The sequence below is a fragment of the Rattus norvegicus genome, chromosome 19 (genome assembly GCF_021556685.1).
Source record: "Rattus norvegicus strain SHRSP/BbbUtx chromosome 19, alternate assembly SHRSP_T2T, whole genome shotgun sequence".
NCBI classification, from domain to species: Eukaryota; Metazoa; Chordata; class Mammalia; order Rodentia; family Muridae; genus Rattus; species Rattus norvegicus.
Genome location: NC_141552.1, coordinates 982,704 through 1,054,792, shown reverse-complemented (window position 1 = coordinate 1,054,792; position 72,089 = coordinate 982,704). Strand labels below are relative to the sequence as shown.

Below are 72,089 nucleotides of genomic sequence, written 5' to 3'. Positions count from 1 at the left end.
TGAGAGCTGAGATGGCCCATTCATCAGAGACAAATCATAGCCAGGCATGGCAGCACATGCTTGCCGTCTGTCACTTGGGAGACTAATGCAAAAAGATTGCGAGTTCAAAGCTAGTCTGGTCTTGAGACGATAATCAATACTCATCATCATTCTTCGTTATGAACTCAAACTCAAACTCGAAATCCATATATTGAAATCTTGATCCTCAGAATCTCAGAACAAGAGTGTATTTGGGTACAGGATTTCAGGAGAGGTCGTGACAGTCAAAGGATTTTAGAATGGCTTCTAAGACAATAGGACTGGCATCCTCTAAAAAAGAGGAAATTTAGACACTGACACCAAGGAAAGATCATGTGAAGACAAGTGTCCATCTGTAAACCCTCAGAGGACACCAGCTTTGCTAATACCTTGCATTGGGCTTCTATCTCCCAGAAGTGTGAGATAAGCAGTTACTGTCATTTAAGCCACCTCACCTGCAAATATATGTCACACAAACTCTAGCAGGGTCATACATTCCCATGCCAGCCTTTCTTAAATCTCCATGGCCAGTTTTATTGGTTGAGGGTCTTGCTGGTCCTTTATTCCTGAGGGTCTGAAGCCAATAGGCACCATGTCTATAGTCACTGAAATCCCTGTGTCCTCTAAATTAGGACACACTCTTTCCTGACCCAGTTGAATAGTAACAACCTTACCATCACAGGATAATCATTCTTTATTCAGCCATCATTTTAACTCCCCCATACTCTAGCTGTGGGGCATCCCAGGCCAACACTACAGAGGAACCCTTACTGGTTCTCCTGAATCTAAAGAGCTGTGGTTCAGCAGGGTGGGAACTGTGTCACTTAAATGGTAGTGAGAGTGCATATTTCTTCTCTCCCACCCTACTCCCATTCACCACATGTGGTAATGTACCTTTTGCTTATCACTGGTACTCAGAGTTTCTGGATTTCAGGTCAGTGCCTAGAGACAGTGCCAAGGTCCATTACTTCCCCCCTTTTCTGGGAATATTTCATAAATGCTGCCAACCAAAAGCATTCATCTGGGCCAGAATAATAGACATATTAAATAAAATACATGCTCTATTCAAGATGCTGTGGATAGAAGGATGGAGTCCTCAAGGCCAGGTTAGACTATACAGCAAGGCTCTGTCTCTAAATATAAGGTAAAATGAAATAGTAACATGGAAGAGAAAAATGTAAATTAGAGAAGTGGTAGGCACCTGACGAAGGATGAATGTTCTTTACACAGTGAACACCCCCCACTCTCCACACACCGGAAATTTATAGACTCATCCTCCAGGACTCCTGCTACCAGTGCTTACCAATGGTTTCCAATAACCTGGAACACCAGAGTTCCATCATGCACTGGTTTCAAAAACAGCACAAGGCTCCATAGCACTGGCTGGTGTGTCCCCAGTGATTGGAGTACATTGTCTCCTTTAGACTGTGTTACTCACCTCAGGTGAGGACACTGATAAGGAGCCTAGAGAGCTGATCTGATGTGGCCTTGCCCCTAGGTGGTTGGATCAAAAGCCAATTAATCCAAGAGCCCTTGCTCCTAGCAAAGACATAAGCAGAAAGTGGTCCTTGGACTTACAGAAGGATCAGACCCCATTTGCAGCAAGCTTCGGTATAGAATAATATGTTGTTCTCGGACTGAAGTTAATTCCAGCAGACTCCTTGTTTGGCTCCCCTTCCCCTAAGTACAGCAGAATCTTCACTTTAAATAAAGAGCTAAAAGAAGCTTTGAGGCAGCAGGTATGTTTGCCTGGAACCAGAAGTGAGACCTTACCACTCTCTGCCTTGATCTTGGGCTTTGAGACAGCATAGCTGTGAAGGCTGATAGACTGCGCAAGCAGATAAGTGAGTTGATGCAGCATCACCCACTAAGGCGTCTCACCAGGGAAACAGGAGAGAGCTATCTGAGATGATGAGATGTCACGCTGTGGCCCCATGCTTTTCCCCGGTCCTTGGGTGGTAAGGGCTGTGGGAGTGCTTTGAGCACAGGAAACATTCTTGAAACACAATGCCTGGCCTCTGCCCTCTCTGCCCTTGGATGAAAGAATAGAAATGCTCTCCTTCAAGTCTCCTCTTCTGCTTTATTTAATGCTTCCCACAGATCCCACTGCTTAACTGTCTTAGGACAAAAATAAAAAAGAAGCAGATCCAGAAAGGACCTCAGAAGTGTTGGGGAGACCAGAATCCTGGAGCTGCCACAGAGTTAGGTCTCTGTGCATTGTAATGAACAATGAAAGTTCACTAGCCTGGAAGCTTTGATTGAAAGGGGTGGGTGGGATGGTCTGCCAGCTCCACTGGTTTCTCAAAGGGCTGAGAAAAAAGGAACAGGCTGCAAAAAGATGCTGGCTGTGGCCAAGGGGCTTGGCTGGAAGCTCCAGGAAGAAATAATGTAATGGGGAAAGACTGGGTGATTGATTCTAAAAGGCCTAGATGTCACTCACTCTACCACTGACTGTATGTCTTTGAGCTTGTGACTTCCCTCTCTGAGCCCCAGTTCTTCATCTCAAACTAAGTGGTTGCAATGTCCATTTCATAGTGGTACTATGTTCTAGGTCAGTACCCCAAAAGCAAGCCCTGGGAATAAGATTCCTATCAAAAGAATTCTGTAGGAATTGTCATCAGGAAAATCAGGAGGAAGAAGGGCATAGGAAGACCAGGCATCCATGTCAAACCAAGGTGAGGGGAGTGATCATGAGACATTCATGGTCCTGCAAGGAGACCTCGAACTTAGGGTCAGAATCTACATTTTAACAAGATAGAGGGGTGAAAAGGCACAGGTGTATGGTAAGTCTCAGAGATGCCCAATGACAGTGCTCATTCTTGGCCAACAGCAGCCCAAAGGCAATTGTATTAGTTATATGGCCATGAAATGAGGACTCCCCTGCTTGTTTCACTATCCTGGGATGGCTTCCCAGACCCATTTTTAACCTCAGTTTCCCCATCTTTCATACCATTCCCCACAGAGACAAGAGGCCTGATCTAAGGTACTTCCTGCTGTCCCTCAGGCCTGTCTGGCTCCTTTCCTCATACTCTTTGACTCACCCTACCTGGATCCTGTTCTGCAGCCCACTGCACTGATCATGGAACGGACCCCCTGAACATGGCCCAATATAAAGTTCTACATGACCCCAACCTACTGGACACTAGCACTGACCCTCTCATCCTTGGTCATGACCCCAGTTGCATTCTATTCTAAAGAGAACTAACTCTTGGATTACTTCTAATCTTGGCCTTATTGGGATTTGTATTGGTCTGTTTTCTGTTGCTCTAACACAACATGAAACACCGAGTTTAAAGAAATGAAGTTTATTTTCTCTCAGTTCTAGTCCAAAGTCAAGAGGTCATATCTGGTAACGACTTTCTTGTTGATAGAGTACAGAAGCAAGGAAGAACATCTATAGCAAGAGGGGAAACATACAAGTGTCACCTCTGATCTCTCCCCCTTTTATAGACAAACAGTATTCAACCATGGGGTCTGTATGCTAATGGCTTTATCTAACCCTAATCACATCAGCTGCCTATTGCAACCAGAGATGAGCTCCTAGCCTTTGCTGAGAATCAACTGGGATCTTTAAACATTGACCTCAGCTGTTACCCAGAATGCACAGGTCAGCACAAGGAACTTCTAAAGCACCCCTAATGGACGTCCATGTGCACCCAAGGTGAAGTGATGCAGAAACTAATATTCCACCTCCTGAACCTACTTAACCATACAGAACAGCTAGGTCCCATCCATCTTGGATCAGAGATCAAGAACAACCAAGGCCTATTGAATGGAAAGGTAAGCAGAAACAGAGCTCTGGCTTCAAATCCTGACTCTGCCACATCACAGATGCATGTGTTAATTCTCAATGATGGGTAAGAAGCTGTTGCTTCTGTCTGAGTGGATTGTATTCCCCTTGCCTCCTACATGATGTCAGGCAGGAGGTGGATATCCAATGATCCTGCCACAATATGGCCAATCAGACTCACCCTATCTCCTAGTGTCCTCAACAGTGAGATGCAGTAACCTCAGACAAACTATTCCATCCATTACCCCTGCAAAGATAGCCTAAAATCCATTGTCCTGAGTCCCCCATGTATTACTTCTATCCATTGTTGGAGGAGCATTGTTCTTTAGCCTTTCCTTTGTTTGGGGAGTTCTATTAATTTCTTTCAAACAAATTCCTCATAGGTGTAAATTAGGTGTGGTCAAATTCTATACAATTTAAAAAGAGGGAGGATTTATTTTATCTTACAGGTTCAGAGAGTTTCCTTGGCCCTGTGAAATTGGGCAAAGCACCATAGCAGTGAGATCACATGGTCCAGGAGAACTGTTCATGTCAAAGCAAGCCAGGAAGCAGAGAGAAGGATGCCAACACTTGGATGGCTTTCTTCCTTTCTCAACTTCATTCCATCCACACGATCAGCCCAGAAGACAATACCACCCACACTCAGGAGTCTTCCAACCTCTGTGGATCCTCTCTGGAATCCTTTGACAGCCTCACAAGCCTCCTAGGTGACTCCAAATCTGACCAAGCCAACAAGCACTATCACACAGCCCAAGAGTTTTACCCAATATATCACAGTTTATGGTGCCTCCTTCACAGAGAACCAGGAACCATAAGAGGCAAGGTTCCATATCCACTTAGTAATAGAATCAGAACCACACTGAGCTGTCCTCCCCATATCTGCACTTCATAGAAGTGTCAAACATAGAAATTTGGGAAGCAAGTGTTAGAGAAATCACTCCTCTGTGGGAAGGTAAGTGCAGAAGCTACCCAGACCAAAAGCAGGAATGGGTCCAGTGCTGTGCTCTAAACAGTCAAGGACAAAAATACCAACAGTGGTTAAAACTCGAAAGCTCTGTCCTCTCACTGAACTCCCAGACAACATAGCCTATGACCCATAAAGAAGAAATCACAAAACTAGAGGAAATGGTCCCTCTTATATTTTAAGGGATATTTGTGGCAATTGTATATAATTTTCAAGGTTAACGGCATCTTAATGAAAGTCTCGTTTATCTACATATTAGTGTCCTGAAGCTAGCTTCATTTGCATAATCATAAATTGCATTTCAACTGTCCTCGGCAGCCTGCTCCCCGCTTGATGAAAACGTAAACGGTAATTTTATTTGGGCTCAATTGCATACATACTGCATTTATGCAGCATCAGAAAATAACATTTTAATCTAGCCAGCAAGTTGGGAACTCATTACCACAAAATAAGAATGTTGGTAAAAACACTAAGTCTGCTTTCCAAATGCCTTCGAAGGCCCCTGTCATTGTCATATTATTGCACAGAGAGTTTTAATTGTATTTACTCAAAGCCGGAAAAATCAAGGCATCGGGATGAAGATTTCATTTAGTCTCGTAGGTGCAAATAGCCCTTGAACACTGGATTCCAGAATGGCAAGGGACTTGGGAAGAGGTAGCAAGTAGACCAAGAGTTGGGAAGGAAACTTCACTGCTCTGACTGGCTGGGTTCAGACAGGTGTCAACAGCCCAATCCCATAACCTAATCTATCCCAACCCTTCTCCCAACTTGGAACAGAACCCTAAGTCACATACTGTTTGAGATCTCTTGGCATCCCCTGCTCTGAATAAGGTATAATAAAGAGCACCAGATAGGCACAAAACCTTGCCCTGTCTTCACAAGAAGAAGAAATGCTGAGAGAGAGAGAGAGAGAGAGAGAGAGAGAGAGAGAGAGAGAGAGAGAGAGAGAGAGAGGATCCTTCACAAATACCCCTGAAAGCTAGCCACCCTCACATGGCTGGTATAGACACTGATGCCCAGAGAATTGAGCAAACACTCAGGTTCACTCATCAATGCCAAAGTCAAGATGGAAATTGGGAGAGGCAGACAGAAAGTCTTGAATGTCTGCTGGGAATGTTGCAGGTTCCTAGGAGCCAACAAAGATAATCTGGAAGAGTGAGAGGATGAATAGCCTCCGGGGGATTCCCTGTGACATCACCCTTGGCCACAGTCCCTGCAGTGAGCATTGCTGCACACCTTGGTACCTGAAGCTCCCACTCCCGTGACACTTTCTGAAAGACATGTGGAAAGTCAAAGTGAGAAAGGCAAGTCTCACAGCAGCATCTTCCCCACCAGCCTGGCTCACACCCTCCCTGGATTCCAGGGGTGGGTGACATGTATCTTGACAATCAAGGCTCCATCCGATGGCTGCATCCTACACAGTGGGATTCACAGCTATCTACCCACTCCTGGCCAGGAGCACTAGAGAAAAAAATGGCTGGACTGAGCAAGCTGTGAGAAATGAATAATCAGCTCTTCCCAGGGGCAGGAGTTGTGGAGAGGACAAGTGATTTCTCCAGGTGCAAAGCAGGGTAAGGTGTGAGAAGTGATGCATTTGTTTCTGGTAACTGCCGGCATGATGTTCAGCCTTCAAAAAAAAATAAAATAAATTTTCAGATGCTATGGTTCTCTGAAGACCAGGAACAGCAGAGGGTAGGAACAAGCAGCCCAACTAATCTGTGGCAAGGAGTATTTCTGCAGTGGCCATCACAGCTCACAAGCCCTTCCACAATCATTCACCATGAGGACAATAATCTTCGTTGTTCACAGTACTCTGTGACAAGCAGCCACACAGAGCTATGAGCCTTGTTAAGACAATGCTCTGCAAGGCGATCTTCCTCAAACATGGTGCTCCTGGGGAGCCTTTTAGAACTTCAGTGCCAGGTCCCTCTCCCAGCTCCTGTGAATCTCAGTGGTTAACAAACATCCCAAGGGGCTCTGAGAACTTTGGTACAAAATCAGGTTATCAGTTGTTTATCTCTTCTGCTCTTCCTAAGATCCAGGCTTCTAGACCCCAACCACACTCCTGGTATGTGGTCTAGGAGTGCATCTGTAAAGCTTTCAGGAGTGACTACAATGCTGGCTTTAAGTTACAGTTATGGCCCAGTTAATAAAGAGAAGAACTCTCACGGGTACACATTTGTTGTGAATGATAAGGGGCACACAGATTGGAAGTGACCTTACCCAAGACAGAAGAGAATGTGCCCTCTATGCTGGTTGAGTCCCAAATTACTGTGTGTTGTCCTTATAACAAAGTCTGCTCCGGGGTGTCTGTTTCTAATGGACCCAGATCCTGCGTCTCTGCACATTCACTGCTTTCAGTAGATTCCAGTGACTTTTTATTTGTCCTCCAGGGGCTCTGGGGAGGACACATGTCAATATGTGGACCCTCTAGGATATCACAGTCTGGGGCTCTGTAGTCTTAACTAAGGAATCCAAACTGGAACATGTGGAGCCCATGATACTTCCTGTGCGACATAGTTCAGGGAGCATGAGCAGAGCTCATGGCTGATATAAAGGAAATGAATACTCTGCTCCTGGAGATATCAGAGCAGAAGTCAAAACGCCAGACATCAGGAATGGTATCGAACTTGCCACCAATAGCCATCGCCATCAGTAGACACACTGGGCCTCCAGGCCACTGAGGCCCTCCCTCTTCCAGGTGTATTTTACTCTGTAAATTGCAAATTCAACTTTCCCCATGACATCATTTTGCCTGAGCAGACTGGCTTTGCACAAAGTAGCAAAACGCAATTTAAATATCTCCTAAGTGGCAGAGTCATGAGAAAGAAAAACAAATTAATCAACAAAGAAACCCTTTTCAACGGTTTTCAAGCCAGCTTGTGTGTGTCACCAAACCACAGGTGAAATGCTAATAAAACTCGGGGAGCCACAGCAGCATGGTTTAAATGTGTTCTATTGTTCCAAAGAAACAGATGCAGAATCTATTTCCAAGTCTGGTCTTTTGGAAAGAGGGGGAACTTGATAGATGCACGGAAACTATTAGACAGTAGCAAAGACCTCCTGAAGAATAAAGCTTAATGGGGCCACTGTTGCATGGCAGATGGAATGATCCAGAAGGCCCATCAGCAGCGGGTGCAAAGCCATCTTCTCTGGGTAGCCTGAGACAGATGCAGCCGGACGGGTCCTGGGAGAAGGAACAACTAGAAAACAACCATGATAAAGTCATTTTCCCTGTTTAGCCTAATTTGAAAAGACACATCTGGGGGATGGGCTAGCTCTGCATGCTGGGTGTGAATTTCAGCGAGAGAAGCAGTTGTGCTGGTGGAATCCATGACAGCCATCGCAGAGGGAGCGTGGGAAGCCTAGGGAATGCCTCCCACCACATCCCACTGGCCCCTGCATAGCATGACTGATCCTGTCTTCTAGACACAAAGTGTCTTTCTTCCCCACATGTTTCCACACATGTTCTTGTCTATACCTCTTCACTTCCTCAATCTCAAATTGCTTCTAGGTTCATATTCAAAACTCACCTCCTCTAGGCTGGACTCCCCTGCAATGATTGGTGTCCCCTGCTGCAAGATGATAAACCAGCACACTCTGTCCCTCCTGAACATATCTCTTTAACTTAAGTTTCTCCACTTTCTGAAAGGCCTTCCTTGGTGACTGGAAGCATCAAGCAACCAGGTCACAGACACAATTCAACAGGTTTAGAGGTCAACAAATGCCACTCGAGAAAGGTAAAGGCTAACACAGAAGGCATCACCTCATAAAGGCATGACCCCAAATGTCATGACCCCAATATCTCTTTCAAGATCATGACTGGAGTGGAAGTATAAAGGGATATAACCAAACCAGGAGTTTTCTGAAAATCCCACCTTTGGATCTAATATCTATGGTCATATCTGACAGAATCTGGCTTGAGTTCAAGTTCTGGAGTCAAACTGAATCAGATCCTCCCTACTTGACCATGTTATTGCACGAGCTCAAGAAAATTATGCAACCTCTGTGAATATCTTTCCTCATCCCAGATGTTGGAATGACCTCAACAACCCTGCAGGACTGCTGAAGTGTCTTGATCAAGTGAGGTGAAGCAAAAAATGACAAACCAAGAGCCTCACTAAATGTCAGACTCTTTCCCATTCTTTGTATTGAATGTGTTGGTTCCACCCTGTCCAGATTCATAGGCTGAAATCTCATCACCCATGAAGGGGAGTTGTTGTTGAAATTTTTAATCCCAGTCCAGGGTTCCTATCCCACCTTAGACCATTCAGTTCCCGGATAAAAGACACATAACTTTTATTATTTACAATAAGCCTTAAACAGCACAAGAGCTGGGTAGATATCTACCCTCTGTGTTATTAGAATCTATTTTTCAATCGGTAACCCCAAGTTATTAGTTACTATGCTTCATTTGGGTTGCTCTTAACTCTAATTGGCCAGCCCTCAGGGACATGTTTTCATGACCCATCTAAGACATGGTGGAGTCTTCTCCATTTATTTTCTCTCTGTCACGGTTCTCCTCTGACCCAAGGCCCCAGAACCCTCACCCCACCTGTGTCTCTTCTGCCTAGCTAGGCTGTTGGCATCTTTACCAATCAGAAATAACTTGGGGAAAAGGTCACATAGTGTCACTTGGATCTACATGTGAACTCTCTGGTCTTTGGGGCCCACATTTAACTTAAAATACATAGCAAAAGACAAAACTTCAACAGGAAGTGATTAGGTTATGCTTGGGAGACCCTCATGAGTGGGATTATGGTCCCCATAGAAGAGACCCTAGAGACCAGCTTGCCTCCTGGATGATTTGAGAACTCAGAAACAAGGTACCATCTACAAACCAGTAAGTGTGTCCTCACCATGTACCAAACTACCAGCATTTTGACCTAAGACATTCTGGTGTTTATATTATAAGCTACCCCAGCTATAATATTTTGTTATAGTATCTGGAAGAGACTGAGATATTCTCTTGCAACAGTGGCTGATTGTGAAACTTTCCATCCTGTGGTAACTCAGTTTTTCTATCTGTAGAATAGACAGGCTCAGAACTTATTTTACTATTTACAACACATTATGCAAAAAATACAATATTTGTAACAGACTTGGGTTTTTTTTCAAAGTTTTATGTGAATGTGAACTGCTCATTCATTCTTCCTTAACAATCTAATAATTATCACCCATGATTTTGTCTGCTGGAGACATGCTGTTAGCACAGGAACCTGGTGCTGGTAGAAGAGGCATCTCTACCTTGAGAGTGGGGATGGATCCATCCTCTGCTCTCTAGTGAAAAGTGCACACCAATTTTGGGGTCCTCTCAACACATTCTGACATGATGGGCTAGAAATATATTCCACATTTAACTGATGAAGAAACTGGGGGTTAGGAAAATTTTCCTTTATCCAGATCAAGTGCTGTTGGCCCAAGATGCTACACAAGGAACAATGACATTATGCACATACCAGGTGAGCTCTACTGTATCGTTCCCCACAGTTATGGGAGAAATATCAAGGACTTGGAATGATTAGAAACTGTATCCCTCCTCACCTCATGTGTGATGTAAATTGTGACCATTAGAAATAGAACAGAATCCAAAATTATATTCAAAGTCACATTCACATTACTGTATGCAATGTACAAAAGTGTCATTGTTGTCATTCTAATAGAAGGAAGTAACTATGATCATATGCTTTTAGGAGGTGAGTATCGCGGTCTGTCGAGGCTAAAGCAGGGTACCGTGGCTCCTAGAAAAACTAGTCCATTTCCAGTTTATACAGAGTGTTCCCAAATAAAGATCCTCCATATCTCCACTCACTCTTAAAATCATCCCATTGAGTAATGACCATCTTAAGCCAGAGAGGAACTTCACATCAGAGTCACCTGGGAGCTGCATCAACCCCTTAACTCAATCCTAACATGTGGTGATAAAGTCTAGCCTATTGGAATTTCTTTAAATGTTCCCCAGTGATTCCAGTGGATGCTGACATTCAAGGCTATTGTCCCAAATGAAAGACTGCTAGCTCCCTGGAGAACCCAGGACATTAGGTAGTGGCTGGCAAGTAGGCTCAGTTCCCCTTGGGGATCAGGCAGCAGAGGGGTGTAGGCGAAGCTGGTCAGCACAGCCCCATGAGACTAGTCATCATTATGTTGACTCAAGAAACAGTACAAAGCCCTAGACAGTTCCCCTTGTGGGGGGACCACACAGCTCAGCAATGAGCAAGTAATTAGTACTCATCTCCTTCCCAAAGGAGTCCCTGTCTCACCTTGAAACTAAGAAGAGAAAGCAGGAGACAGACTTGTCCACACATTTGGAAACATTCTGCCAGAGAATTCCATAGAGGCGCATGGAGCTGGGTCCCTAGCACTGATCAGCCACAGAGCCTGGGGTGGAAACAGGTCCTGGGCATGATTTGTGAACGGCTTGTCTCCAACTGCTGCACCCCCCCTAATGAATGCTGCGAAGTCTCTGGCCTCTAGCAGCACACCAGGGAGGTTCTTGGAAGAGCAGAGTCTGCCATTTTCTTGTCTCTGTCTCAGAGAGCACAGCCTCTCCCCAGGCGACTCCCCAGAGTATTGAATTTGTTTGAAGATCTGGCTCTGGTCTCCTACTTAGAGAGCATTTCAAGAGCAGAGAGAGATAGTGGGGGTGGAGAGACTTTATTAAGGGGGGCAGTGGGCATTACCACAGCTGGCCATGGAGATGCCAGCAGCTCCCAAATACAGTTCAGATGCTTCCCTCGCTTCACCTGCCACTGTTTTAGGCTCCTGGGAACTTCTTCCATGTCATATTAGGAAAACCTTTGTACAGGGATACCGTATGTGGGCAAACTTTATCATCTGTGGCTTTACAATCAAAATTGACTCATAAGTAAATAAGGTATTGCCAGCCATCCCAATTAAAGTATACCCACATTCTCTCCCTCCTCCCTCCCTCCCTCCTGGAATTCTCAAAGTTTCTTATCTTTGTCAACCTAGAATCTCTCTCTCTCTCTCTCTCTCTCTCTCTCTCTCTCTCTCTCTCTCTCTCTCTCTGTGTGTGTGTGTGTGTGTGTGTGTGTGTGTGTGTGTGTGTGTGTGATGTGTACACCCTCACATGTGAGTATACCATGCAATGATAAAGAACAACTTGAAGGGATACCTTCCCTCCATCCACCCTATGTGTTCTAAAGATCAAACACAGGTAGTAACTCTTGGTAACAAGGACCTTTACCCACTGAGCTGCCTCACTAATCCTATCCATCATCTTTTTTGAGACAAAATCTTTCACAGAGTCTGGAGCTCACCAATTTGGGAAAGCTTGGCCAGCAAGCTGCACAGATCCTCCAGACTCTGACTCTGCCCACAGTTTTGTCATCCCACCCAGCTTTTCACAAGGATTCTGGGAATCGAACTCAGGTCATTGTGCTAGCTTGCCTGTTCATTTGCATGCATGCTTTCTCATATGCCTAAAACACAGCTTTGCTTCCCTTTTGTAGACTCTGCGTGTGTTCCTTGCCTGCTTTACTCATTGATCTGTAGATGTTATTAATATGTTGGAGGTACCAGCCCTTCCTCTGAGATAACCACTCATGCATCTTTCCAGTTTGGTGTTCATCTTTTTTATTTTGTTCATGGCCATTAAACTGTGACTATATGTTGTGTATATTTTTTTATGTTTTTGTCTTCTGAGATTATAATATAATTACATCATTTCTCCTTTCCTTTTTTTCCTACAAAACTTCCTATATATACCCTTCCCTGATCTCTTTCAAATTCATGGCCTCTTTAATTGTTGTTACATACATATGTATGGATGTATATATATTCAGAAATCCATAAATACAACTGCTCAGTCTGTACAATGTTGTTTGTATGAATATATTTTCATGGCTGACTATTGGACATTGGGCACTAGTGGGTGTGCTCATCCCTGAGGAATACTATTTCTCCACTCTCAGAATTCCTTAGCTGCCTGATGCTTCTTGTGTAGGGTTGAGGACTCATGCATTTTTGCTGGTCTATATTAGTGTAAAGTATGACTATTTTTCAAAGTACTGGGATATATTGATTTTTTTAAAGTTTCTGGGTCTGGTCTCACACCTTAGAAAGTATTATAAGAAGAAAAAAATCTGTCATTTCTTTCATATGAGGTCTTCAAGAGACTAAGCCAAGGCAGAAATCACTGAATTTAAAAAAAAAAAGTTACAGAAAAGCATGGCCTAACTTGTCCCATATTCTGCATTAAAGACCAAGGTCCCCAAAAGAAAGGCAGACCATTCATTCTAAAGACGGAACACAGTGGAACACCCAGTCATCCCTGCTCCAGAGGAATTCGTTCCCTTGGCTTGTTGAATATGTTCATATTTCTGAGGCAGTGAAGACATTCTCCTAAAAATTTCAGCACCTTCTGCTCAAATAGAGTCTCCCATTTAACTCTAGTCGTGTCCCCTGCATGAAATGCAAGCAATTCTCCAAGTCAGTAACACATGTGGACTTCCCTAAGATACTAAATAAGATTCAAGTGAACGTAAATGTTTCTTTGAATTACCTTGCTCCCCTCTGACAAAAAAATTTTTGAGATTTTATTTGTTTTTATTTTATGCATGTGAGTGTTTTCCTACATGCTGTGCCTGCAGTACTCACAGAGGCCAGGAGAGGGGATGGCCTAAGACTAGAGTTACAGATAGTTGTGAGATACCATGCAGGGAATTAAACCCTGGTCCTCTGGAAGAGCAACTAGTGCTCTCAACACTGAGACAACTCATCAGCTCATCCATTGCTCTTTTGTGTTCAGTAAACTCTGCCTCTGACCTTAACCTGAGGAGCCTGGTGTGTGCCACAGCATGTGTTTGGAGGTCAGAGGACAACTCTCAGGGATTGGTTTTTTTTTCTTCTTCCGTGTGGGTCCCAACAATTGAACCAGTTTGTTGGCTTGACACCAAGTGCCTCTACCCTCTAAGCCATCTTGTTGTCTCAAGGATGAATTTCACCTCAGTTTCCTATTTGTCCATCATACAGACCTCTGGACACAGACATTTGTCCTGAAATCTAGCATTGGACAGCAGGCTTAAGCTGTATTCTAACTACTTGCTCAAAGTCTATAGACAGAGCACATGCACACAGCAAGCTCTGTGACGAGTTTGTTAAGTACAGTTCAGCATTGAGGGACAACATGCTAGCCACTCAACATTCTGGGGCCAATGGAGCTTTTCAGAGCAAATAGAGTCTCATCTGTACCTGCCTATTTTCACCTCAGTTGAGGGACTCCAAAAACAGCCTCTTCTGGACATCCGACTTGTGGGGCTAGTGCACAGAGGGATGCTGTTGCTAGGAGTCAGAGCAGAATGGAGCCATCCCAGACAGCATTAGATGCTACAAAGCCAGACATCCTGCAGCTACCCTTGAGAACCAAGAAAAGAAGCAAGACTTATGTCATTCCCCAAGATTACTCATACAACTGTTAAAGTAAGTAGGTAGTAGCCTAGCACCATATATGCCCTTGCTGAGACCACCCCCACCCCTGCCACCATCAATTTTGCCTTCTTCTTTCAGGGGGTCTTACCTCTGGGTATAGGATGCATCATCTTGGAGACTCCTGACAGTCTGGACTAGGACTCTTCCTAAGCAATTTGGTTCACAAAAAAAGTGACTTGGAAATCTGTTGCTATGGTAAAGTAAAATGAGGTGCAGTTTGAGTCTGCCCTTTATCGTTTTCTTCAGTGATCTACTTGGCCTTGTTGACCTACATTACTTTAACTGCATCATGGAGATTTGATAAAAATGACACTGAATTAATAATATTGTGGAAATAATGGAAAGGTACACTGCTCGACATGAGATGCGGGTGTACAGATTCGAGATCAAGGTCTGGAGATGTGTACCACTGTGTGAGGACACACTCAGATTCGGAGAAGCAGGGGGAACAGGACAGTGTGGATATGACAATAGAATGCAGAGCCTCCTTTGAGCATAGGAACATAGACAAGGAAAGTAAAACCCAGCTTTGTACCCAGAACTGCTCCGCTTCTCCTGTAGGTCCCCCAGAGCCTCTGAACCACAGCCTACATCCCAAGCACAGGAATGAGCCATCTTGAACCTGTGTAGCTCCTTCAAGCAGAACTGTTCCCTGTCCTAACCTCCTCCTCCTCCTCCTTCTCTCCAGTGTGTCCTCCTTTTTTATGACTCCTCCCCTCAAAATAAAATTAAAGTAAAGCTACTTGTCATTCCTGAAGTTTGCTGTCATGAGCTAAGCTGTGTTAAAGCTGCAGAACTCCAGACCAAAGTATACAAAGTCTGGGAGATCAACTATTTGTGGAGGTAGAAGTTAAACACTTGCAGAGGAATAGTGTGAGATTCACCCAAGGTCAACAGTCTGGCCAGCAACACCAGAGTCAGAGCTTGCTGTCTCCCTGGCCCATGCTCCTCACTAACGTGCTGTGGCTCCCAGACCAACTGTCTCCTGCTTCCTCGGGGAATGTTCTGATAAGAACTCTGATTCTGGATTTTGTCTGTGATGAAAAGAAAGCAGGTTGACTTTGGAATGTCATCAAATATTAAGCTTGACTTTTCCCAGCTACTGACATCCAAATTGCAAGTGAGCTCAAGAGCCCCAGTGGAGCCTGTTGGCTGTTCTAATAGAATAGAACTTGCAGATAGGCAGGAGGGGAGGGCAGCCCCTCACTATCTTTAGGGGGCGATGAACAAGAGGAACTGTAGGGCTCTATGGCTCCCTGGGAGCCAGGGACAGAATACCAGCTCCCATTCAGGTAAGGGCTTTCAATTAAAAATTTTTTAAACTACAGCAACACCCGTAACCATGCATTCTTGAAATGCCAAGGGTCTATTGAGGTCATTCTGTGGAAGCTGTCAGAATTGAAGAAATAATGCATCAATTGTCCTCTGGACATTTTTTTGAAAGAAAAGCCCTCCACAACACAGAACATACTGTGCAGACAGGCAAGGAAGTCACCCTTCTCACCGCATTGTTTGAGAGAATATAGTGAGAATTATCTTTGCAGGAAGAAAAAAAGTTGCCTTGGGGAAAGAGTGTTATTCTGGGGTACTTAGCATATGCAAGGCCCTGCGTTCAAGTCCCATCACTTAAAAAATAAATGGCTCTCAAGTTTAGCTTTGTGCATTATTTTCACTGAGCAGGTATATTACCCTCACTCAACTATGTTTGCTCATCTGTAAATACATGGCTAATAGGACCTTGACCAAAGGGCTGTGTGGAAAGCTAAACGGATTGTGCTAGGTAGCACCCAAGACTGACAGGCTCAACTATGCCTGACCAGCCCACCTCTGGAGAGTTCAAGATGAAGACTATGGTTTACCAGTTTCAATGCTTTAACTTTTCATATCGTGAAACTGAGTCCCAAAGAGTGAATCAACAGACTCACCAAGGACCCCAACAGAATCAAGTTTAAGCCAAGGAAACTTCTAGAAATAACTATCACCCCCATCAACACTCTGTTCATTTGCCCCTTCCCTTCTGATCTCAAGTTCAGCACTTCAAATGTTAGTGTGAGGTATGTGAGGAACATATGACAAGGGACTGTGCCAACAATGCTCAGCCCCTCTGTTTTCTAGGGCAAGACTGGAATCTACTCCCAACCCAAGTGTCACTATGCAGCCTTCTTCAAAGAATGATATCCAATGAGGACCACAGAAAGTAGAGAAAGGGAAAGGGAGGTGGGGTGTGAAAAGAGGAGGAGGGCAGGGAAAAGAAGAGGGGAAGGGAGGAGGAGAGATGGGAAAAGAGTAGGAGAGAGGAGAAGGGAGAGAAAAGAAGAAGATGAAAAAGAGAAGAGGAGAAGAAAGAAAAGGGGAGGAGAAAGAAATGGGTAGGAGGACAGAAGGGAAGGAGAGAGGATGGAATGGAAGAGGAGAAGTGAGTTGAGAAGAGGGGAGCTGGGAAGGGATGGGAAAGAGGAGGAAGGAAAGAGAGGGGAAGGGAGAGGAGAGGAGAGGAGAGGAGAGGAGAGGAGAGGAGAGGAGAGCAGAGCAGAGCAGAGGAGAAGAGAGGACAGGAGATGACAGGAGAGGAAAGGAGAGGATCTTAGAACCAGGTCCCTTTGCCAGGGAACCACAGCAAACTCTAAAACAGAAGGAAACCACAGTTGTGTCTAATGTGTGGGACTAGTGAGGGAGAGAAGAGTGCAGTGAACCAGGAGTTCAAAGTTAGAAGAGCCCCATGTAAATGACACATGTCAGAGTCCCAGTCACTCATCCACTGTGGGATGACAGGTGTCATCCCGAGTGGGCCTCAAGTTAGGAGCCGATGCTTTGCTTTCTCCAGCCTCTGTCTTTAATGGAAAGCTCCTGCCCTTTGTGTTGCCTGATGTGAATAGAATTTCAGGATCTATTTTCCTGGGCTGCTGGATAGATCTACAATGCTTCCAGCAATTAAAATATTGGTGCTTCTAAAACGCTGGGGAATGGAGTCAATCCATGAGCCTCTGTCACATTGCCTCCCTAGAGGAGACTGATTTTACTGCTATGCAAGCCCAGACTCTGATCCTATTTTTCTAGATTTCTCCAAAGAGGTTGTACTATCCCAAAGGAATGTATATTCCAGAATGGCAGGTAGAGATGTGTGTGTGTGGGTCCATGAAAGTAGCTTCATCCCTGGTTGAGCTAAGGCTTGAAGCCCCAGAAACCCTGAAGGGATGGTAGGTACTTCGCCTGATTCCTGGGTACCAGACCCCAGTCACTAGCCACAGGTCCCCATAGATTTGTGGCCACCAGTCACATAAGCGCAATGCCCAAGCCCCTCCACATGTAGAGGATGTGACCTGTGGTCATGAAGGCTCAAGACAGATCTCCATTATAATGAGGTAACCTAAAGGCCTAGAAGGCTTAACCAATAAGCTTTCCTTCCCAGACACTCCTCCCTGCAAAAGGTATTTAATCTCAGGCCCACCCTGAGAAGTGGGATATGGTTTTACTCATCCACTTTCCACCAGGATAATAAATGCCTTAAAACCATGGTCTGCCTCTTTTCATCAGGATTCACTGTGGGGAGCCATGGAGAAGGCCTTTGCCTATAGAGCTGCTCTATAGTCTCTAGTAGAAGACCTCTCTGTGTTCCCAGCTACAGCTGCCACCAAGCCCAAGCCCAAGCTAACCGCTGACAAGCCAAGAACTCCCCCCACGGGACCAACAGGAGCTCCCCTCCTTTTTCCCCTAACCTGGGCTAGATCCAGCCCAAGGCCCCCACACACACTCCAGTCTTAGCTCTTCTGTGGCTCCCAGTGGTTTCTGAGTGTCAAAGAGCCTGAGAACCAGGTGGCCCCAGCCTTGTCATAGGCCTGGGACCCCTGCACCAGCTTCAGCTGTCTTACACATTAGACTGCATTTCTTCACCCCCTGGAACAGTGTCCCAGGGCTGCCCTATGACCTGACACCCACTAGGTGACAGCTTGGAATGAGCATGGTCAACTTCTTGCATCCCACCTGAAGTAGCTGTGTCCTGTGGCAGAGAAGATGTGGAACCCAAAACCCTACAGAAATGGACTGAAGTGAGACTGTGAATATGAAGTAAAGAGATGGTACCAAGAAAACTACAGAATGGGGAAATGCAGAAAGATCCAAGGACTAAGTTAATCTAATTCTTCAGTGTGACCCATGGAGACACTGAGTGGACCAGAAAGAGCTGATCTGACCTAGGACATACAGCTCCTGTAATGAGGATTATAATGACCCTGCCCTCATGACCAGTGCCTCAGGCACCTCTTGAATGTTTCATGCTAAACTCAATGTTATCCATCTTTTGAGTAGACAAAAGCCCAGTCCCAAGCCCAGACTAATCCTCCAATCAGAAAGCACAAGTCCCTGTGCCTGGAATTGGCCTTGACTTTCAATGTGCACAAAACCCTGGGCCACTTGTCCTACCACTGTTGAGCTCTGGTCCTGTAAGTCAATGACTGGGGATTGGGAGTGGGTGCTGCTGCCCCAGGACAATAAGAGCTCTGGTCTATAGAGTATAGGCTACCACACTATCCAGCCCAAAACACACAGTATTCATGCTGGACTCTGGAGCCCACTGTAGGCTAAGCATTGTACCTACTTGTACCTCCATGTCTTTCTTATCACAACACCCTCAAGTCAGGGCAACTCCTGTCTGAATCTACAGCTAAAGAGGTCATATAACGTCCTTAAGACCTGCATGGCTCAAAGGGCAGACCAGTACCTAACGCAACCTTCCTAATGCTAAGGAATGTATCCCATAGCTACATGCTATTAGCAAATCCTCTCCCCCTTGTTCTGTCCCGTCCATTATCACTATGGCCCCCATATAAAACACATTCCCCAGCTAAGGAACCTATGCCCAGAAGGAGTGAGAGCCCTCCTAAGAGGTAGCATCAGCCATAATGGGGATTCATAAATCCACAGTGTGACTGACTTGTTTAAAAGAAACCTGCCAGTTCCTGTGTCTGCTGCTGCTGGTGTCTATGCCTCCTTGAGGTGGAGGATGCAAGAATCGGTAAAGACTGGAGTCTGAAGAGGAGTGTGGAGTCTGAGGAACAGGAAACGGTGTAAGAAAATTGGGGAGCTGTGGTTCTCAGTTTCCTGGGCCACTGTAGAACAGGAAGACAAATGGTTCATCAGCTCAAAGGACAAGAGCAGTGGTTCTCCGCCTTCCTAATGCTGCATGCAACCCTTTAATACAATTCCTCAGGTAGTCCTCAACCTGCCTTACACTGCAATACTCTAACACATGTTGCGATGCCCCCAACCAGAAAACTGTTTCATTGCTACTTTATAACGGTAACTTTGCTACTGTTACAAATTATAATGTACTGGAGAGATGGCTCAGTGGTTAAGAGCACTGACTGTTCTTCCAGAGGTCCTGAGTTCAAATCCCAGCAACCACATGGTGGCTCACAACTATCTGTAATGGGATCCAATGCTCTCTTCTAGTGTGTCTGAAGACAGCTACAATATACTTGTATAATAAATAAATAAATCTTTAAAAAAATTATAATGTAAATATCTGATGCAGGGTATCTGGCATGTGACCCTTGTGAAAGGGTCTCCCAAAAGGGTCAACACCTACAGTTAAGAACCACTAGACAAAAGTGACATATGCAGAAGAATATTCAGTAGTTGTTCCCCCACCCCATCTCTGATACTGTGTCCAAGTCTCATTATGACTTCTAGATAACTCCATTAAGGAAACAGTACCCTTGCTATGCTCTTTGGTCTAAAAACCTATGTAGGAGAAGGGTCGTCACTGCTCACACCACCTTATACATTCACATGCCAAGGATTTCTGGGATCCACAGAAACAGCAGTTCCTCCAACTTGGCTTCACGGCTCTGAGCTTTGACCTTAGACTAACTGAATGACACATCAAACCCATATCTAGTCTGATGAATCAGACTAGCCATGATGGTGTCTACTGGCTGTTGTAATAAAAAATAAAATATTATTTTTGTGTGGGGGACAGAATATTTTGTAACACAAACTGGCCTCAGACAATACATAGCCAAAGCTGACCTTGAACTCCTGATCCTTCTGTCTCTACCTCCCCAGTGCTCAAAATATAGGAATGTACCACCACCCCAACTTCAAAAACAGTTCTTACGTATGAACTCAAGACTCTGATGAACCTGCATGGCTTACAGGAGCCCTACATTCAGGGGCCTACAAAGAAGTGTTGCTCGTAAAGGCACAAGAGAGGGCATGTCCACCTGGTATTAATGCATAGGCCTCCTGGGTGTTGGGAGCCATTAGAAGATTCAGAAGCCTCCGCTGTGCTCCACTGAAATGCAGAAATCAAGCAAGTATGGCCGCAGCAGGCTGAAGCCCTCCAGAAAAGGCTGTCTGCTGGGGAATGGTGATGATTTGTAATCAAATTGTGTTTCATTAAAGAGAAAGTGTCCAGAGGTTTCCTGCAGGCTGTTTCCTAGCAAATTAAAGATAATGGAGTTAACAGAGAACAACTGTAAGTCAGATACCAACAGGTGACATGAGCCTGGGAAAAACTTTATCTCTTTGGATGCTCATATATATCATGTGGATGGAGCCCTTGTCCTTGGCCAGAAGTGTGTGTGTGTGGTAAGATAGTACTGAACCTCTGACCGTGAACCAGAGTCTATTCTATGGACCAGAGTCTTTTCTCCTGTCTATGGGGTGGGGATGGGTAGATAGGAGTGTGGGGTGTGTGTGTGTGTGTGTGTGTGTGTGTGTGTGTGTGTGTGTGTGTGTATGCATGTAATCTGTGTACAGATCAGAAGTCAAGGTAGGAATTGATATGTGTGTGCACAATGCATGCACATGTCAGAAGTCAGCCTCCAATGTTCCTCAGGCACCATCTGTGTTCTTCTCCCTGGCCTGGTTAGGATGGCTAGCTGAGCACCGAGAATTCACCTGGCTTTGCTTTCCCAGCGCTCATGCCACCAGTGTGTTCCATCACATCTGGCTTTTTAACATGGGTTCTAGGATTTGAACTCAGTTCCCCATGCTTTCTCAGGAAGCATACTATTGTCTGAGCTGTCATTCCAGCTCCCTGCGCCCCCACCTTTAAGATGGAAAAGGTATATGAGTGACCTAATGCCCCATTTTGAGGGTGTGAGGAGTTTCCCAGGGTGTCAATGCTATTATTAAGAAAATGCTGGATACATGATTCCAAGTTGGCCACCCTCTTAAGCTCCTTGGTCACAGAATGTTCTGAACTTTGGGATTTTTCTGTCTCTTAGCATTCATGAGAATTACCATGTTCAAGAACCTGCAAGCACATGTGTTAGGAGCCAGTCTAGTTGGGCTTTCTGCACACAGAACAGACACCACATGGGTTGCCCATGTCCAGTGACCCTGGCCAACACAGCAACTTAGGCTCTCCTGAGACTTTAGAGCTATCACAGGCAAAGCTTCCAGGTCCCCCTTGCAACTTCACCTGATGCCCAGAACTGGCAAAGACCACCAGGTAAAGAGATGAAAACCAAGCTGACCTTACAGTTACTGGGAGATAGAACGCTACCCTTGGCTATCAGGTCCAAGTCTAGTGGATCCTTGACTGCTAAGTGTCCTCCACAGGCACATGGGCATTGTCCCATGGAAATACAGACAGTTAGCATGTGCGTCCAGTACACACATACACCCCTTGCCAGGAACCGATTGCAAGCTTCTTGGATGACCTCCAACCTCTTGCTCATTCTCCCACTGAACATACCTCACTGCTCAGAAAAGAGAGGAGTGGCAGCCATAAGCCCAGATGTTGGTCCTTATGCATACACATGCTCAGGTGGAAGGGAAGCTTCTGGAAGGTAAGACAGTAGGAAGGGCAGACTTCCTAACCTTGCCATAGTCAGAGGATCCCTGGAGCAGAACCTGATGAGGCTGAGGATTCTCAGAGGCCCAAACTGGGCCAGTGAAACCTGGAACTCAAGCCAAGAGGGAAGGAAACCCAAGAGAAGATGGGGCCTGGGAGGAGAGGCAGTCTGTGATTTTTAATTTACTTTTTCTTGCCCTGAGACAAAAATTAATTTGACTTGGGAAAAAAAAAGGAACTTTTAACTTGACTTTCGAAAGTAAAATTTCTGCAACTCTTTTTCCACTTAACAGAACATTCCCTCCACTTCTAAAGCATAACGTTAATATTCACCAAGGGTAGGGAATTCCCTGGACTCAGCCCACATATCACTGAACTGATTTTCCTCTCATTTCCTAGTAATACTGGCTGGGTTGTGCTAACAGGAGAGTTAGCAGCTAATTTTGCTACAGGGGGATCATAACAGGAAATGATCTTTAGTAAAGAATTAGATTCCTTGGATCCTGATTCCTTTTTATTAGATAAGGTCAGTAGCATCTTAGGTGTGTAAATCTATCCCAGGACAATAGTAAGATATGGTGAGAGATGTGGAGCAAACACACCACAGGACAAAGCATGAGCCCCAAGCCACTGCAGGTAGTAAGGATCAGGCTACAGTAGAAAGAATCATGAACTTGAGGTTAAATGCTGGGCACTAGCCCACACTGGGTGTGTGTATGTTTGAGCACTGCCTAACCTCGCTGGAGCTGTCTGCTGAATGGAGGTTGTGGAATGGTTTTTTCATCAACTCTGTCTCTAGCTTTCTACGGAGGATACCATTCTCTGGTTCTTTTCACTTACATTGTGTCATCTACCCTTCAGAATACATTGCCCTACAAAATGATCCACCAAGGGTTGTCAAGATGGCTCAGTAGGAAAAAATGCTTGCTGCAAAATCCTGTCAACTGAGTTCAATCCTCAGAAGCCATGAAGAGAAGGGAAGAAGAAAGAACTCCACAAGAGTTATTCTCTGACATTCGTACCCAAGACATAAACATACATGTACACATGTTCACAGATGCACACACACACACACACACACACACACACACACACACACACAAATAAATAATGAAAAATTTAAGCTCACCAAAGTAGACTAGTCTATATTAGAACAAGGAAGATTAAACATTACTCACAGTGTGCAGTTAACAGGAAGAAAGATTAAGACCCCAAAGCTGGTCTTATGACTCCAAATTATTCATCTTCATGGCCCCTGTTCTTTGAACTAGCTGTCTCTCCACTTTTATTGAGCAGCTTTTTGATAACGAGTTTTCTCGTGACACATCACCAACCTGTGGGTTGATTTTTAGCTATCTACACGTTCTACTCTCTTCACAGCATAAGTTCTATGGAGGGGTACATTTTTCAAAACATAATTTAACACACCCCAAAATTGAAGAAACGATTACAAACTAAATACAGAGTGAAGTCGTATTTCTGCAGAACCCAGGGGGTACGGACACACCGGAAAGGTAGAGCACAACATAGTGGAAATGAAGGCTGCCTTGGAGCCAGGATGGCCAGGTCAGCCTCCTCCCAACAAAGGGGAAGGGAGAGGGTGAAGATTTCGGGACTTTGCTCAAAGTTGTACCTAATTCATCTCTCTGCGGTCCCTCCCTAGTTCACTCTCCTCTAAGCATAATGGTTTACCTGCCAGGAAGTTCAAGGGAGCCACACAAAACATACGCATAATGGAAGGCATGCTAATTTGCTTTTCGTTGTCCTAACACGCTGACCAAAATCAGCTTGGAAAGAAGTGTGGCTCAGCAGTTAAGAACAGTTACCAGTCTTGCAGAGGACCAGGGTGCAGTTCCCAGCACCCACACAGAGAGGCATAACCATCTGTAACTCTAGTTCTCCAATCCATGCCTCTTCTGACTTCCATAGGCTCCTGCATACACACAGAGTGCACATACATAGACTCAAGCATGCACACATTAATTAATTAGCAAACATTAAAGAAAAAACCAACTTGAAGAAAAAAAGTTTGTCTAATTTTACAACTATGGGGTCATAGCCCATCACTGAGCCAAGGCAGGAACTGAAACACAGACCATGGGGAAATGCTACATGGCTTGTTTTCCATGGCTTGCTCTCTTATACAGGCCAGGCCTGCCTGCTCATGGATGACACTGCCCAAATGTCTTGGTCAGGGTTTGTATTCCTGTACAAAACATCATGACCAAGAAGCAGGTTGGGGAGGAAACGGTTTATTCGACTTACACTTCCACACTGCTGTTCATCACCTAAGGAAGTCAGGACAGGAACTCACACAGGGCAGGAACCTGGAGGCAGGAGCTGATGCAGAGACCATGGAGGGGTGCTGCTTACTTGATTGCTTCCCCTGGTTTGCTCAGCTTGCTTTCTTATAGAATCCAAGACTACCAGCCCAGGATGACACCACCCACAATGTGCTAGGCCCTCCTACCCTTGATCACTAATTGAGAAAATGCCTTACAGCTGGATCTCATGGAGGCATTTCCTCTTTTTCTGTGATAACTCCAGCTTGTGTCAAGTTGACACCCAAAACCAGCCAGTACACCAAAGAAGCATGGGCTATCCTCCACCAATCAGCAATCAAAAAAATAAATAAATAAAATAAAATAAATGCCCCATAGACATACCCACAGGCCAAACTGATGGAGTCATTTCTTCAGTTGACATTCCTTCTACCAGGCGACTTTAGTTTGTTTCAAGTTGACAAAAAAAAAAAAAAAATCAGTTCAGCTTCCATAGTCCTGAAACTTACACCGGTGGGCTGGAGGGAGTCTCAGCCCAGTTGAAACTGGCTGGCTCACTTCCTCTTAGCCAAAGCCCTTGTGTGGAGGTTTTCCGCTTCCCAGAAGCTTCCCAAGCTGTGGGTGGGGATGTAATTACAGTGTTCTAAAGCAAACAAACACACACTCGAGTGGGAGGCTTGCATATTTATTTGGCTAATTAGTGAGAAATCACTGAGAGAATATACGTCAGTCTTTTTCTTTCCTTTTTTTTCTGTAATACTAATTGACATTTTATTAGTTGCACATCTTTATTTTTATCGTGCCCTCAATGCAGTACCGAGGCACAGCATCATACTTTCTGGCAATAAGTGGAGGTGAATCACACATCTCATAAATATTGCCATGTCTAGGGAAGTCGAGGGCAGAGCGCCAGCATCAGCACCATATAGGAGAGTGTGGCACCATGCAGACATTTATCACACTCTGACCTTCCAATTTGCTGCCTAGCTGCCTAGAAAGCTGGTTCTGCTCTACCAAGCTCCCAAAGAGGCAAAGGTCAGCACTCCTACAGGCCAAGCCGGGATGGGAAAGTGAATAGGAGTCAGGAGACATTTCCATCCTACACAGTTTCCACCTGCCTGCTGCTCATTCCAAGGAAGAATGAGATGCGGTGACTCAAACCTTAGAGTTAATTCAGACTTTCTGAGACACTGAGTCTGAGCCCAGAGCAAAAGAGCTGCCCCAGGTACAGATCAACAGATCTGAGTTGAATTTTTTGCTCCATTTTCCATTGGTTAAATGTCTTCCTTTTACAAATGCCCCAGTAATGAAATCAGAGACTCATATAAAGCCATACACAATGCCTGCTGCACCCTTCTGTCCCAAGGAGCTGTATTAGAGAAGACAGAAAATTAATATAGCTCAGAGAACTCAAGGTCCTCCTCCTTTGTGTTGGAGTGGGAGGCAGGAAGACACACAAATTGCAGTAATACAAAGCCGGCTCTAACAGTCCAATAGTGGGAGTTGCTGAAGGCCTTTGATTAGAGAAGGAAGATGGTAAGTGCCTTGATACAGATAAAGGACCATATGAAGGTCAAAATGTCTGTCACTTTTGTGGTCAACATTTTCTAAACAGAATGGGTGGTGGCTCAATGTAGAGTGCATGTTAAATGTGAGGCCCAGGGTTCCATGCCCAACACCACAGAAGATATATATATATCTACATATTCCCTAAACAGTACATAATTTCAACTACTTACATGACACGGACATTGTGGTAGGTGTTATAAATAATCTTCAGGTAATGGAAGCATATTATATGCCATTTTACACAGGACTTGAGCACCATAATCTTCTACACCCAGAAAGGCCCTGGAAGCAGTGCCCAATGGACTCTATGAGATGACCATATTAGACAAAATACATTGTTAAGATTAATTCTACCAAATCCCTTAGCTCTTTCCATCTAGCTGCTGGAAAAGTTTAAAATTGCCTATGTGGCTCACGTTATGTTTCTGCTGGATGGCGGAGTCTAGAGTGTTAGCAGACATATCAGGACAGAGAGAGGCTAGGGGCAGCTGGAACATGTGGGCCACTTCACTCCAGCCAAACCACTGATGTCTCCAAGGCTGGCCCTGTCTCCCCTGCTGCCACTTCACTGGGTAATTAAAATGCCTTGAAGCAAAAAGGCAGCTCCTGAGCATGCTTGACAATGCTCAGGGAGTTTTTCGAAGTTGTTCCCAGACAGTGGTCTCAGACACCCGTGTCACCTCCAGAACAGGGATCGGGCCAAAGTGTCTGGCTCTCAGCCCCGAGATCTAGTGGTCATGCACAGCTCACAAATGCCCAGCAGCTGCCATTCCACAAGGTAAATTAAAAAGCAACCAGCATTTCCCTCCACAACTGGCAGCAAACGGACTGTTTTTTCAGTGACTTTGCGGAACGCTCCAAAAGCCTGCAGGATTTGTCTTGATGGATCCCAAGCATGGAGCTGGAGAACAGATACAACAGATACTGTTTTGATAAGGCTTGGCTCTGTCTACACCGTCCCGGGCTCAGTCTTGAAATTAACCTACAATGATGTTCGCCCTCTTGATATCGACCTTGCACCTCTTCCTTTCTTCATGGGTCAGGTAAAGAAGCTGGTTTCATGGCCTTGAACATCCAAGGAGAGGACCTGCTGCCAGGGTGGGGAAGCTAATGTGTGTTCACTGCAGTCAGCAGGATCACAGCTCAAGCCAAAATTCTGCCATTTGCTAGCCCTTATGGATTGGGGCAAGTGACAAATGATTTGGGCTGTGTGCACTTTGCTTTCTCTTCTGGAAAATGAGAAGTTTGATGATCTCACAGGCTGAGGTGACTAGATTAGAGAAGAGGGAGAATTTTTGGTACCTGGTCTGTGCCAAATAAATTTATCTAGCCAATAAAGACTTTGCAGCTTGTTTGGGGACCATGAGCTCAAGCCTCGGAAGGCTTCATCCTCACTGGGGTTTGACATCTCCTCCAGCTGCTGCTCTGTGAACCGGGTAGAGGAAATCTATTTCTGATGCTGGAATTGCCACCTAGCAGAGGCAGGGTGCAAGGGTGGAGCTTCTGGGCTGCAAGGACACCGCTGTGCCTAGAATAATTCTGTCCAAGAATATTTCTTGCATTTTATTTTACACATTCATTATGATTGCCTAGGCAGAGTGGTGCTAGCCTTAATGACAGCACTCGAGAAGTGGAAGCAAGAGGTTAGTCGTTCAAGGACATCCTTGGCTATACACATAGTGAGTTCAAAGCTATCCTGGGCTACATGAGATACATTTATATATATTTTTATATTTAATAATTATTATGTAATTATCTATATGAGTATTATTTTATTATTAATTATTATTATTACTGAACTTACCTTTCATGTTTCTGCTGTCTCGTTTGGAAGAGCCGCTGTCTTAAGGCAGAAATAATAATCCCTGAGGGCTGTTAGCAGTCAGGGTGGTCCTAGCACCTCTTATCTCAAGTCGGTGGTAATATTAAATAACTGTTCCCTCCCTGTTGAGTTCAGGGAAGAAGAACTATCTGGGTCGCCTCCTCTTTCCCTAATCCTTCATGTTTTGTATTCTTATTGCATCTGGGTCAGATTCGTTGCGACTATTACACATAATTTGGGAGGTTTTTCCTCATGTTTTGAAGTAGCAAAGGTGACATTTCGCTTCCAATTCATTCTCTCGGGATATCAAGAAACATTCAAATGCTTTTCTTGAAATCCTCATGACCTAGATAGAACTCCTAGATAGGATTAAATAGCTAAAAATTAAATGCAGTTATTAAAGCTTGTTTTGTTTAACGTTACCAGTGCAGGTTCCACAAATACTGTAACCGTGATACAATCTAATTCCTATTATTCTGTTCTATATTATTATTTAAAATTATAAATATTGCTTGCCTCAGAAAGGAAAAATATTCCTCCTAAAGCTATCTAGTTTACACTCTTAGTATTTGAGTGTTAGCCATTATTTATCTCTCTGCTATTTGTTGACTGAAAATATTTGAAGATGACTGAATAATAAAATTTACTTTCATCAACAAAATTAATTACTGCAACAGTTTATTCTCGCAATAGTTCACAATCCTAACAATTAATGAGATTTTAATATCAACAGTTTATTTTATAATGTTTTCAGAGTACAAACCTATAAATTTAGAAGTAGACTTTAATTTAGACACAAACAATAAATCCAAAAGATATACACTGTCATGTTACAATGACATGAGACCATAATAACTTACATCATCACTCAATCGCTCATGGTACATGATTTGAGAAATATCATTGAATTTGACATTTTTTTCCTACTTAGCTATCTAAAAACAGAACACCAATGTCACAAGAAAACTTTCATCCCTGCATCAGACAAGAGTCCAACCAGGGAAACAGGGAAACATCATTGGATTGGAACAAACTCAGAGAATAAGTCTGACAATTGATTTAGCATGTCTACTGGATTGGATGGTGGGGTGCTCAGATATGTGATTAAATGTTGCTTTCAGTATGTCTATGGCATTGTTTTTCCTGGATGAAATCAGCAGCTGATTCAATATCCCAGTAAAACATGCTGCCCTCCACAATCTGCTCCTAAACATGGCTGGTTGCTAAGGTTTCAGTCCGGAATGGTTCCCACATGTTCATGGTTTCAACACTCCATCCTGGGCAGGTAGCATTGTTTGAAAGGCTATGGATCTTTCAGAGTGTAGGATACAGATCACTAGAGGCAGGCCTTTGAAGGTCAGACCTGTCCTGGTTCTGACCATGGTCTCCACTTCTCAGTCAACAGGCTCCTGCCATCACAGACAGAGGGACCCACAATGTCTTCCACACCCAGATGGATTAACCCTACACATACACCCACATGAATCTAGCAGCTAAACATGCCTTTCCTCCCTTAAGTTATCCTTTAATTTTATCGGAGTAAGGGGGGTGCACTCTGTGTGAAAGTCTTTGAATTGGAAAGTTTATATCCTACCTTTGGACTTGAACCCAGGGCTGTTTACACCTTTGAGGCTCCTGGTTGTAAGGCTCTGGGCCTCAGACAGCAGCTATCCCACTAGCTAGTTAGTCTCTAGCCTATAGCAAAATCGAGATTTCTCTCCAGCACCCACAATTGTCTGGGCCAACTGTGTGGGGAGTTGGGGGCATCCTAGCAGTGTGGATAACCCAGAGAGAGCTGTTAAACCAACCAGGAGACTTCAATGTAATAAACAGCAGGAAGCCACCATCCCAGGGCTGAAGGGACAAAAGAAAGCTGTGATGTTACTGGAGGCTGGATCTGTGGTCACTCAATGGGAGCTGGAATCCTGTATGATGAGCTGGAAACACACAAGAGACCCAGAACCAGCCTGAGCCAGCCACAGTGGCACATACCATTAATCCTAGCACTCGAGAGACAGAGGTAGGCAGATCTCTGTAACTTCAAGTCGGTATGGTCTACACAATGAACTCTAGGCAAACCAAGGCTACATAGTGACACCTTGTCTTGAAGACAAATAAAAAGCAAGGCCAAAAATCTACAGGGAAACCCAACCAGAGACACAGTGGAGAGGAGGGAAACTCTAGCTTCTGATGCCTTCTCCAACCAGTCTCCTGGAGTGCTTGTCACAGACTAAGCCCACTCACCTGCCAAGCAAACCAGAGTGCAGGAAGAAGAATGGTCCTCTCTGCAAAGGAGCTCAGGATCACCACCATCTCTTTTTCGTTCCTCATCCTCATGACCCTAGAACATAGGTGATTCCCAACTGCCAGTCACCTATAGTTTAAAGAGATGAGGTGACTCCATCAGGCGGCAGGGCTTGAAAATGCAAAGATGACATCACAACACAAAGACATTGAAATGGGGCCTTGGATATCTCCTCCAAGTCTTCTCCTCTGGCTGCCCTACCTCTGCCCCCATTTCAAAAACCACCATTTCTGAGCCAAAGCAATCTGTGTCTTTCTGTGTCTCTGCCTCCTTATAGATCAGTATCCACAAGACCTTTTCTTCCCCCCCCCCACTAGAGGCCCCTCAAGAAACTGTTCTACATGAAGCCATCTCCTGTCTCTGAGAAGCTCAAGGCCTTGCAGGCAACATCATTTGGAGCCCTGCTTCAAGAATAAGATTTATCTGAAGCAGCTTACCACTGAGAAAAAGGAAAGAAACAGCAACCAATCTCCCCTCAATCTTCAGGCCCCTTTGCAACCTCTGAGGTGCACTGCTATGAGATCTTAGAAGAGATCCTAAACAGAAGTCCAAAACCAGCCTCCAGAGAGAATCCACACCTTGGGCCTGATAACTCTCAGCGCACTGCAGCTGGGACCAGAGGGCACTAGGTTCTTTGTTTCTCGCTTCAGAGGCAAAGAACAGCCAGAGGGAAGGTGTAGCACACCCTAGACACCTCCTGCAACCACAGCCAGGAGCAGGGTTCTCTTGTCACACAGACACTTCCTGGACCTTTTCCTTCTTGCTTTACTACAAAGGGAGCAATATTGCCAATCCAGTTTATTTACTCACCTCTAAAAAGAAGTAGAAGACAAAGAAAAGGTATGTTTGGGGAGATAGCAGAAATGAGAACATGGCAGACAATCTGAGGTCCTGAAAGGCCACCCTAACACAGGTTTCCTGTGTCTGTGGTGTATGCATTCGTATGCTGCATAAGTATTCACTTCAACCAGACTGTACATTAGCTGGACTGGCTAGCCCAAAAGCCCCTGGGATCCTCCTGTCTCCACCCTCCCCCATCCCAGCACCGACCCATCATGCCTAGTTTTAATATGGGTACTGGGGATTCGAACACAGCTTCTTGTGTTTGCAGAACATTACTGTACGAGGCACCATCCCAGACCCTTAAAGCAGCTTTTATCTATAGGAGGAAATGGCTAAGGAAACCTGATATCTTAGTTAGGGTTTTACTGCTGTGAACAGACACACAACCAAGGCAACCCTTATAAAGATAACATTTAATTGGGGCTGGCTTACAGGTTCAGAGGTTCAGTCCATTATCATCAAGGCAGGAGCATGGCAGCATCCAGGCAAGCATGATGCAGGCAGAGCTGAGAGTTCAACATCTTCATCTGAAGGCTGCTAGCAGAATACTGACTTCCAGGCAGCTAGGGTGAGGGTCCTAAGCCCATGCCCACAGTGACACACCTGCTCCAACAAGACCACACTTCCTAATAGTGCCAGACCAAGCACATACAAACCATCATACCTGGTATCTGGTCACCTTCATTTGTGTCAGTCTTAGAGGGGGAAAGAAAACTTAGGAGTTTTGAGTGAATCTGCCTTGTTACTAGTTTAAATGTTAACAAGGGTTATGTGCTCAAGGAAGCAAGGGGGTTTTTGTTTGTTTTTGTACGTGTGATTCTGTGTGTGTGTGTGTGTGTGTGTGTGTGTGTGTGTGACTATGAGTATGTATGTGTATGTGTGTGGCTCTGTGTGTGTGTATGTGTTGTGTGTCTGTATGCATGTGTATGTAGCTGTGTATGTATGTGTGTGCAGCTGTATATTTACGTGGGAATATGTATGTATGCTAGCTCTGTATGCAGCTGTGTATGTTTGTGGGTGTATGTGTGTATAGCTGTGTGTGTGGCTGTGACTGTGTGTGTTTGACTCTGTGTAGTTAAAGGGCCAGGCGGCTGTGTGTGGCTGTGTGTGGCTGTGTGTGGCTGTGTGGGTGTGACTGACTCTGTGTGTGTGATTCTGTGTGTATGACTCTATATGTGTGGCCACATGTAATTGTGTGGGAGCAAGTGGGGGAAGGGCTGTGTGTTTGACTCTCTGAGTACGTAAGGTACACGTATTCAAGTGAGTATGCATGTACGTGGAGGTCAGAGGTCAATGTCAGGTGTCATTCTCTTTTGCTCCCTCCTCCCCTTATGTTTTGATACCAGGTCTCTCAGTGAGCCTGAAGCCCCACAGTTTGGCAGAAGTAGCTGCCCAGCAAACTAGGAATTTACCTGTCACTGTCTTGCCAGCCCTAGGATTTCAAACTCATGCTGCCGTGCCTGGCTTTTGTTGTTGGTTTGGTTTGGTTTGGTTCTTTTAATGAGGATACTGAAAACTTGAATTAGGTCCTTGCACCTACACAGCAAGCAGTATTTACTGAGTCACCTCCTCAGCCCTTTTCTGGTCTTTTTTGAGTAGGTAACAGACTTCTTTTCCAGAAAAACCGGAAGTGGATGGACGTGGAGTTTCGTGGTTTTGGTTTTTCTACTTCTGTAGTCACAGTGAGAAGCAGAGTGGTAAATGGTCAAGATACAGTTGGGGTTCGAGATCCTGCAGTGTTACCCTTGGGGCTCAAGATCCTGCAGTACGACCAAGGCAGATGAGCCCTGACTTGTCACCTTAGTGGCTGGTCATTTCATCAGTTATGTCAGTGTGACATTCTACCTGCAAGGAGAGATTGTGAGGATTACCTGAGTCATTGAGTCTAGGAACCGTGCCTGGCACACTGTAAAAACAAGTATCATGACCCCTGTTTCCACAGCAACACGAATACCTACAAGCATCATTTTAAATGGATGCATACCATTCTATTGGATGGATGGGATGGGGGAAGTGGTTATTTAACCACTGCCCAACTGCTGGACACTTAATCTTTCCAGAGTTCTGCTACCATAAAGACTGACAAGCAACACTGCATCTAAAGCTCGTTGCATCTGTGATTTAACCAGCGCCCACCCTAGGAAAGCAATTGCTGAAGAAAAGGCCACAAGCTTATTTAAGGTTCAGCTCATGATACTCAATTGCTCTTCGAGGGAGTTGCACCATTCCTAATGCGCTGTCATGGGGAGAGACAGTGCAACCTGGGCATTGTCACACAGTCCTTTCATTGTCACTGTAAGAGTTCATCTCCGCCTGCGAATGGGCAAGAAATGGCATCTTACTGTTTGAGATGTTTTCCCTGTGGCAACCTCAGGGGAGCTCTCACACCCCATTTCTCAGCACTCCCCACCACCAAACATAGCCAGATGGGACAGAGAACAGACATCTTAATGGCCAGGAAGATGCCCTGTTCACCAGGAGGCAGAACAGACAGCCACCGAGAGAGTCTAGCTGCTCTAAAGCTGTACAAATGCCCCAAAGCCACAAGTAGAAGGAACCAAAGCATGAGCCTTTGTGGAAGAAGCCGGCCTCCAGTTCTCGGGTTTTTTTTTGGGGGGGGGTCCCCCTGAGGCTATTACAGGAGGACATTTTGGGAGTTTTACTCTAAGACCAATAAAAACATGGCCTTATCCAAGCTGCACATGTAGTTAGTCTGTTCAGGAAGGAACCAAAAAAAGAAAATTCACTGCAACCTGTCCCAGGCACACAGGGACTCTGCACAAATGTTTACAGAATAAATAAATCAACAGAGTAGGGAAAATTGGTCTGGGATTTGTCAAAAGTTTTGACTGAACTAAACTCTCTTGTCAAGACTTAAGAGATCATTAACGAATGCAAAAATCAATATGCTTTAACTGGCTGTTCTGTGAAAGGCACTCTACTGGATACCCAGAAACATTCGAGGAAAAAAGAAAGAAATCATCTCTACCTTCAAGCTGCTCCAGGGGGTAGTGGGGAGATGTTGCATAATCTTGGATGCAAAAATTATGTGGGCTTAAGTCTCAGAAACCCAGTTCAGTAGCTGAGTGCAGATAGTTATCACTTAGAATTGTTAAGCCTCAGTTTTCCTGCCTGTGAAATGGGCAACAACAAAAACCACCTCACAGAGCTATGAGAGGGTAAATGAGATATGCTTCTGGGACACCTGACAATGAATGACTGAAAATGACGATTGTGACTGTTTATTTTGTTTACAGTGACAGAGGAAAGCTCCGTAGATCAGTTTAACAGCCTCGAGCATATGTCCCTCTGTTCTAGATAAAGACTAGCCCCATGGGATACTGATCGGATGCCTCCCATTATCTTACCTGACCCCTTGATTACATCCAGGAAGATGCTGTTTTCCAAAAGATGACATTCATGGGCCAGCATCAGGACAAATACAAGTTTTCAGGGGCAATTCAATCCCCCATACAACAGCAACACCTGATGCTCCAGACTCTGCAGGGCTCTCCTGTTTTTTTGTTTCATTCTAGGCTCTGCCCCGGAATGTTCCCTTTCACCTGACAGTGCTAATCCACAACATAATACACACGCACACACATATACACACACATACAAGCATACACACACATACACACATTCTCACACACATACACACACATATACACATACTCACATACACACACACATATACACACATACATACATACATACTCACACACACACAAATACACACATATACACACTCACACACATACTCACACACATATCCACACATACACACACGCTCACACATATCTACACATATACACACACATACAAGCATACACACACATACACACATTCACACACACATTCACACACACATTCACACACACATACACACACATATACACATACTCACATACACACACACATATACACACATACATACATACTCACACACATACACACACAAATACACACATATATACACTCACACACATACACACATTCTCACATACATACACACACAAATACTCACACATATACATATTCATACATACATATACACATACTCACATACACACACATATACACACATACATACTCACACACATACACACACAAATACACACATATACACACACACACATATACACATATACACACACATACTCACACACACACAACACATGCACTCATGACTTTTCTCCAAGCTTCATCCTTCTTGCTATATTAACATATTCACTATCCAAGTCTCTCATTAGTGCATCGTTTCTCTAGGAACAAAGATTAGTCTAGTATACAGTTGGCACTCAAAAGAAGTCTGTGCAATGACTGAAAAGACCCTCCTTGGAATGTTGCTGTCACCTGTGTGCTCCGTTTCCCTCCCCTTTCATAGCAGTCTCTTCCAATTTAGGGGATGGGGGTTAATATTCCCCACAACCACCCCTCCCTAATCATAGCCATGTCCTAGTGAGCATGTTACCTTGTGTGTTAAATACAGTGGTTCCCACCCTTCCTAAGGCTGTGACCCTTTAATACAGTTTCCCTTGTTGTGGTGATTCCCCAGTGATAAAATTATTTCCATTGACACTTCATAACTGTAATTCTGCTACTGTTTTGAATTGCAATGCAAATATCTGATATGCAGGATATCTGATGTGGGACCCCCGTGAAAGGGTCATTCAACCCCCAAAGGGAACAGTAATAACAGGAACTTTGCAGGTGGGATTAAGTTAATGATTTGGAGCCCAGTGAGCCTGCAGGCACTCACATGAGAGAGTTAGGGGGCTTGGCATTTTGAGATGAGACAAGGAAGCAGAGCTGAGAGTGATGTCTGAGAACAAGGAGGAGACCAGGCATGCAAGGAAGCAGACCCCAGGGAAGGATCTTGGGCATACAGTGTGATCCTCAGCTCCAGAGGCACATAAAATTTCCAACCCCTCAGAATTGCAAGACAGTACTGTGGGCTGCACTAAGAGTGTTCTTGGTTGACGCAGCAGCCAGACATGCAGATACCTAGTTATAACTGTTTGAGGCAATGTCTGCTAGGCCAGGCAAGTGGGATAGGTAGAGAGTGTTCAAAAACAAAGAACCAAGACCCAGAAAGCCATGGAACTTGCCTCATGTCACATAGGTACAGAATGGGAGTCTGAGTCCAGCTCATCTGCCTCTAGGGTCCTGGCTTTTGCTCTAGCACCAGGAGCAACCTTGCATTTGTACAGCCGTGTGGCTAAGGAACAGCCCCAGCCTGTATGAGTCCCAACAGCCATGATGCTCCCACTTGAGGAAGGTGTGATTCCTAAATGGCCTATCCTGCTGAAAATGCATTCCTTGTGACATTCATGAACACATACAGGTCCCACGACCAGGCCAAATCTGTCTGATCATTTAGGAAGTAAAGGTGAGGACTGGTGTGAAGAGGCCACATGTCCTTAGAGACGAGGTCCCATGAGACCCAACCTCAGGTAGGTAGTTCCTTAACCTAGAAGAACAGAGAAGGAATCACAGGAATCCACAATCCAAGGCCATAGAGAATATTCTTCTTCAAAGGCTCCTTTGGGTTCTTGAACAATCTATCTTAACACCCTATCTTAAAGGCAGGAAGCAAACATTTATGGAGGTGCTAATTTACCCCAGACCTACAAGGGAAGCAGAGCCAGAATCTGTGGGGCCAGAAGAACTCAAAAGTGTGACTAAACACTGCCCTCTCAACCCCCGAGTCAAGATAGTTTCACAGGTAGAGAAAAGAGTGCGGAGAGATTCCAAGCTGAGCCACACAGCTGACGATCACATATGGCCAAGGTCATGGGCCTGTGAGCCAGTCTGTCACCATTCGTCTGTCTTGTCTCTAAAGGGCCCTGGATGGCTTCTGAAAGTCTTGAAAAACAACTGAATCCAGCCTCTCCACTTTATATAATGTCTATTATATAATCTCTCTCCCTCTTCTTTCCCCCTCCCACTCCATGTTTCCCTCCCTTCCTTCTCCCTTCCCTTCCTTCCTCCTCCCTCCCTCCCTCCTCCTCTCCCTCTCCCTCATAATATAAATAGCCTACGTAATAGGGTTACACACAATAGTGACATGGGCTGGGTGTTTCCAGGTTCTTGGCCCCTTTGTAGGGAATTAAAATAAAAAGCCTCATGGATTAAGTGTCAAGTCAACTTTATTACAACAAAACTATAGAACAAGTCAGAATACACAGCTGGTGTAAGTGCAGAGATACCAAAGGGCCTGAAGATATCATCTGGGGGTCTCAAGAGGAGAAGGGGTTTGGTGACTAAGAGATGTAGTGAGGGAAGTTCTCTGTTTTGATAAGTTGGGTGAAAAAAAAATCATTGACAGCTCTTGTCCCCTCCTGTATCACATAGGCTTTTAATCTCATAGGCATAAGATGGTAAATAGGAGACTCCCACTAAATATTCACCTATGTAAAAAGTTATACCTTCTTACAAATGCACCCAAAGCTAGTCTAGACCAGATCAGCCTTCCTACCAAACCGGGATATGATGGGAAAATATTTAAATAAACACAGTCCAAGTTTGGAGAAACTTGCTCCATTGTTCAGGGTGGGGTGTACATGCACGGTACACACAGGTAAGGTTTTCAAGCTGATAAGTACATTGTTAGAATTGAGGGAATATGCACATGCCAAACCATGTAAATAGGTACATGGGCTCCACCTGCCTGCCTTTCTCTCTCTCTCTCTCTCTCTCTCTCTCTCTCTCTCTCTCTCTCTCTCTCTCACACACACACACACACACACACACACACACACACACACACATACACACACTGCCCCACACAGGCACATGCATACACACTCATGCTGGGACCCCAGCCACTGTCCCTAGGATTTGCTTGCTTCCTTATTCAGAAAGATGAAAGAAGCAAGCCTGTTGCTGGCTCTCCTGGAAGACAGACACCTTAAAAACACAGAGTTTAACACCAGCTAATCCCACTCTCTGCCCATCGGCTTCCTATTTCTACAGGACAAGTGTGTGTCTGATCCTGGGGAAGTTGCAGGATTAGTCTCCTGCCCTGCTCTCTCAAATGGAGCTCTAGACTCTCGCACTCGTCTTGACAGCTCCCCTCTGAGTATGGCAGCAGGAAGAAGCAGGAGCCTTGAGCAGTAAAGGCTGGAAGAGCTCCCCACCCCATGTCTGTCCTCAAGTCAAGGAAGAGGAATGGTCTAGACAGATAATGGAATCCAAAGAACAGGAGAGGCAATGCCAGAAAGAAAGAAAGAAAGAAAGAAAGAAAGAAAGAAAGAAAGAAAGAAAGAAAGAAAGAAAGAAAGAAAGGAAGAAAGAGAGAGAGAGAGAAAGAGAGAAAGAGAGAGAGAGAAAGGAAAAGAAAAGAAAAGAAGAGAAAAGAAAAGAAAGCAACAGAACCCTAGAGAGAAGGTGTGGGTGCCAGGGGAGATACAAAGGGACAACATGGAGACTTGATTTAGCTCTGCATCTGGTCAGCTTTGAAAAGGTGGAGTGTGCATCCCTCCGTTCTGAAGAGCCATTACTGGAGATGCATCTCTGCCCTCCATCATGGTCAGTTGCCAAAGAGTCCACATTTGAAGTCCATAAATGCGAACTTTGCATAGACACAAAGACCAATATTAGGAGGTATCACCACCAACAGGCAGAACTCCACAATAATCCATTCTCACGAGAAGTAGTAGTGCTAAGTTTTCTTAGCTTCCTGCGTTCCAAGAGCACCCTTCCTCCCTCAGTGCTTCAATGAGAAGGAGCATCACAGAGACACTCTACCTCTTTAAAGCTGACCAGACCACTCAAAGACAAGCTTGGAGGCTGCTGGGGAGAGGGCACTACCTCCACCAACTCCTGTAGACTCCATCCAGAATGTCATTCATCCAGGAGAATTTGGTTAAGAAACCTCAAAAGCTAAATTCAACGGACAAAAAGGGTGGAGCACACAAACGCTCCAACAGCCAAGAGCAGTGATCCCTACAGATCCAAGCCAGAGTAGAGGGAGGGAAAGAAGCCTGGGAACCTAGGAGTGCTCTCTCTGCTGCCCAGAAAGGAAACCTATAATTCTCTTCCAATATTGTTTCATCCGGCACCTCAGAACACAACATACTGCAGAACTCACGAAGCTACTCCACACAAGGGCAGATTTCAGGAACTGCCCAGGGACCGTACTGGCTCAACTGAGGTACCTAATTGGAAAGTTCATCCACTAATAACTTGGTATCCACAGATTACAATCAGTTATCTCAGATGTACTCCGGGAGTCAGGAGACTCAGGAGGGGCTAAGACTCAGCTCTAGAGGCTGTGGGACCCGGGGAGAAAAAGGAGACCTCCTGGAGGAGGCCCAGCAAGAGAGGATTTCTGCCCAGGAGCCTTGCCTCCATTTCTTGCAGGGCTCTACCACCATAATGGTGACCAGAGAGAGGCCTTCCTACCTCACCCCACCCAAGATCACTGTGAACTTTCACCCCAAGCCTATGGAGCAAATAAAATGGCAACTAAGAAGAAGATTAGAGTCACCGGTGGCCTGGGTTTGAGACTGATGGCACAACCTAGATAAGTCAATTCACCTGCCTGAGCCTCGGCGTCCTTATCTTCCAGCCTAGGATTCCCAGTGCCTGCCTGAAACTGGAAGATTAGATGGGCTGACACATGAAGGTGTAACCATCCTCACTGCTCAGTCAGCCACAAATGTTAGTGTCTGTACTGGTTGGGTTTGTGTGTCAACTTGACACAAGTTGGAATTTCCACAGAGAAAGGAGCCTCCCTTGAGGAAATGCCTCCATGAAATCCATCTGTAAGGCATTTTCTCAATTACTGATCAAGGGTGGGAGGGCCCAGCCCACTGTGGGTGGGGCCATCCTTGGGCTGGTGGTCTTGGTTCTATAAGAAAGCAGGTGAAGGGGCTGGGGATTTAGCTCAGTGGTAGAGCGCTTACCTAGGAAGCGCAAGGCCCTGGGTTCGGTCCCCAGCTCCGAAAAAAAACCAAAAAAAAAAAGAAAAAGAAAAAAAAGAAAGCAGGTGAAGCAATCCAGTAAGCAGCATCCCTCCGTGGCCTGTACATCAGCTCCTGCTTCCAGGTTCTTGCCCTGTGAGTTCCAGTCCTGACTTCCTTTGGTAATGAATTGCAATGTGGAAGTGTAAGCTGAATAAACCCTTTCCTCCCCAACTTGCTTCTTGGCCATGATGTTTCGTGCAGGAATATAAACCCTGACCAAGACAGCCACATTCCTATTACATTACTATTTCCAAATGGGGTCCATTACAGCCAAAGTTAGGAAACTGAGTCCAGGCAACCAGGTCAGGATTCCTCTCGTCGAGCCCTCCCTGGTGCCTCCCACCACGAAGCCCCCATGCTTTGCCTTGATAAGGTTCCATCACGCATAGGACTCAATCCCAATTATCCCAGAGAGGGTATAGCAGCTCACAGGGTTGCGCTTGCAGCCGGATGTCTCCTGCTGTATAGCACTTCAGGGTGAATCTTGGCTATGTGACTTGACATAAGTCACTGCTCCTCTCTGGGCTGGGTTTTCTCTAGTATTAACACACTCTGTGCCAAAGAACAAGTTGTTTCCCTCAGCAGAACCCCATCTGTCCCACTGACCCTCAGAAATTTATTCAGTATGAACTTTTGGATGAAGCCCTGCTGCTTAAGACCAGAGAAAGATGGCAAGCTGCCAATAATATTCAAGTCACGATGGTGGTAAAAAGAAATCAGAGTAGAGAGAGGGTGGGGCATGAGGAGAGATCAGGGTATATTTTTAGGATGCTGTACAGGCCTGAAGTTCCTTTGATGAGTTTAGAAGTAAAAACATGTGTGCTGTGGGTCTGCTTGATTTAAACTTGGTGTGGCTCTAGTACAGTCAGCTTCTTCCTTTGGACTTTCTGATTTGTTGGGGAAAGCTAAAAAGTCTTCAGAAGAAAGAGATGTGCTTGGCACATCTCACATCCTCCCACCCACATGCCTCTCTTTCTCCTCTGCCTTCCTGACCCACATGGGGTACCAGAGCAAGCAAGGACCCTGTGTGGTCTGCACAGCACAAAGCTCCAGCCACAGTCTGGGTCCCACCCCAGCAGCTTCAGACAATTGCATCCAGATGTGTGTGCACTGAGCTGGCCAGGAAGGATGGCGGCCAGGGCTAGAAAGCCTAGCAACTGGTGCCATCCGGCTCCCAGGCCACACCCACCTACCTCTGCAGACATTCCTTCTCAACCTCATCATTTGAGGCCCCAGACAGATTGCAATATTGGGTCCAGGCCCAGTTGCACAGGCTGTGTGTGCTCACCTGCTCAGTGCTGCTATAGTCATATGGGTTCCCTGCAGGAGACTTCACCCAGTTCACAATCCCAGTTACTCTGGATCATAGGAGAGTGTAAGTACACATGCCCATAACCTTCTAGGCATGGACGGTGTGTTTGAACAGTCAGATGTGCTGGGTCAGGGCCAGACTTTAGCCTCATATATACCTACATATCTTCTTCTCCATTGTGTTAGTCTGTTTCTGTTGCTATGAGAAAAATCCCTTAGGCAAGTTATTTTTAGTGAGAAAAGTGGTCTATTGAGCTCAGAGTTCTGGATGTTCAAGGACACGGCTCAGTTCAGATAAGAACCTCATGGCAGATGGTGTCACCATAGCAAGAGGATGGGATAGGATGGAGATCACATTGTAAAGGTTCTGCTGCTTCTTATATCACCATCCCAAGCACCAAGCTACCAAGATATGAACTCTCAGGTACAAACTATACCCAGACACAACTGGATTTATTCCATAGATGTTACCAGTCCAATTCTACCCAGGCTGCAGAACTAAGAACTATTAAATATTATCAATGGTTGGGGATGGAACCAAGTGTTTCCCAGGTTCTCCACCTAAACTTATTCAAAGATTTGAAGCAAAAGCCCCCACGGATTTGCAAAAATCTCAAGGAAAGTTTATTTCAAGCAAACTGATAGAAAAGACAAGGGAACACTTGGCCATGAGAGTAGGAGCACTCAAGGGGCCTGGGTTTCAACCTGGGGTATCTTTTTATGGGTATAAAGGAAGGAAAGATTGCTACAAGGAGGTATAGTTTGGATGATTCTCTACTTTGATTAGGAAATTAGATCATATAATCATGCTGCACATGTCCCTTCACAATGCATCTCATTTAATCACAAGCATGTCTGATTACACATAGGGATAAGGTGGGAAATTGGGGGTTCCTCGTAAAAATTAACTTTGAGAGCACAGTTTGCCTTATACACATGCACCAAAAATCAGTTCTAGTCTGATCAGCCTTCTGGTCTTATTTCGTAGATTTGTTGGAAATATATTTGAATAAAAACTGTCTAAATCTGGTTATTTCATGGGCAGAGAAATTTACCCTTAATGTTTTGAGAAGGGTGTATGTGCAGTCAATGTAGGTATTGGTCTCAGACTGCTGCTCACAGAGGGGGTATGTGCAAAGTATATGCAGGTAGAGAAGCTAGGAATTGTTAGAAGAGAAGTGTGCATAACCCAAAACCGACATAGTTCTCGGCTACTAAACAAACTGCTGTGCTTGCCTGCCTCACACAGAGGCAACAGAACTAAAAGGGACACCAGATTGAATGAAGCCAAAAACAGGCTATCTCCCTCTGGCCCTAATGACACAGTTCTGTCAAGCAAATGACTGGGTGGCCAGAGCCCGCTGGTTCACCACATCTAAAACAGAAGGATGTTCTGGGCACTGAAGGCTGTTCGCACCACACATAGATGGGGCACACTAAGAGGCCTGGTGGTTTCAGCACCCACTACCCACGGGCAGCCACAGCCACACACAGTAGGTAAGGTGTGCTGGCACAGGAGCTGTGAAGGGAGCATAGACTGGCTGTGTCTGCAGTATCTGCTCATAGATTTCTGCTCCTGTACCTAAGGGCCATGCACACATACTCTGGACACATCCAGAGTCCAACAAGTCAGGGAGGTCAGAACATAAGAGAGGGAGTTAGGAGGCAGAGGGAAGGAGAAGAAAAGGGAGAGAAGGGGAGTAGGTTTCTAGGAGCCTCAAGAAATGACCAGGCATCATATCATCATATTCTAAATTCATATCCTGTTCTCTCTCTCTCTCTCTCTCTCTCTCTCTCTCTCTCTCTCTCTCTCTCTCTCCCTCTTCCTCCCTTTCTATCCCCCTCCCTTTCTTTGTGTATATGTGTGTGTGCACACAGGTATATATGTGTGTGTTGCATATGTGTGTATGTGTGTTGTATATGTATGTGTGTGCATGTGTGTATATATATATCTGTGTATGTGTGTATATGTGTGTCAAGTATGTGTATATGTGTGTTATATATGTATGTGTGTATGTGAATATGTATGCGTGTTATGTATATGTGTATGTATACATGTTGTGTATATGTATGATATGTATGTGTTGGGTATGTGTGCATGTGTATATGTATGTATGCTTTGTGTATGTATGTGTGTATGTGTATGTGTCTTATATGTATATATGTTGTATATGTGATGTATGTGTATGTGTTGTGTATATATATTTTGTGTATGTATATGTGTATATATGTGTGTGTATGTTGTGTATGCATCTGTGTGCATATGTGTGTATGTGTATACCAAGTATGTATGTGTGTTGTATATGTGAGTGTTGTGTATGTGCGTGAGTTTTCCATGAATATGGGTGTGCATATGGAGGTCAAAGGAGGATGTCAAATGTCTTCTTCTTTCCCTCTGCTTCACTGCCTTAAAAAGGGATTTCTCACCAAACTTGCCATTTCTCCTGGGCTGGCTGGGCAGGGCATTCTGGGAACCAATCAGCTGGGGTTACAGACATGCACAGCCATAACTGGCTTTTGCTTTATGTGGGTAACAGGAATTCAAACATGGGTCCTCGTGTATATGCTATTACCCACTGAGCCATCTTACCAGCTCCTAAACCAAACTCTTCTTGGCTATGTGACCCTTTTGCTGTATAGTAGGGGTAATATAGTAGCTACCCCATTGAGAAGCACAGAACACGTCAGACACACAGGAGGGCTTGAGAAAGCCGGGAGATAAATAGCACAGGGTTACCAGGAGCTCACAAGAGGCCACTTAAGCCCTACGCCCGGCTCACGGCAAAGGCTTAAAGGACAGTTGCTGCTGATGTTTTTTTGTAAGCCTCTCATTACTGTCACAGGCTAGGCCCTGCCCAGGTGCCGTGTTTGTCCTTTATCTCATCTAGCCCCCAAACCCCCTGCAAGTGGCTAAAACTTTCGGGAGGACCAGAGGGTCTGGAAAATTTTTTCTTTTCAAGGGCACACAGCTGATGAGAGGCAAGGCCTCTCATAATGAAGCCCTCCAGAGTCAAGAGCTCTTGCATGACCCAATGCAGGGCAGGGCATTCAGATTTAAAATACAATGACCTTAATAACCCAAATTCATGGAGCACTTACTGCACGCCGGACTCCATATCCAGTGGTTCTCAATCTGTGGGTCGCAACCCACACGGGGTCCCATACCTGCTCTCCTGCCTGCTATTTACATTATGGTTCCTAACAGTAGCAAAATTACAGTTATGAAGTAACAATGAAATAATTTTATGGTTGGGGGTCAGCACAACATGAGGAACTGTATTAAAGAGTTGTAGCATTAGGAAAGTTGAGAATCATTGCTCTATGTGGAATGACTCTGTATTGTTTATGAACTTGAATTCTCATGAACTCATGAAACAATTATCATTATTATTATCATTATTATTATTGTTGTCTATTTTAATGAGCAACTAGTGTATAGTATGATGAGCACTTTCTACCCACCGGGCAATATACAGACTGTTTTCTGTGTGCGACCTTGAATTCTCAGGAGCTCACGAAACGAGCGTTGTTATTGTTGTCTTTTGTTTTTTAATGAGCAGCTAGTGTACAGATCAATTAAGCAACTTGCCCGTGGTCAGTTGGCAAGTGAGAGATCTGCTGTCCTCGGGGACACAGCCTCTTACTCAGGGAGACAGAGAGCAGCCTCAGATGGTGATACTGAGCTGTCTGGAAGATATATATTTTTAAAATGTATTTTTAGGTCGAAGCAAGGTGTAGAAGAGTTGGTATAATGCGCTATATTTTTAAAGGGAGACATATGGCCGTACGTGTTTGTAGCCTCACAGTATGTGGAAAGTTCTGCAGAAAGCGCGTGCTAATTGTTGCCTGGGGGAAGACGCTGGGAGGCCAGGGTCGGGGTTGGGGAGAGCCATGCTTTCATACCCTTTACATTTTTTATATCTGCCTTTAAAACGATGGATGTGTGGGGCCCATTCAGCATTTCTAAATTATTTTCATTACCCTGTCAGCTTCCTGGAAACACTGTCATTACAGGTTCCTCCGGAGAGCTCCTGGAGGAGGCAGGCAGGTGCCCAAAGATGGGCAGCAGAGGGCATAGCCTGTGCTCCGGTCCAGTCCCCTTCCAGTCAGCCAAGGCTTCCGGTCTTTCCGGTTATCCTGCCCTCAGGTAGGAGACTCCTTGGAAAGCACTACCCATATGTAGCTCACTACTGCCTCCCCCAGGCAGAAATGGGCAATGGCTACCAGTCATCACTTTCTCATGACAAACCTTGCACATTTCAGGATTTTATATGGGCCTTTGCCCTGTCTATAAAATTGTAAAGAAGTGCTGCGTTCACCTGCCTACCCCAGGTCTCGGCAAACTACCAATCAGCACTTGCAGCTAGGAGTGACTCCTCCCTCCTGCCCCTTCTCTTAGGCTCCCAACCATCTTCCCTCTCCAAGCCTGCTGGGATAGGATGACACTTCATCATCCACCTCAGAGGTTCGTCTTGGATTAGCAATCTCTAAGGTCAGCATCGCCCTGGGTGAAACGTTAAAATGCAAGCTCAAGACCCACCTCTCAGAGGCAGCTTGCCTCAGTGGTCCAAAAGCACACATACCTAAGTCTCCTCTATCACCATTCCTGTGCAAGTGACAGGTAGATCAGAGAACAATCCAGTCTGGTTGAAACGTGGAAATCCCTAGATCCTGTTCCCTTCTAGGATAAGGGCTGAGGGGGAACTGGAAGCAAGGCTGTTAGACAGAGGCTTCTAAATTTTCACCTGTGTAGTCAGCAGCAACTATAGATGGATCTGAGGGTGGTAAAATCATGCTCTAGAGCACAGGTCTCCTCTAGAGAGAAGACACCAGATTCGAACTAAGTCCTCAAATGACCTCAGCAGTTAAAGATAGAAGGGGGAGGGGATGACAAGAGAAAGGTGGGAGAAGCGAAGGAGAAGTGGCTTTCTCTGGCGAGACAACTGAAAGGGCCTGAGTTAGGCGCCAAATTCCAGAAACCCCTGAGCCCAAGAAACCAGGAGACCTGGAGCTTAGGAGTGGCCACAGAGCAGCAGGCAGCACCACAAAGCCACTTTCCAGACTCGCAAACTGAGGCCAGAAGGAAACGAATCTCATCAGAGTTCCCAACTGTGACAGCATGCATTGGCGGACCTGGTTGGAAAGTGCACACAACCCAGAGCCCAGTCAGCAACTGCAGCTAGTCAGAGCTCCAAGAGGGGCGGCGGTCAGGCTCGAGAGACTGGAGGACGGCCGCGTGGGCACAGCGCCCCCTGGCGGCGGATGGGATCCTCGCACAGAGGATATGGTTCAGGGACAGAGATCTCTGCAGCCTCAAATACCTCACTCCAATACCAGGGGCCAGCTAGGTGACATCAAACCTTTCACTGTCACTCAAGTCAGGCTCAGTTACTGTCCCTATGTCGTTGAGGTAACTGAAGGAATTACCCAGTTCTACCAAGGCAGGATTTAAACACCACAATCCTGATGCAAAGAAAATAAAAGAGAGAAACTAAACTCACTTTGAAACAAGGAAACACCAGTAGGTCGTAGACCTCGGCTTGCATGCAAGGGCAAAAACTTGAGACACTGGCTCTTCGGAGCCTGGCATTGGGGATCAGGACATGAAGCCAGAGATCCAGCAGGGCCTACCACAGTAAACTGACCAGGGTCTGGGAAACCCTTTTTAGGCCAATGGAATGGGAACCCAGGCAAAACCACCTCTGCGACAGCCCTGAGACATGAAAGGGATGAATCTCTGGGGACTCTTGAGAGGAAGAAGTGCAAAAAGAAAGACTGTTTCTCACTACTGCCACTACCATGGGGAATGAGGCCAAATATTTGCTCCTTAAATCTAATTACTTGTGCTTTTCTGTCCTTGACTATATGGGGACTTATCACCTTTGCATAACTCAAAATTGAATAGGCATGTGTCCACACTCAGATGTGCTCTCCCCTTTGTGATGTGTGGCAAGATCTTGGTGTAAATGCTGGGGATTTTGTTTCTGTGGAGCAGCGAAGACCAAAATACTACAAAACTGACAAGAAGTCAGGGGTGAGGTACCTCTGAAAGTCTGAAAGTCTTCCTAGAATAGGCCGTTTCTCCTTCTAGCCCCAGGGTCTTGTCACTGCAGCTCTCCCTGCTTGAGCTGCTCTGTGTCCAATCCTTTCAACCAGTAATCAGATTCTTCAGCTTTCTCAAGGGAGAAAGTACTGTGAAAAGGTCCAAAGCTGGGGCTCAAGAGATGGTTCAGTGGTTAAGAGCATTCGTGCTTACAGACGACCATGGTTCAGGTCCCAGTACCCACATGGTGGCAACAACCATCTGTATCTCTAGTATCAGGGGATCTGATGAAGACACTAGGCCCACATGTGGTACACATACATACATGAAGGTAAACCACTTACTCTGTGTGTGTGTGTGTGTTACAAGAAGAGGAGGGGGAGGAGGAAGTCCCCAAGGCTGCCAGAACTTGGAGACTTTTATGGGGTCCCCAATAGGTACAGGAGACAACAAGCTGAGGGCACAAGTGAAAACTCAGGGACAGGAGTGAAGGCCTAAGGGGGAATGACAGAAGGAAGAAAAATATCCTCAAAGTGTGTGTGGAAAGCACACAGAAAAGCACAAGAAATTAGATTTGAGAAGCGAAGCCCCTCTAGGCAACTGAAAGGAAGGCCCCAGGAATGGGTTCCCTGAAGGACAAGACAAGAGGGTGGAGCATTTCTCCACCAACTCCCAGGCTTCGCGCTGGTAGCTGGTAGCTCTTGAAGGAGGAGGTGGCACCTTACGTGAACTCTTTTTCTATTTCCTTGTATTCTGGATGCTTTAACATTTGGAGAGACTGCCCCTCTGAGAGCAAGCCATTTTCTGAGGATAGTTAAGCCACTGCACCTTTTCTTCCCAAAAAGTGGGCTCTAGAGATAGTCTACCTATAGTAGGTAACCACCCTATGAAAGGGTTTGGCCTGGCCTCTGTCAGATAGAACAGAGGTCATTTGGGCTATTAGCCAAATAGCTAGGTCCTGGTTCTGAGAGTTTTGGAGAGCCTATGGCTGACTAAATAGGTAATATAAGCAACAGTCCTTTAGACCATTAGGAATCTCTGATCCAAGTTGTGTGAACTTGAGGAGTCCCTGGTGTTAAGGATCATTTAGATTACTAACCACCTCCAGTCATGATTGTAGGGGCTTGATATGGCCCAACACAGATCACCTGGCTATTAATCACTTCCAATTTCCAGCTTTCTAGATGAAAGAATATGTTTTTCATCTTTCCCATTGGAAAGACCATCATGTGTGCTTAACATTCCTGGCTTCTCTAGAGATCTGTTGGCTCAAAGGCGTTTGTGCTGTGCTCCTAACACCCTTCATTCGAACAAGGCTGTGTTCAAGCATTGGTGCAGGAACAGGTATGACCCAGTGTGGTGCATTCAAAGACTGGGGGCTACATAGGACCAATTAGCCTAAACCCAATCAGCAAAGAAGATCCACGAACCTCTCCTATGCTTCTGGATGTTCCAGATTTGTCTTCTAGAACAGCCACCCAAGCAAATGGCCTAAGAGTCTGCTCTGCCTTTGGGCGTATCTTTGAGTCATAATCAGAAATGCATATGTTGCCACTAACTTTCAGCAGGTGGCAGTAAAGAGACTTGGAGTAACAAAATCAATGCACTGACAATTTTCTCTGTGGAAGCAATTGTCAGGAGGAAGTGGGGGTTCTTGTCTGGTATGTTTAAATTGTTGTCCTGCCTGGTGTCTGATTTTACCCTTCCTCTATTTATTTGTCCCAGGCTCAAAAGCATACCCTGACCCAGACTTCCAGAACATAAGCAGAGGAAAAAGAGAAGTTAACCACACAGGCAAGGGAGCTGGGGTAGGTCAGGGGACAGCAGACAGCAGCGAGGCTACCGCCCTGCAACAACTAGCTACACGTGGAGCCTACTTATACACTAAACCCTTCCTAGACTCTGCCAGGCACACTGAGGGTGATTAGAGGACACATGATTAAGATTGGGTCTCTGCATCCATTGTCATGGGGACAGTGAAACAATTTTGCAGGAAAGCAGACCTGAGTTCACCTACATCTCCCAACTCCTTACAGCACAGGAAGTGGATGATTTGACATCCCTGGGCCTCCTTTTCCTCATCTGCATAATAGGGATAACAAGGCCTACTAGAGATCTTTACAAAGACCAGGCAGAAGATTAGTATTGGAAAAGCAATGGGAGCAAACTCACAACAGGGCTCAAGTTGGAAGGAGGGGGAGGCTGCAGCCTCTTCCTTGGCCTTGTGAAGGTCAGAGCGCAGCTGTAATGTCTGTGCATGTGTCACATATGCTCAGTCACTCTTGTCTATGCAAAGACAGATATTACAATGCATTCACAGCATCACCAACTGGGGTACTGTTTATTTAGTAAGAAATCCCTGGACCCAGTGCAGCGTGACACAACCAAGAGAGAAAGCCCCCATACAGGATTCCTGCCTCAAGCTAAAAACAGAAGAATGAGCTATGCACTCAGTGTTTTGGCTTCTCTGAGAGCTGCCTGTGGTCTCTCTCCTGACTTAAGCACTGATGTGAATGGCAGTTACGGAAGCCATTGCAACCAGGCAAACTTCAAGGAAGCTGGGGTAAATATTCTGCAATTCCACATGGAGACACCAGGGGGCACGGGAAAGGCATCTCCTGAAAAGAACAAGCCCGGCTTGTTTTATTAATTTATTTTAAAAAATAATAATAATAATCCCTCTACTTCCCAGAGAGGACATATCCCCAGGAGAGGTTTGAGGGGTTTCCGCACTCTATCTTGGCTTATTGGTAGAAGCCTTCATTTGCACATGAACCAATCTCTAAGCATTAGGAGAGGAGGTTATTTTTCAGATGCTCAAATCACAGCAAAGGCTCCAGAGACACATAAATAAAAACATAAGCATGGCAAACAGTGAGTAAATAAAACTCCAGAAACCAGCCCTAAGGTAATACAGATGGCTGAACTCATGACAAAGGAGTCTAAATAACTGTGCTGAAGTTAAAAAACACAAATAGACAACTGAAGAAAATCATGAACGAGATTAAAGATCTACCAAAATGAACACAACGAAATCCTGGAGCTGAAAAACACCATATTCGAAATGGAAAAAAAATACTAAATAGCATCCATGGTTATAGTTCAGTAGTGGACAGAAACAGGGAGGTGGATCAACTCACTTGAAGACTGAGTACTTGGAAATAGTGGGGACAGGGGAAGAGAGAACAAAGGAAACTGAGAAGAGCTTAGGAGCCTTGGGAGGCTTCACAAAGATCCACAAAACGAATACACAAACTATAGAAATCTAAACGGTGTGGGGGTGGGGATAATAAGACAGATGAAGAACTAATGACCCCGAACTCCCCAAACTCCCAAAAATCTGAGGAAGAAACTAAACTCACAAATTCAAGCCCAATGAACCACGTAGAGTCCTACATCTATAAACACACTATAATCAAACAATAAGAGTCAAAGTTACAGAGAAGATCTTAAGAAACAGCTAAAGAAAAAAGCAACTCATCGCATCTAAAGAAGCATCCATAAGGCTATCAGCGGTAACCTTGTAGGGCGTAAAGCAATGGCGAGACACACCCAAACCACCAGAGCTGTCAAAAAACTATCCTTCAAAATTAGGGAGAAATTTTAAATGTTCTCATGTAAATAAAACCTGAGTTAATTCCTCTAGAGCTGACCAGGGGCTGTGGGGAAGATACCACAGGAAATGATTCAAGTTGCAGCAAAGGCCACAACACGAAGCTATTTTACAATATAAACATGTCACATTCGTGGACTTGAAATATTTATTTTGCTGAGTTGGCAGTTTGACAGAGAAGCTGGTCAAGAAAATGTGGTGTGGAACACGTGAAGGAGTTTTATTCAGTTACAAGGAAGAGCAGAGTTATATCACTTACAGACTTATCGATGGAACAGGGAGTCATCCCGAAAGCAGGAGAGGCACTGTCTGGGGGCAAGTAAGGGACGAGAACATGAATGGATGAAAAGGGAAGAGAGGGGAGGAGGAGTGAAGTATAACAGTGTATACGTGAGAAGATGGCATGATTAGAGCCATCACTATATACCCTATCAAATCTTAACAACAGCAACAAAATAACAGGAATACATATCAACATGATTCACCATCAAAATCCCATTACCAACTGAAAATTCCATTTTACTATGTGTATGGAATCCAGAAGAACTCTCTAATAGCCAGAAATTGAAAAACCGTATCAGAAAATCCATACTCCCTGATGTGAAAACATATTGCTAAGCTCCAGTTGGTTGAGGAACGTATATAATGGCAGAATAAAATAGGAACCCCAGAACTGGGGCCTCCCAAAATTCACCTGTTGGGACCTTTTGACTATTGAAGCCCTGAATTTCTATCTTCCTATCTCCCTACTGGAGATGGGCCCGGAAAGCAAAAAGAATAAAATGGTTCATGTGTATGAGACAAGATTCTAGATCAGTGTTCCTCAACCTGTGGATCTCCGTCCTTCTGGGGAGTCTAGCAACCTTTTCACAGGGGTCACCTAAAACCATCGGAAGACACATTTACATCACCATTCATAACAGTAGCAAAATTACAATTATATAGTAGCAATGAAATAATTTTATGGTTGGAGGTCACAACAACATAGGGAACTGTATGGAAGGGCTTCAGCACTAGGAAGGTTAAGAAGCACTGAGCTAGAGGAGCAGGACTAGTGTCCATATATGAAACAAACAAAATGTCAGACTACATCCTCTTCCTCCTCTCCCTCCTCCTCCTTTTTCTTCCTCTCTCTCTTTCTCTCTCTCTCTCTCTCTCTCTCCATCTCTGTCTGTCTTTCTGTCTGTCTCTCTGTCTCTCTCTCTCTTCCTACCCTGCACCTGCACACACACACTGAAAAGCTATATGTGGATACAATAAGAACCAGCACTACCCACAAGCCAGAAAAAGAGAGATGTCACAAGAAAGAAACCCTGGTTTATACTTTGATCTTGAACTCCTGCCTCCAGAACTCTAATCCCCCAGTCTGTGGCCTTCTGCACAAGCTAAACAACTAATACGTTTGCCATACACTATACACAAAAACTAACAGGCCAGGGGAAATTGTTCAGTGGGTAGAGTATAGATGGACCTGCACTTGAATCTCTAGTGTCCCGTGTATGTAAAAGCCTGGTGTGGTGATTCATATTTGCAATCCTAACACTAAGGGTTAGGGTGTTAGTGAGACAAGCATACCCTGTGATTCACTGGCTGAATATGTCAGCTCCAGGTTCAGTGAGAGACCCTTTCTTGAAAAAAAAAATCAGATATAAAATGGTCAAGGAAAACATGTGGCATTAAACACACACATGTGCATATAACACACACAGGCAGACTCACACACACACACATACACACACATACACACACACACACACACACACACACACACACACACACACACACCAAACTAACTCCAGTGGGTTGAAGACTTAAACCCAAGAATCTCCCAGGAGACACATTTCTGGGTGAGTCTGTGACAACATACCCAGAGAAGTTTAACCAAGGGTGAAGATCCACTCCGAACGTGAATGGCACCATTCCACAGGCTGGGGTCCGGGGCTGAATGAAAAGGAAAAACACTGAAGAAACATAAGGACGGGCACTCACCTCTCTGCTTCCTGACTGTGGACGCAATGTGACCAGCATCGCATAGTCTTGATGCCAAGCCTTGCCTACCATGATGAACCATAGTCCTTTAATCGTTGAGATAGAATAACCCCTTCTTTGTTCTCAATGTTTCTTCTTGAGTATTTGCTCACAGCAGCCAGAAAAGTAGGCAATACATCTGCTAACAGCACCACAATAGATCAGAGATGACCAGAAAAGATTTATGGAACTGATCTGGGAGAAACCAGAAGAGAGCTCTGAACATAGTCCCTGCTTTCCTCAGTGAATCCCCAGAGCCTTATAATCTGAGGACACTCACAAACAACCCAGGAGCAGGAAAAACATGGAAGAGAGAGTGAGGAAGAAGAGGTTCAGGTGAAGTTTATCCCCAGCTTTAAGGGTCCTACAATAATGGGTGAGACCAGAAAACCAAAGAAACGTCCACGTGCAGAGATGCATCGAAAACTAAAGAAACATCTACGTGCAGAGATGCAGCCTGGAGACTAGGTGGAAGAACAAAGCCTGAGATCCTAAAAATAAATAAATAAACAAACAAACAAACAAACAAATAAGTAAATGAACGAACAAACGAACGAATGAATGTCATCGTAACACCTACCAGAGAAGGCTAATAGGAGATTGGATGAGAGCCTCCATTCATGTTTGCAGAACAGCCACTGAGCATGCGCAAATTAGTGGTTACTTGGGAAAGGGTTGGTGGGCGAGTCCCGAACCAAGGTGTTGAATAAGTCCGTACTTCAGCCCACGGCACACTCCTTCCCTGTGCCCTAGGATTCCGTCAATCTTCAGAGCATCTGCTCCTGTAGCAGAGCAGCAAGAGAAAATCTTGTTTCCTTTAATAAATAAGATCCTATCTCTTCACCTCACCCTGGCCTCAGGCTGATTCTGGCAATGCGAACTCCTCGGCAGTTTTGTTGTGTGGGTGTGTTTTGATAAACAGGAACCTTTCCCCAGACTCCTATTAAACAGACAGCTCTTCTTCAGCTGGGCTCTGAGCATGTCTGAAAAACAAAGCTGCAGATTAAAATGATCTCTGACATCATTCAGAGTGGGACCAATTTCACCCAGGCCTGCCTTGCAGAACGAATGGGTGGGGAAGTGGTATCGTCCTACTCCCACCGCTCCTGATGCTACTAAGCTAGTTGGATGACCCTAGACTCACTTCCAACGGATTGTACCATCCTGTGCAGTAATGGGTTCTCTCAGAGTCACAGCGGCATCCACTCAAAGCTGACCACCCTGGGTCACACTCTCATCCGTATCCAGGGTGTTCCCGGGCCTCCATGTTGTTCCTTCTGAGACATAAAACTGATAGAACCTGGACTGAAGCCAGCATGTGCCGCGATTGTTAACTAGGTAAATAACATCCCAGAAGCAGACGTCTATAAAATGAGCCGTTCTGCCTCAGCAAGGCTTGTCACCAAGGAGAAGGCTTATTCTCAGAACACACCGTCACCCCATGGGTAGTGGGGAAACAACCCCTCTGGACTGACTGACTCAGAACAGGTTTGAGAGAACCATAGTGGGAACTAGCCAAGCTATTCATAACACCCTGGGCCTAGCCCCACAGGTCTCAAAGTCCCCACACACACGTTCCCACTTACCCAAGATCCAGAAAAGTCATCACAGAAGGATGCTCTCAGAAGAGACGGTGTCAATGGCCCTTAAACAGCAAAGGGATTTGACTGCAGACACAGAACCGGGTGTTTTATTCCTAGGTCCGACATGAGACTCTTTCACATAGGCTGGTCAGCACACACATGAGGCAGGACAGAGGGCATCCCTGGTGGGAATGATCAATAGAGAAGTCTCTACCTCTGGGATGGCCCAGTGGCTATGGTGGACTTCTGAATAAGTCAAGAAGAGTCCACCACAGGCAGCTTCAATCCCACCCCATAGCAAAACCTCCTGGTTCACTGCAAGCCGGCTACGATTCCTGGAACAAACCATCCCTTCCCCCTCTTCTACAAAGTGAAGACAAAAAGCTCCTTTGTGAGGAGTGAAAACTACTCCCAAGTGCAAATAAACCTTTCCCATAATTGCTACAGCATCACAGTGGAATAATGTGACTTGCTTTGGCCAATCGAGTCTTTAATGGATGTAATAACGTAAGAGACTTGAAAATACGTTCACAAGGCTGGCCTTGCTTTCTGAGGTTGCCGTGACTGCCCCCAAGATGTGTGTCTGTGAGAAGACGCTATGCTTTCAGTATGGGAGCCCGTTCCAGACAGGTGGAAGAGACCTCAGTTGGGCAAGATGCCTCAGGTAGACTACAGGTACGGGAACGATGCCATAGCTGTCCAATGCCTTTCTCTTAGGACAGATTGTAGAATTACAACCACATATGCAAGGCTTCTGAGCGTAACTGAGTGCCCAGTTGTCATCATCAGTATGCGACTCTCTCCATCTCCAGTGTCCAGGATAAGGTACTGAGACTGGTAATCTAATGACGCATGTCCTACTTGATGAGTTAGGTTTTCTATTGATTTCAAAATCAAGACTAAATTCTGTTTGGCCAGTCGCCCATGCCTCGGGTTTCATTGAACGATGGTCACTTCTCCCACCCCGCACCTCTCTACCACAATGTGCATTTCTGGTCAGAATTTTTTGAAGCTCCGTGCTGTTACATATGCTGTTCCCTCTGACCACAATTCCCTTCCCCTGTGGCCGGCCTGCTGGACTCACACTCTCTCTGTGAGTGCTCCTCCAACACTTGAGCTAAGGAAACATCCACCCTCATATACACAGCCAGCCTCCTCTGCCCACCCTCGCCAATCCTAAGCTAGACCACAGCAAGAAAGAAGAGGAAGTAGGTGGAGCTTAGGATGTCCCTTTGTCAATCACACTGGCATCTCCTGTCCAGTGCTCCCCCTGGTTCTCTGCAAAGGGAACAGGACAACAGAAAAGACCCCAGGACTCAGCCCTCTCAAATAAAAAACTCTTACCTGAGTCTCCTTGAAATGGTCACCAGGGCCATTATGCCTGTTCTTTGGGAAGATCTAGAATCCCTAATGGTAGTAACACACACACACACACACACACACACACACACACACACACACACACACATACCTTGTGACTCCATCCATCTGAAGAATCCTTGATGGGAATGAAACAGGGGCTGTGTCAGACCTACAGGCATAGTACTCGATGAAGGGAGAAGGGCGTCCTTAATTATGGGCTATGTCTGTATGACATCTGTGTGCACTATCCTGTCACCTGTGTGTGGTCCAGCCACAGCCAGCAGAGAGTATCCAGCATCTAGTCTGCTCTTCATTCATTAACTTATATCTGTTCTGCTTCTGGACCCCAGAACCACACCCACTCAAACACCTTTCTGTACTCCCAGGACAGCCAGCTCCCAACACCACTGCGCACCAAAGCCCTCCTCGGACTCCTACCTGCTGTTGCAGTCCTGCCTTCCCAGCTCCAAGTTCCTCTTAGGCTCAATGCAAGCCCAGTCCTGTTATCCTGGCTGCCCTCACTAGTATTCTCTACCCTGACTCTACCCTGCTATCCTGTACCCCAACCCACCACACCTTACACTGATATGCCTCCCTAGTCGACTCCCCCTGCAGCTGAGGGAGAGAGGGAGTAACAGAACAGTCAGTTTTCCAGAGACCAACCTGGTTTCAGAGTAGACACAGCATCTGCCCAGACTGGCAAAAGTCAGACACTACCAAGTGCAGATGAGGACACAGGAAAAGAAGGGTACTAGCCCAGGCTGCAGGTGGGGTACCCCAGTCGGCACAGTCTTTCTGAACAGTGGCTTCCATTCCAACTGCGAATACCATCCCATGGCAATGTCCAGATGGTCTCGGTCCCTGGGATCTCTGTAGACCCCTTCACATACGCACACAAAGACACACAGAAGGGTGTGCCCTGCAGCCTTGATTCAAAGAGCAAAAAAGAATTGGTAACTAACCCACATATCCACTAACTGATTTTTTTCTAAGTTTAGAACATGGTAGTTTTGTTTTGTTTTGTTTTGTTTTGTTTTTAAAGAAAATCAACTAGAATTGCCAGTTTGGACCCAGACCCAGAAATCACATTGTAGAATGAAATAAAGCAAGTTGCAGAGTGATGTGAATAGCGTAGTGCCATTTGTGAACCGGAAAACACACACAGGGACACCATTGTTGCCTATGGATCTGCGAGCGCCTGTGAACGGCTTTTCTTTTCTTCAGGGCTGACTACATCAAACTCATTATAGAGTACCCCGCTGGGAGGAAGAGAGGGGATTAGGATTTAGAAAAATGGAGACCTAAGATTTATCTGCCGTATTCTGAATTTTTTCATGGGCAGTGGAGCCCTTTAGACATATAATACCTGTGCGATTTGGGGGAAACTATGCGAAATGTTAACAGGGAGAATAGGAGAATTGTTGTTTTTTTTTTTTTTTTGGCCTGATGTTTTTTTTAAGGTTTATTTTTAAATGACTAGGAGAATTGTTCCACCAGCTAGTGGAGTCCACTGGTTGTTTGACTCTAGCAAGGAAGGGCCCATGATCACGAAGTACTTCTTTGAGAGAGAAAAGGCATGGTTCAAAGCTCGGAAGGTGCAGAATAGACCCTGTATCCAATGGTGTCTAAACTACGGAGGAAAATCAGCAGTCAGTGGGAACAGTCCCATTTTAACAGTGATGGGTACTAATCAAAACCAACTCCAACTCTGAAGTATATTAGAAACCCAATTAATAACTTCGATTCAAGCAATTACTTAGCATCGGGCTTTGCTAAGCGAGGAGAATGAGGAGGTTTTTATTAGCACAGTCATGTGTGTTACCTGGCAAGATCTGGGAGTCCTGTGGATGGAGAAAGATGTACAGTGGAAGGTAACACTCCTCCCTTCAGACTTCCTTCTGCTAGGTAATAAAGCTGCTTCTTGTCCTGACAGAATCCACCCACAGGGCCATGTCCTACAGAAACACACAGCTCTCTGTCTCATCTCAGAGCCTGGGATTACTAACTTTTTTCCAACATAATATTTTTAGGGATCACTTGGGAATTTCATATTTTCTGCTGTGTCTTTCATAAAAGTTTGCCAAGCGTGTGATTTGGCTCGAACCCCATCCTGTGTGCCCTAGAACATGACCCCTAAGACAGGGGGTCAAGTGCAAATTACTTGACCAAGAGATCATCAATAGAGAACTGGGCAAAGTGACTCTGGGGAGGCATCTAGGGGAAAAAATGGGCTCCTAGAACAGCCATGACAGGTGTAATATGATAAAAGAGTGTCTCATGGTCCCAACTCTTAGGACCTATACGTTGGTGATATTACATGGCAAAGGGGAATTGCAGATCAAGACTCGGTGATCAGCTGTCACAGATGGAGGGATTATCCCAGAATGCCCCAAGTAAGGAGAGAGAAGGGGGTCTGAGGATATGAGAAATATGCAATTGTATCACTGGCTTTGCAGATGGAGGGAAGGCAGACAGCCAATGAATGCTAGAAATAGCAAAGAAAGGACCTCCTGCAATACCCCACATTGGCTTAGCTCTGCAAAGACTGCAAGTGGCACTGCAAGTTTTCACTCACCAAGTTTCATCAGCACACAGTGATAGAATCAAGTGCTGATGGCCTCGGGAGACTTCGGGAAATGGCGCCCAGCACTAGAGTTAGCGCTGCCTGATGTGGGGGATGCTGGCTGCAGTTCCAATCAGCGAGATGAGAGGCACCCTAATGCAGCTGGGGCAGGAAGGGCACGGTCTTCCATGCTTCCGGCGATGCTGCCGGACATAGAGCTGCAGCTGTCACCGGAAGCCCACAAGGGATCACTCGACAGTATGGTACGTGGCTCACATAGACCAAATCCACAACCCTAAAGTCCTATAGTAAGTCCTCCTCTAGGCTCCAGTCTCGGGACAAGGCTAGGAGACAAGTCCTGAGGTAGGAGCTCTGACTTCCATGTCCTCACCGAATACTTAATAATCTCTAACTTGTTGAAGAGCTCAAGGTAAAGACTAGTGGGTCTAGGTTTCGGCCCCAGCTCCATCATCCATCTTCTTTCTGATGACCATGGGCTCCTTATTTAAATCCTTTGCCCCTCCTTTCTTCATCCATATATCAGACCTTCCTGGCCCCTCCCTAAAAACCACAGGAAAAGGGTAGAGCGGTGGCTAATTCAGCATGAGCCTACTTTACTAGAACCAGAACAAGGAGAGTACCAGAGGAAGACCCTCAAGATGAGCACCAGACATTCTGTCCTCTGCCCACTGCTGATGAGCAAGAAATACGGGACACAGGAGTTAGCTACAGGTCAACTCCCCAGGGAGGAAGCTCACTTTCAGATGTGAGGAGTCTCCTCAGGAGTCAGCGAAGGTGGTCAAGATGCCCCATGGGCACTGTAAGAAACAGCATAAAGGAATATTTTTGGGGATGGGGCCTCCCCTTCTATTTCTGTCCTGCTAATCACCCTTCTCTCAAGTTCTTACAGCTCACTCCTCAAGGATAGAAGGATTGACCATTGAAGAGATCAACAGGGTCTCTCTGGGCATCAGAGTACTGAGCTTCCTCAAGCTTCTTGTCTTAGTTAAAGTTTCTAATGCTGCCATGGAACACCACGGCCAAAAGCCAAACTGGGAAGGAAAGTGTTCATTTGGTTCACACTTTTGCAATGTAGCCTATCATGGGAGGAACCTGGAGGCAGGAGCCGATGCAGAGGCCATGGAGGGGTGCTGCTTACTGACTTGCTCCCGGTGGCTTGCTCAGCCTGCTTTCTTATAGAACCCGGGTCCAGTTGCCTATAGCCTGATCTTGTGAATCTCAACTGAGGCTCCCTCCTCACTAATGGTCTATGCCAAGTTTATATAAAACTAGCCAGGACACTTCTATAATTCCTACATCTGTGTCTGAACGGGAAAAGGCTGAACAGCCATCTTGTTTTGCAGATATGGCAACCTCCCTTGCAGCAAAGGGAGGTAGGGTGCTTCCTTCAGACCTGATGGTCAAGATGTTGCCTACTATGGCCTTTGTCAGAAGCCTGTCACATTCAGGCCCTACTCCTCACAAGCCTATGCCTCACCTGCCTTGCCTACTGCTCCTGTGAAATCTAGAACATCTGTGAAAGGGACTTCTCTGAAAGGCACTTTAAAGAGCTCAGCCAGCACCTCAATGGCAGTGACTCCTCAACCCAGGCCCTATGGGAAGTAGACAGGGAGAGATGGGGATTGGGACCTGTGGGGCTGCTGGGCCTCTCAACATTTCTTCCCTCTCTGGGGACTACAGGCTTTGAGGCATCTGGATTGAAAGAATGTTTCCGTGGGTTTCCAGTAAATGGACCCTGAGTTGGAGAAGCTCCTAGAAAACCCAGGAGAGAGCCCTGAGAAAGCACAAGTATGGTGGGATGGCCAAAGCTGACCACAGTGGACGATGATAACAGTTACAGCTGAGCCAGAGAGACATCTCTGAAGAACGTCCCCTCTGATGTTGGACTAAATTGAGGCCAGGAAGACATGCCTTTATAACCACTCCCTGCAGAACACCGGTCAGTCAGCTTTGAGGGGCCTGAGAGCAAAGTTCCCATTGGTCAAGGACAAATTTCTAGTGGAGAACACAGCTGGGGCGATATTCAGCACCCAGGCAGTAGGGGCAGGGTCCTAAGACGGGCTCTGTGCAGAAGCCAGGACACAGAAGCTGTTAGCTGTTGAAGGATGTCTACAGTGGAGCTTACTAAGTAAGGAAGATTTCCCTTGCCACTTCCAGTCCTAGCTGATTGGCCCTGAGCCCTCCATACCTCCCTAGGATCCCGTAAGGGTCCTGCCTCCCCACCCTCAGGCCCCAGGGGACCTAAGTAAGCTTGCCTGTCCCCTGCAGTGAAGCTAACACAGACATCAAAGCGGCACCTTCGGGGCTTTCAAGCAGCTTTGAAAAGCATTTCTAAAAAGGATGAGCCCACAAAGATGAAAGGTCCTCCTATTGAAGAATCTGAGGGTCTCCGCAGCATCAGAAACCGGGTGGGTGGGCTCAGGGATGTGGGAACGCAGAGTGCTTTTGTGCACCTGGCCGTGGAAATGAAAACCCAGAAATAGGCACGCACAGAACAAAACCTGTGCAGAATCTAAGTGGTAGAATCTTAGTTCTGGGGCCTCTGGAGCGTCGGGCGGGGGTGGGGGAGGGGAGTGAGGGTGGGGTGTTGGGGATTCAGGGTCCCAGCTGGGATCCAGAAGCAAGCAGAGGTTCAGGAAGAAATTGACAACCTGTACTGATTCACTCCATCAGATATTCATACAGAAAGGATTTATGAGCACCTACGAAGGGCCAGGCACTGCCAAATACCAAAATATAGTGGAAAAGGATAGGCCTTGCCCAGCTCAGGGGTGCTGTCAGCTTGCTGGGGAGACAAAGTGAAAAGGGAAATGTGTTAAACAATGGAGAACCATGAAAGATCATCAGGGACTCAAACATCAGGGAGGGCTTCTGGGAGAGGCAACGACTGAACTGAACTACAAAGGATATGTATGAAGGGATTGGGAAAGGAGAGAGGGAAGGGAGTGTGAAGGAAGCAGGTGGAGAAGTGAAGAAAGGAGAGATTAGATCACCCAGTGCCTTAAAGACTGCTGTGAACTCTCTCAGTCAGGAGGCAGTAAGGAATCATTGAAAGATCTTAAGCAGAAACTTGAACCACGTGTGGGTCAAGACAATAAGCACCCCCACTGGCCACTAAAGACTCACCTCAAATGTATCTGGGTATCAGAGTCCAGATGGTTGACCTTGGATTATCAGGGCTAGGGTAGTGGAGCCAAGGGAGACTGAGAGTCCCAGGCCCATGTCCCTTGCTTTGGTAATCTGCAACTGGCATGACCTCACCCGTTGGTACATGTCCACTCTCCCCTCTGAATCTTAAAATGTGTTCTGCTCACTGCCATTCCCTCACCATGCCCAACTATCTCATTGGCCCCGGTTTCGGGCCATTACGCAGGTCCAGGAGGCTCTCCCCCGGCCTGGGGACTGGAACTTCCTACCTCTCCTTGGCCACCATACATCACTACCGTCCATAAGTGTCACCTCTCAGATTCACTAGGTCAAGTTCCATCGTAGGAAGCTTCTGTTTATATATTTGTTGGCGTTCAGTAAAAGCTAAGCTCTTAACAGACAGACTCCAAGATCATTCCAGGATTCACTGGTGTCCAAGCCTTGTGTCCCCAAAGCAGGAAGAATTTTCAAGGGTCATTTGATTCAGATCTGCTGCAGTCTAAATGTCCCCTGGGTGCTGAAACTTACAGGCCTTGAGAACGGGATTAGTTGCTTGTCAAGGAGGCTTCAGAGAGCTGACTCCTACTCTACCCCTCCTATTCTTCCACCTTGTGATTCCGTAGCATCTCCTGAGGAGGATGCAACTCAAGGCCCAGCTAGAGACTGCGTCCCCAATGGACATCTTATCACTGATGCCTTTATCTTGGACTGTCTAGTTTCCTGAGCTATGGCGAAGTTTTCTGCTGTTTATAAATTACTCACCTGGGGTAAGAGATAGAGAGAAGATTCCTAGTAGGGCTGGACCTTTTCTGCAAATGCTGTGTGTGTCAAGCTCAATGTCTCAGTCCTGCTCCAAAGCCTGAAGATCCGGTATACCAAAGGCCATAAAGCCGGTCAAGAGCAACACTGAAGTTGAATGTGGCCCTTTCCAAGATTTCTCCCTTAGGATTCCCTAACCCCAATCCTCCAAGGAATAATAGAATATCCATCAAAATGGTCTTATCAAGTCCACTGATGTGCAGTCCCCAGACCCTACAAAATTACCCACATGCTAGGTAAGCCACCTCCATCAAAAGAGCTACAGGTCACTCACCTACCAGAGGAGAGAGATGTCACCATGTCTGTCACCATGATGACCTCTGAGTTCAACCAAGCCAACTCCCTCCAGACTCTTACACCTCACAGCCACCTACCAAGCATAACTTGGCATCTCCATTGCTTAGCACACTTATCCTTTGAGGGTTCTCCCGGAGGAAGAGTGGCTTCCAGATAACCCAAAGCAAGGAAACTGATTCAGTGGCTGAACTGATGGTTTTGAGTCATCTGTGAGAATGGAGTGGACTAGTGGCCCTGTGGCTCTGCAGCCCACACTTTGGGTCCTAAGAGGAACACTTTCCAGTGCCTGGCATGGAGCTCCTGGCACATGCTTCAGCTCTGCCCTCAATGGTTTTGACATTGTCCCTTAGTATAACATTCTCATTGTGCCCACAAAGCCACTGGATTAAGGCAAGCAGGCAGAGCCAGCTCATCAGGAGAAGGCTGATCAAGGAGGGGAGACAGCACAGTGAGAGCCTTAAGGAAAGCTGACAGTGACTTGCCTTGCAAATTAGTGGCTTTGATTGGGAAGGAACCTACTGATCATGCATGCACAAGGGAGCCTGAGGAAGCCTTGCATCTTTACCTTGAAGCCACAGAAGGCACACAGTACTGTGTGCTTTACTTAGAGCTTGTGACTGTGAGACCTCTCTGCACCCAAGGATTGAGGAATAGAGGGAAGTGTGGTTCAGAAGGGTCACAGAATACAGAAAATGTGTCGTCCTAGTGTGAACAGTGTCCTCCCTTGCTGTTCTTATTTATATTTTATTATGACTTTATCGAATGTTTTCTTGTAAGTCATCTCGGAGCCTTTGGGGAGTAAAACAAAGCAAAAGAAGTGCTTTGAGCTTAAGTGTGGGAGGGACAGCGCTGAGTGGCAAAAGCATGTGGTAGAGTCATCAAGGGGCTATGTATAAACACACACACACACACACACACACACACACATTCTCATACACACACACACATTCACACAGACACACACACATACATACACACACTCACACACACAGACAGATACACACATGGACATACACACTCTCACACACACTCTCACTCACAGACACACACATACTCACACTCTCACACACACTCACACATACACAGACACACATATGCGTGCACACACACAAGACACACACATACTCACACTCATACACATACAAACACACTCATACACACACACATTCACACACACAGACAGACACACACACATACACACATTCTCACACACACAGACACACTCATACACACACTCGCACATACACAGACACACACACATGCATGCACACACACATACAGACACACCCATACTCACACACATACACACACTCACACAGACACACACACACCCCACACACCACACACACACACACACACACACACACACACACACACACGAGCCAGCCAGCAGCAGCTGCAATTAGACTTGCCTATACTCCCTTAAAGCCCATGAGACTGGTTTCCACATTCAATCCATCTCTGGGGTAGCTTGCGCTCAGGGGACTCCTTCTTTGACTCCCCCTGAGTCTAGCACTGTGCCATAGAGATGGACAAGAGGACTAGACCATAATACTCAAGTCGTTGCCCTTTCTATTTCTCTCTGCTGTGTAACCCTAGGGATGCCTTTTAAATCAGTGTTATATTCATTATAATATTTACATCCAGGAATGCCACGTACATTCTCCCCTCCATTACCTGCTCTCATCCCCTACCCCTCCTTCTCTTCATCCTCTAGTTCCCTTTCTCTTCCCAAGTTGTCTCCCTCCTGCTTCATGGCTTACTCTTCCTTCTGATCGCAGCTTTCCTATATAAGTGGAAATATGCCCTCCTTGTCCTCATGAATCTCTTATTTCACACATTATAATCTCCAGTTCTACCCCTTTTTCCTAAAAATTACATATTCCATTGTTATTATAAATTAATAAAACCACATTGTGTATTAGTGCCAGGTTTTCTTTACCCATTCACCCATTTCTGGGCACATAAGCTGATTCCACAACCTGGCCAAAATAAGCATAAGTGTGGGAATCTCTCTTACATGCTGACTTATATGCCCAGGGGCAGTACGTGGGAGCACCGGGTGGTCCTATTTCTAATTGAGGAGCCTCCATACTGTTTCCATAGTGACCACACTAGTTTATATTCCCCATCCCACCCTACACACATGCGTCCTCGCCAGAATTCATTATTGTTTGATTTCTTTTCGTGATAACCATTCTGAATGGAGTGAGAAGGACTCTCTGATGTAGTTTGACTTTGCATTTCCTGGATGGCTAATGATGTTGAACACTTTCTCATATATTTAGTGCATGCCTCTTATGAGCTATGAGTGAGATCATAGAGCACTCGGCTGCTCAAGTTGGATTTGACCTTCATGCATAAAAGAGTTTTCTGCAAATGTGGGTCTTAAAGCCAGACCTGCTGCCACAAGTTGCCTCGCAGATTCAGGACTAAGGCCGAATGGGAGACTCATGAAACAGACCTCTAGTCCCAGGAGGTGATCTGGAATGTGGGATGGGGAATTCCAGAGCAGAAAAGGGCTAGAAAATCTGGAGACAGCTACCTAAAGGAGGACCGAGGTCTCAGATGCTGAGGAAGACTGAAGTCTCCAGACAAGGAGAGCAGCGTGCATGGAAGCTTCCAGATGAGTTGAGGAGATGTGGAGGATCATGGAGAAGCTAAGCTAGCTTCATGTGGGAGGTGAAAAGTCTGTCTCTGGAAGGAGAGCACCCAGGAAATGTGCCTAAGCTCGAGCTTTAGGTATTCTCTCCTGCTTAAGGTCTGAGGAAACAGAGCAAGATTGGAAAACACAGCTCAGTGGTTTGGTGTTTGTGTGCATGTGTGAGGTCCTGAACTCAATCCCCAGTAGACTAGCAGGGCTAATAATCCAATAATGTGCATAGATAGATGGATAAGTCAAAGCAATGTGTGTGTGTGTGTGTGTGTGTGTGTGAGAGAGAGAGAGAGAGAGAGAGAGAGAGAGAGAGAGAGAGAGAGAGAAAAACAGAGACAGAGACAGAGAGGGGAGGAAGAGAGGAAAAGGAAGAGACCAAATGTCACGTAAATACTTAACAAAAAAACAAAGAACCACAGACTTCTTACAGACATCCAAATGACAAGGCGCCTGGAATGTCTGCCTTTTGCTGAGTTTAAAGAACTATAATTAGGCTTGTCCCAGAGAGGGAAGAGCCCCTGTTTTCAGTGAAAGCTGTAACATTAACACCTGCTACCGGAGCAGGTGGAGAATGAATGAATGGATGAGCAGACGAGAGAGCCACTCTTATTTTTTCAGGCACAGCCCCTTTTCCTTCCAGTTGGGTGACGGCTACAATTCTCATCAGCTGCAAGCACTCTCACTAACTAGCTTGTTGTTTTGAGCACCCAGCAGAGAACTCGGGCTTCCAAACTAGGAGCCTCCAAGGTTAACAATAGCCAGAATCTTTTAATGAACACCCTTCATTCTAAACTAAATCTTAGAAGGAGAACTCCGGTGGCAGAGCAGGGGTAGAGGTGAGAAGGGCTCTTCTGTTCACAAGATCTGCATATATTCCCTGCCCCCCCCCCACCAATACCCTACAAGGAACCCATTTCCTTCTGCTCTCCATGCCCTAGAGCCATGCACCCTTCCTCTACTGGGGAGAGGAAAAACTGCTTCTCTCCCCTACGGTCTCCACCCAACCCAGTTGCAATCTAACGTTTAATGGTGTACAAGTATCAAGTATCAGTTGCATGCCTGGCCCTATGCTGTTCACTTAGTGAGCGTCGCCTCACTGGTTCCTCCCGGATACCCACCTAGGTCTTTTTTAGCTCCGTTTATAGATGTGGAAATTTAACTTCAGAGAGATCCAAGACTCCCCCTCTCCAACTCCCAACGTGAGAGTCAGAACTGGAGTCTCCATAGACTGTGCTCTAAACATGCTTCCCACCCTCCCTGAACAAAGCTGGGATTTGGGGCACATTCGCATACAAACCACCAGTACTGTCGCTCGCCTCTGTTCTTCTTTAAAATGACTCAATTTCTGTTTAATTCTTAAAATATGTTTAAGGAAAACCAAATATCTTATTGAAGCATGTGAAAACATTCTCAGTAGCAACTGGGAGAGAAAACAGTGAGCTAAACAGAATGGAAGAATGCTGTCCACCAAAGAAGCAGGACCAAGCCTAAATCCCATTTGCTCTCTCTTCAATGGGGAGTGGAAGGGCAGGTGGGTGGGTGGGCAGGGCAAAGCTGAGTCCATGGACACTGGCCATTACATCAGCAACAGGATGGCGGAGCTCTCAAAGTGTCCCTTTCTCATCTGTGCCCCAGTGCTGCAAACACTGAATCTGGTGCCTGGTAATATCCCCCCCATATTACTTACCCTTCGCAGCATCTGGGAAGAAAACGGTAACTCTGTCCTGGAACTTAGTCATCTCCAGGGTTCAGTGTTGGGTATCTGTATCCCAGAACCCTGTGGCCACCTGCTTCATAGGCAGGTTCTTCCTCGGAGTAACCCCCAAGTCCTCATGGCCAGTACTGGTCCACATAGTTGAAAATCATTTCTAAGTCCTTATCCACATGAAGGGCACCATCATCCATGGAGAAGCCCAAACCACTCCCTGAGAAGTGTTACGCTGCAGGCTGCTTAGACATCCCTCTATCCTCCCTCTGATGGAATCCACTGTCCAGTGACAGATCAGAGGTGTGGTACACACCAACAGCCTAACTGGGCTGTGTGGAGCACTGGAAGAAAGACAAGAATGTATTGTTTCATCTGAGAACAAAGAGCTTGTAGGCAAGGGGTTGATGCAAATAAGAAAACCTCTCTCCCATTGCTCTATGTGGCTCCCCATACAAGGTTGTGGGTAACTTGGGGTTATGGCCCTATCTTACATGTGAGCCCCCCCTCCCAGCAGGCTGCATTAACAGAATATCACATTGGATGTTCCACGTGGAGCCATGATTGAGACCGGCTCACCAAATGGGGTTTTATTTTCCATAGACCATGTTCCCGCAAATGTTCCAGGCTTTAATCAAATCCCTGTGTCTCCAAATCGTCATTAACGTGGCTCACGTCCACCATCCTCCAGCTCCCACAAACAGGAACATGGAACAACCCCTGAACATAAGAAATGTATAATAAAGGAAGCGAGGTTGAGAGGAAGATGAAGAAGAGAAAGAACCGGTAGACCCAGTCTTCCTCTTCCTTCTTCCTAGGGAGGCCATGCCAGTGCCCAGGAAAATCACATAGAGCTCAGGAAAGCCAGGGGTGTCATAGTTGGGGGGAGGATCCTCTGGAAGTTTTCCTGGAAGAGATTTCATGAACACTGCACACTCTTCCAGGTCAGTCACCAGCCTCTCAGTCCCTATGCCAACTGAGCTTTTAGGATCCGGGATACTAGCCAGGAGTGGCGGTGCCCATTTTTAATGGTTGTGCTCGAGAGTCTGAGGAAGGGAGACCGCGACTCCAAGGCCAGCGTGGGCTACATGTAGAGACCTTGTCTCAAAGAGAAATGAAAAGAGAGGAAGAGAGAAAAGAATCCTGAATGCCTAACTATCTCCTTGGGCTAGATTTAAGCGGTAGAAGAGAAACCTTTGCTGAGAGCCCTGGCTCCCCCTAGTGACCGTCAAAGGAATCGACATCCAGCGCAGACGTTCTAAAAGGGAAGTTCCAAGCTGTAAAAAGCAAGGCTGGTTCCCTCTCAATCCAGCACACCTCAGCACTCTCCTGAGCTTGGCTTCTGGGTCAGTCTGCCTCCTGTAAAGCCCACCGCTGTGCTGGGTGCAGAGTCTTCGCAGTGCCTCAGAGGCCCGTGGAAATTCCATTAGCTTGAAGTCTGATTGCTTGCGAAGGATCTTTAACTCCCTAATGCCCTTGGTAACCAATGTTTAAGTACAATCCCAGAGCTGGAAATTAACTCTGCTATCCGCACTATGTGGGCTTGAAAGGTGCACCTAAAAGTCCTCCCTCTCGGGTTCCCATATGTAAATAATTATAGTCTTTAATAGCTATTGTTGAGCCTATGACAGCCTCTTATTAAGGCACTTACCTGTCGTCTTGCAGAGAAGAGGAAAAGTATGCCCAGTTGCAACAACAGTGCTTATTTTCATGCAATCTCAGCCCTATTCACCGGTCTAGGCCTCCTACAGACCACAGCCCTGCCCTGATCGCCCTTGTCCTCTGAGCCTGCTCCCTTCTCCCTGGTCCAGGGCACCACACCAGGCAGAAAACCCAGGGAGACTGAATCTTCTGCAAGAATGACCACTGTAACAGCTCCTCGGGGAGAAATCACCTTCGGAGTCTGAACTCCTTGACTGCTGTGAATAGCATAGCTAGGAAACCTACCTGAGAGTGATGGAGAGTGACGTTCACTTAACTGGAGGCCACGGGAAAGCAAGCCTTTGCTGAACTAGACACAGGCAACTCTCCCTAAGGCCCTGCAGGGGTCCCTGTAGCTTGCGTCTTTTGCAGGAGAACAGGACAGAAGTTCCCTGAAAAACCTTCCTCTTTATACCACACCAGGCATTATGAACTGCTTCCGAGTCAGGGACAGTGAGTGCAGTAGCGGACTCCAGTTAGACATTCTAGGCTCTCCCAGATGTGGAGCAGAACAGTAAGCCAGGGGCTTTCTTAGCATGCAGCTTGGCAGATAAAGAAATGAGGCCTGGCTAGAGGTTGCTAGCCTAGTTTGAAAGATGAAGAAACACACTTTAAAGGACTTAACTAAAGGCAAAGTCTCTGAGGCAGAGGCAGAGACCTGTGTCTGTTCAACTACACAAAACACCCAGATGCCAACTGGGCTCTGTCCCTTTGTCACTAACCACCCCCAGTCCCCACCCCCACCCCCACTCCCACCCCCACCCTCCGTCCCCCCTAACCCCCACCCCCCACCCCACTAAGCTCAATACCTCCCTGTTTCAGGACCTGGTACCCAGGCTCCCCACTGGCTTATCCCAAAGCCACCCTGTGGAGCCAATGCAAGACACAGCCATATGTGCCCCTTGTTCTTTGGTCCCCTTGTCACTGTCTAAAAGACGGGATTCTTTTTCCATTAAACTCACCAATTTTCCCCTTTCCCATGGTGGTAGTTACAGTGTTATCATGACAATGGGTGCGTTCTTACTCACTTTATAATTATCTCTCAGCAGATCCCCGAGTGAAGGAAGGATGAGATACCACTGTCACCCATCTGTACCCTCCACTACAGAGAAAACCTTTGTCATCTCTCCTGGACCAGCTGCTGAGACATTTCTTACAGATTACGTCCTAAAAGCAACCATCTACCCTCTTCACAGATGGGCTTCCACAACAAAGGTCCTCCAATCCTACCTTCCCATTTCCTCAAACTCATTCCTTCACTTTCAACCCTCATCTATGACTTCACATGCCAAGTGCCAAGTCCTGTTTCATTTGGTTTGGATTGATTCTTTTTTTTTTTTTTTTAGACAGGGCCTTGCTTTGTAGCCCAGTCTGACCTCAAACTCAAGATCCTCCTACCCCAATCTCGAACGCTAAGATTACCAGCATCCACACCACAATCAGCTGTACCTATGGTATCTTGGGATTTCAGTTCACTAGCACCTCCAAATGCTCCCCCCGGCATCCATCTTCTACTGGTCATGCTGTCTGCATTCTCTCCCCTGAACACCTTGTACACTGTACATGGAGATGTCTTTAAACCGTACACATTCCCTTTCTTCTGGCCCCAGTATCTCTTTTCTTCACACAGCACTTTCAGGTGCCCAAGAGCATCCTGAAGAAAAATACCTAAACACCCAGGCATGGTGGCTCACACCTATAATCCCAGCATTCAGAAGGTTGTGGCATGGCCGGCCTCGTGGCGCAACGGTAGCTCATCTGACTCCAGAAGGTTGTGGCAGGAGGGTCAGAAGTTCAAAGCCATCTTCAACCACACAGGAAGTTTGAGATCAGTCTGGACTACATTAGACCACACCTCAAGGAAGGAGGGGAGGAAAAGGTAAAGAAAATAAGATGCAGGAATGCACAGGCTACAGCCTGGGGCTGCACAGGCCTTTATACCAATCTATCATCAGAACCCCCAATTTTTACAAATCATTAGCAAAAGGACAAGTAACTTAAATTCTTAACTGGGTACAAGACTAGAACAGAGGGAAAATATATAAACAGTTGCTATTGCAGAAAGGATACACTCAAATTTATTAGTCATCATGGGAATTCAAGATGAAACAAAACAAGGGCTAACCGCTGCCCTTCCTTTGGAGAGGCTAAAAGAAAAGCATGTTGTTTTGGTGAGGATGGGGTACAGCTGGGCTTCCCTCAAACTGACAAAGAAAGTGCTAACCATTGCAAGTGCAAGGTCAAGGATGGAGACAGAGGTTCCCCTAAAGCTTTCTGCAGGGATGGCCCACAGGACTTTTAGTTGTTATAGCACAACCCTGTGAAGCACTCAGACAACCTGCATTCAGAGAGGAGATGAACAAGATTTTGGTCTGCATTATGAATCATGACAGCAGCCAAATCACAGTTATGAGGTAGCAATGGAATCCTTCTACGGTTGGGGGGGTCAGCACAACATAAGGAGCTGTGCTAAGGGGTTGCAGTGTTGGTGGTCCTCAACCACTGCCCTGGGACATGACGTTATCATTTATGGATCCCTAGGCTCCCGGGGGCTTCAGGAGAATAACAGATGAGTGTGGCCTGGTGATTTGTTTGGGAGTTTTGAGATACTCAGCCGGCATCCCAGCCCTGGATAAACCAGCAAATTGACAGACTTGCACACTTTCTCTGCATGGCCTTGCTGCAATTCTGGGTGACTGAACCCCACCCAACCTCCCAGACCACCTGGGTATATTAAGTAGCCTAAGAGTATGGCCTCCCACTGATGCTGGCAGGGCTCAGCCCTCCGCTGAGTCATTAGACACCTAGAACTGGCTTATCATCATCAAACATATTGGAAGGGCCTCCTCCTCCACAAACTACACTAATTAATTTGTGATCCCCGACAGGGGGTCCTCGGCATCCTGCATCTGCCAACCTAATTATGAAATTATGCCCTTGCAGGCAGCCTCACGGCCTTGGGTGATCCCAGCACAGGCACCAACAGCTGGAGGGGACAACAGCTACCACCCACAAACAGATGATAAAATGAAGTCATCAGAGCTGCTAATGACAATAATGATAACCACACCAGCCAGCATTTATTGAGCTCCTAGGAGGTGCCACGTACTTAGAGAACTGTCTCCCAGGTTTCTAAGTGCTCAGAAGGTATCAAGAGCATCCTGTTTCTCAACAGGAAACGATGGTTCAAAGAGGATGGAGAATTTGTCGAAGGTTACAGCCTGTAACAGATCTAAGGTATGAATGCAAGAATGACTTCCTCTAAAGGCCTTGCTCTTATCATAGTCTACACTCCATAGACTCCATAGCAGGGAGAGGGCTTGAATCACTGTGTGTGCACTCACGAGTACTCATGCACACACACTCGCATGTCCATATGCATATGTGTGTGTGTGTGCACCCACTCTCTGGTTTGAATGCAAAA

At 45.9% G+C, this 72,089-nt stretch overlaps 1 long non-coding RNA gene across 1 annotated transcript; it reads right to left on the bottom strand.

Moving 5' to 3' along the window:
• Positions 1–28,360: 28,360 nt before the first annotated feature.
• Positions 28,361–54,740, bottom strand: LOC147998770 (uncharacterized). The gene is made up of 7 exons (XR_015643508.1): positions 54,398–54,740; positions 53,392–53,794; positions 52,651–52,724; positions 32,257–32,689; positions 31,277–31,447; positions 29,941–30,070; positions 28,361–29,105 (listed from the first exon to the last, which is right to left on the bottom strand). It is a non-coding gene; the product is annotated as an uncharacterized LOC147998770 (long non-coding RNA).
• Positions 54,741–72,089: the final 17,349 nt, after the last annotated feature.